This window comes from Pseudophryne corroboree, chromosome 1 (genome assembly GCF_028390025.1).
Source record: "Pseudophryne corroboree isolate aPseCor3 chromosome 1, aPseCor3.hap2, whole genome shotgun sequence".
In the NCBI taxonomy this organism is placed as follows: Eukaryota; Metazoa; Chordata; class Amphibia; order Anura; family Myobatrachidae; genus Pseudophryne; species Pseudophryne corroboree.
In genome coordinates this window covers 616,796,500-616,868,588 of record NC_086444.1, presented here as the reverse complement: position 1 = coordinate 616,868,588, position 72,089 = coordinate 616,796,500, and the positions used below count along the sequence as shown (strand labels likewise).

General features: G+C 46.1%; 1 pseudogene; it reads right to left on the bottom strand.

Annotated features, from left to right (window-relative positions):
- Positions 1-45,994: 45,994 nt before the first annotated feature.
- Positions 45,995-46,113, bottom strand: LOC134948084 (5S ribosomal RNA; annotated as a pseudogene).
- Positions 46,114-72,089: the final 25,976 nt, after the last annotated feature.

Here is a 72,089-nt window from a genome sequence, read left to right as displayed (position 1 = left end):
GTTCAGAATAGACTGAAAATGAGTGTAAATTATGGTTATTGAGGTTAATAATACTATGGGATCAAAATGACCCCCAAATTCTATGATTTAAGCTGTTTTTGAGGGTTTTTTGTAAAAAAACACCCGAATCCAAAACACACCCGAATCCGACAAAAAAATTTCAGGGAGGTTTTGGCAAAACGCGTCCGAATCCAAAACACGGCAGCGGAACCGAATCCAAAACCAAAACACAAAACCCGAAAAATTTCCGGTTCACTTCTCTAGTTACACTCAAGGATGCATCAGAGGAATCCCAGGCAGGAGAGGACTCGTCAGACTTGACAGTGACATGGCCTGCAGGACTATTGGCTTTCCTGTGTAAGGAGGAAATTGACACTGGGGGAGTTGGTGGTGTGGTTTGCAGGAGCTTGGTTACAAGAGGAAGGGATTTAGTAGTCAGTGGACTGCTTCCGCTGTCATCCAAAGTTTTTTAACTTGTCACTGACTTATGATGAATGCGCTGCAGGTGACGTATAAGGGAGGATGTTCCGAGGTGGTTAACGTCCTTACCCCAGCTTGACAAAGGCAACACACGGCTTGACACCTGTTGTACGCATTTGTGTTAAAATAATTCCACACTGAAGAGGTGATTTTTTTTGTAATTTGACCAGGCATGTCAATGGCCATATTCGTCCCACGGACAACAGGTGTCTCCCCGGGTGCCTGACTTAAACAAACCACCTCACCATCAGAATCCTCCTTGTCAATTTCCTCCTCAGCGCCAGCAACACCCATATCCTCATCCTGGTGTACTTCAACAGTGACATCTTCAATTTGACTATCAGGAACTTGCAGGGGGCGTGCAAATGGTGGAAGGTGCCACCTCTTCCCGTCCAGTGTTGGGAAGGTCAGGCATTGCAGCCGACACAATTGGACTCTCCTTGGGGATTTGTGATTTAGAAGAACGCACAGTTCTTTGCTGTGCTTTTGCCAGCTTAAGTCTTTTCATTTTTCTAGCGAGAGGATGAGTGCTTCCATCCTCATGTGAAGCTGAACCACTAGCCATGAACATAGGCCAGGGCCTCAGCTGTTCCTTGCCACTCCGTGTCGTAAATGGCATATTGGCAAGTTTACGCTTCTCCTCAGATGCTTTTAATTTTGATTTTTGGGTCATTTTACTGAACTTTTGTGTTTTGGATTTTACATGCGCTCTACATGACATTGGGCATCGGCCTTGGCAGACGACGTTGATGGCATTTCATCGTCTCGGCCATGACTAGTGGCAGCAGCTTCAGCACGAGGTGGGAGTGTCTCTTGATCTTTCCCTTTTTTACCTTCCACATTTTTGTTCTCCATTTTTTAATGTGTGGAATTATATGCCAGTATCAATAGCAATGGCCTACTACTATATATACTGCGCACAACTGAAATGCACCACAGGTATGGATGGATAGTATACTTGACGACACAAAGGTAGGTAGAGCAGTGGCCTACTGTACCGTACTGCTACATATTATAAACTGGTGGTCAGCAAACTCTGCAAAACTGAAATGCACCACAGGTATGGATGGATAGTATACTTGACGACACAGAGGTAGGTAGAGCAGTGGCCTACTGTACCGTACTGCTATAAATGATATACTGGTGGTCAGCAAACTGTGCAAAACTGAAATGCACCACAGGTATGGATGGAAAGTATACTTGACGACACAAAGGTATGTAGAGCAGTGGCCTACTGTACCGTACTGCTATATATTATATACTGTTGGTCAGCAAACTGTGCAAAACTGAAATGCACCACAGGTATGGATGGATAGTATACTTGACGACACAGAGGTAGGTAGAGCAGTGGCCTACTGTACCGTACTGCTATATATTATATACTGGTGGTCAGCAAACTGTGCAAAACTGAAATGCACCACAGGTATGGATGGATAGTATACTTGACGACACAGAGGTAGGTAGAGCAGTGGCCTACTGTATCATACTGCTATATATTATATACTGGTGGTCAGCAAAATGTGCAAAACTGAAATGCACCACAGGTATGGATGGATAGTATACTTGACGACACAGAGGTAGGTAGAGCAGTGGCCTACTGTACCGTACTGCTATATAATGCACCACAGGTATGGATGGATAGTATACTTGACGACACAAAGGTAGGTAGAGCAGTGGCCTACTGTACCGTACTGCTATATATTATATACTGGTGGTCAGCAAACTGTGCAAAACTGAAATGCACCACAGGTATGGATGGATAGTATACTTGACGACACAGAGGTAGGTAGAGCAGTGTCCTACTGTACCGAATACAAACAAAAACCAAGTTGCGCTCAACAATCAGAACAGAAACATTTATTATAAAATTTATAAAATAACAGCAATTCTCCCGGGAGTGCAATTAATATAAATGAATTATCATAAAATATATACGGTACAGAATCACTGTGTCCTAATGAATTATAATACTGCAAGTATTATTAAGTAATTGTAACAATTTGGCCACAAACGATATGATGTATTGAGCAGTAGTGATAGTAATTACACTCTTTTAAACACCATATAGGTCTGTGTGCCAGTAACAACTCACTTGCTATGTAGAAGTCCCCAAACAGTCCTTATTCCATGCAAACATATATTGGTTTCCAAATTTTTATGGATAGAAGTTATCCTTGTGGAAGGTAATAAGCACTCAAATACATGTAGGGATGGACAGATGAATTATGTCCACCAAAACCAAACCGCTCTAATGGTGTTTAGCAGGGAGAGCCCGGAGTGATTTTTCTACAGCCAGCCGTTTTACCCCCGCACGGGGGAGGGGAGAGCGGTGTCTGAGATAGCCGTCGGGTTTGGAATGGAATAAAGCCGTGCACAGGCTATATGACCCGGATAGCTGGATGTTAACTCTGTGACACAGTGTGCATGCGCTCTCACCCAAAAACGGCTATGCTTACCTCCGACGGGCAGCTCCGACTGAGCCTCCCTCCAATTCACCTGATGTAGACAAGGGACTGTTGGAGCCACAGATGTGTTCCGCTGGCTGTATGTGAAAGGCAGCCACACTCTGAATGGTGATGTTGGAGTTGCGTCTCCTAGCCCGGCTCCAATACGGACGCGCTTAGACGGACCACCGGCTGGGTCAGGAAGGCACCGGAGCCCCGGCACCTGGGCGTCAGCGAGGTGATGTAAAGCTGTGCAGTGCAGCGGCCGTCAGGAACTGATCTCCTGTGTGGGCTCAGAATGAGCTAGACTTCAATAAGTGGAAGGGTACACCTGTATCCTTAACGCATTTCAACGCCAGCAGGGCGTCTTCTTCCAAAAAGGCACAGCTTCATTACCTTTGTCCTACTGTACCGTACTGCTATATATTTTATACTGGTGGTCAGCAAACTGTGCAAAACTGAAATGCACCACAGGTATGGATGGATAGTATACTTGACGACACAGAGGTAGGTAGAGCAGTGGCCTACTGTACCGTACTGCTATATATTATATACTGGTGGTCAGCAAACAGTGCAAAACTGAAATGCACCACAGGTATGGATGGATAGTATACTTGACGACACAGAGGTAGGTAGAGTAGTGGCCTACTGTACCGTACTGCTATATATTATATACTGGTGGTCAGCAAACTGTGCAAAACTGAAATGCACCACAGGTATGGATGGATAGTATACTTGACGACACAGAGGTAGGTAGAGCAGTGGCCTTCTGTACCGTACTCCTATATATTATATACTGGTGGTCAGCAAAATTATGCACTGTACTCCTACTATATACTACAATGCAGCACAGATATGGAGCGTTTTTCAGGCAGAGAACGTATAATACTGGTGGTCACTGGTCAGCAAAACTCTGCACTGTACTCCTCCTATATAATACTGCTGGTCCTCAGTCCCCACAATAAAGCAGTGTGAGCACAGATATATGCAGCACACTGAGCACAGATATGGAGCGTTTTTCAGGCAGACAACGTATACTGGTGGTCACTGGTCAGCAAAACTCTGCACTGTACTCCTCCTATATAATACTGCTGGTCCCCAGTCCCCACAATAAAGCAGTATGAGCACAGATATATGCAGCACACTGAGCACAGATATGGAGCGTTTTTCAGGCAGACAACGTATACTGGTGGTCACTGGTCAGCAAAACTCTGCACTGTACTCCTCCTATATAATACTGCTGGTCCCCAGTCCCCACAATAAAGCAGTGTGAGCACAGATATATGCAGCACACTGAGCACAGATATGGAGCGTTTTTCAGGCAGACAACGTATAATACTGGTGGTCACTGGTCAGCAAAACTCTGCACTGTACTCCTCCTATAATACTGCTGGTCCCCAGAATAAAGATATTTGCACTACAGCCCCCTGAAATAAAGTGAGAGGACGCCAGGCCACGTCCTCTCACTATCATTTCCAATGCACGAGTGAAAAATGGCGGCGACGCGCGGCTCCTTATATAGAATCCGAATCTCGCGAGAATCCGACAGCGGGATGATGACGTTCGGGCGCGCTCGTGTTTAACCGAGCCATACGGGAGAATCCGAGTATGCCTCGGACCCGTGTAAAATGGGTGAAGTTCGGGGGGGTTCGGATTCCGAGGAACCGAACCCACTCATTACTACTTTTTACACATTACGGCAGACAGCGTCCCCCTTTTTACACATTATGGCAGACAGCGTCCCTTTTTTACACTTTACGGCAGACAGTCCCCCTTTTTACACATTATGGCAGACAGTCCCCTTTTCTCATACTTCCTAGAGGATGCTGGGGACTCCATAAGGACCATGGGGTATAGACGGGATCCACAGGAGACATGGGCACTTTAAGACTTTAAATGGGTGTGAACTGGCTCCTCCCTCTATGCCCCTCCTCCAGACCTCAGTTAGATTCTGTGCCCAGATAGACTGGTCACACACAGGGGAGCTCTACTGAGTTTCTCTGAAAAAGACTTTCTGTTAGGTTTATTATTTTCAGGGAGCACTGCAGGCAACAGGCTCCCTGCTTCGTGGGACTGAGGGGAGAGAAGCAGACCTACTTCTGTGAGTTTAAAGGCTCTACTTCTTAGGCTACTGGACACCATTAGCTCCAGAGGGTCTGATCACTTGGTACGCCTAGCTGCTCGTTCCCGGAGCCGCGCCGTCGTCCCCCTCGCAAAGCCAGAAGAAAGAAGCCAGGTGAGTAAACGAAGAACAGAAGACTTCAGTTAAGAGGGCAGAAGACTTCACTGTCTCTGAGGTACCGCACAGCAGTCGCGCTGCGCGCCATTGCTCCCACACACAAGCGGCACTACAAGGATGCAGGGCGCAGGGGTGGCGCCCTGGGCAGCAATAAACTTCTATTTAAGCCTGGCAATAAAGGTTACAGTGCATAGGCACTGTATACAGACCCCCGCCAGTATAAAAAATAGCGGGACTGAAATGCGCCACTTAGGGGGCGTGACTTAGACCTCACAGCTCTAATCAGCGCCATTTTCTCTTCACAGAAGCTGCAGAGACGCTGCTCCTGGCCTCCTCACTACTGTCCAAGTAACAGGGTGCAAAACGGGGGGGGCACAGCTAATTTGGTGTTGATTTAATATATATTAAAAGCGCTGACAGGTCTGAGCCATTGTATATCAGTTTCAGACCGGGATAGGCGCTGGGTGTGAGCAGGGACGGTTCTAGACTTTTCTTTAGGGGGGGCGGCTTACTGTTTAATCTTGACTTCTCCCTCTACAGGCCCAACTCCTCCCATCTGTAATCCTAACTCCTCCTCCTCTCAATTCTGACTGAACTTTTTGAGTGAGACTGAGATAGAGCTTTGTAATTGTTCTATGTACATGTGACTGTGCTATGGGGTAATTGTATTTATTAGCACTAGAACCTACACACCAGCAAGTGAGGGGCAAATGCTCTGTAACCCTTGCTCTCCTGGCTCCTCTGTGCTGCTGTGGTATAAGCTGCAGCACATCGTTCTGCCTCAGGATCTCCCAGGAGAGCCCTCTTCTGCTCAAAAGTGGGCGTGGCTATGACTGTGTTAGGGGGGGCGGTCTCCCCCTTCGCCCCCCCTCCTAGATCCGGCCCTGGGTGTGAGCTGGCAAACTCCCTCTGTGTTTCTCTAACAGGCCTTACTGTGGGTCTGTCCCCTATAGCCCAGTGTGATCGTGAGTGTCGGTACGTGTGTGTCGACATGTCTGAGGCTGAATGTTCTTCCCAGGAGGAGGCTGGAGTGGGGACAGAACAGAATGTGGGAGTGAATCTGTCGGCACCGCCGACTGCTGATTGGGTAATTATGTGGAGTGTCTTGAATGCAAATGTGGCTTTATTAAATAAGAAATTGGATAAATCTGAGGCTCAGAACCAAGCATGGAGACAATCCATGGAGGATGCTTTGTCCCAAACTCAGACCCCCTCAGGGTCACAGAAACGGTTGTTTACCCAGATAGCAGACACAGATACCGACACGGATTCGGATTCCAGTGTCGACTATAGTGATGCCAGATTGAATCCTAAACTGGCTAAGAGCATTCAGTACATGATTGTGGCAATAAAAGACGTGTTACATATCACGGAAGACCCTGCTGTTCCTGAGACAAGGGTCTGTATGTATAAAGGAAAGAAACCTGAGGTAACGTTTCCTCCCTCTCATGAACTGAACACTCTTTTTGAAAAGGCTTGGGAAATTCCTGACAAAAAGTTACTGATTCCCAAGAGAATTCCTATGGCATATATGTTCCCCTCTGAGGACAGGGAAAAGTGGGAGTCAACCCCCACTGTGGACAAAGCTCTAGCACGGCTGTCCAAAATGGTGGCGCTTCCGTCCCCTGACACGGCAGCCCTAAAGGATCCTGCGGATCGTAAGCAGGAAACTACCTTGAAATCTATTTATGTCACTACGGGTACGCTGCTCAGACCTGCCGTGGCATCGGCATGGGTGAGTAGTGCTATTGAAAAGTGGGCAGATAACTTGTCATCTGAATTAGACACCCTGGATAGGGATAGCGTTCTTTTGACACTGGGTTATATCAGTGATGCTGCAGCCTATCTAAAGGAGGCTGTGAGAGATATTGGTCTCTTGGGATCAAGGGCCAATGCCATGGCAATCTCGGCTAGGAGAGCATTATGGACTCATCAATGGAATGGTAATGCTGGCTCTAAGAAGGCTATGGAGTCTCTGCCGTATAAAGGTGATGTCTTGTTTGGTGAGGGCCTCGCGGACCTGGTATCTACAGCTACCGCGGGTAAGTCATCTTTTCTACCTTATGTCCCTGCACAACAAAAGAAAACACCCCATTATCAGATGCAGTCCTTTTGGTCTAATAAATTCAAAAAAGGACGAGGGTCCTCCTTCCTTGCTACTAGAGGTAGGGGAAGGGGAAAAAGGTCGCCGGCTGTGGCAAGCTCCCAAGAGCAGAAATCCTCCCCGGCTTCTACCAAATCCACCGCATGACGCTGGGGCTCCACTGCTGGAGTTCGCACTGGTGGAGGCACGTCTTCAACTCTTCAATCAGGTCTGGGCTCGCTCGGCCCTAGATCCTTGGGTACTAAAAATAGTGGCCCAAGGGTACAAACTGGAGTTTCAAGACGTGCCCCCTCACCGATTTTTCAAATCGGCCTTGCCAGCTTCTCTTTCGGAAAGGGAAGTAGTATGCGCTGCAATACAAAAGCTGTGTCAATATTAAGTCATTGTCACGGTACCCCCGCCACAACGGGGAGAAGGCTTTTATTCAAGCCTGTTCGTGGTCCCGAAGCCAGATGGCTCGGTCAGACCGATTCTGAACTTAAAATCCCTCAATTTATATCTGAAAAGTTTCAAATTCAAGATGGAAACTCCCTGAGCAGTGATCTCCAGTCTGGGGGGGATTTTATGATGTCAGTCGACATAAAAGATGCCTATTTACATGTCCCCATATATCCTCCTCATCAGGCTTACCTGAGGTTTGCTGTTCAGGATTGTCATTACCAATTTCAGACTAGTGATGAGCGGGTTCGGTTCCTCGGGATCCGAACCCCCCCGAACTACACCCATTTTACACGGTTCCGAGGCAGACTCAAATCTTCCCGCCTTGCTCTGTTAACCCGAGCGCGTCCGAATGTCATCATCCTGCTGTCGGATTCTCACGAGATTCGTATTCTATATAAGGAGCAGCTCGTCGCCGCCATTTTTACTCGTGCTTTGGAGATGATAGCGAGAGGACGTGGCTGTGTTCTCTCAGTTTCTGTGCTCAGTGTGCTTGCAAATATCTGTGCTCAGTGTGCTTGCAAATATCTGTGCTCAGCGTGCTGAAAATATCTACGTTCTCTGCCTGAAAAACGCTCCATATCTGTGCTGCATTGTAGTATATAGTAGGAGGACAGTGCAGAATGTTGCTGTGACCACCAGTATATATATAGCAGTACGGTACAGTAGTCCACTGCTCTACCTCTGTGTCGTGAAGTATACTATGCATCCATACCTGTGCTGCATTTTAGTTCTGCGCAGTATATAGTAGGAGGGGACAGTGCAGAATGTTGCTGTGACCACCACTATATATATAGCAGTACGGTACTGTAGTCCACTGCTCTACCTCTGTGTCATCAAGTATACTATGCATCCATACCTGTGCTGCATTTTAGTTGTGCGCAGTATATAGTAGGAGGGGACAGTGCAGAATGTTGCTGTGACCACCAGTATATATGTAGCAGTACGGTACAGTAGTCCACTGCTCTACCTCTGTGTCGTCAAGTATACTATGCATCCATACCTGTGCTGCATTTTAGTTGTGCGCAGTATATAGTAGGAGGGGACAGTGCAGAATGTTGCTGTGACCACCAGTATATATATAGCAATACGGTACAGTAGTCTACTGCTCTACCTCTGTGTCGTCAAGTATACTATGCATCCATACCTGTGCTGCATTTTAGTTCTGCGCAGCATATAGTAGGAGGGGACAGTGCAGAATGTTGCTGTGACCACCAGTATATATATAGCAGTACGGTACAGTAGTCCACTGCTCTACCTCTGTGTCGTCAAGTATACTATGCATCCATACCTGTGCTGCATTTTAGTTCTGCGCAATATATAGTAGGAGGGGACAGTGCAGAATGTTGCTGTGACCACCAGTATATATATAGCAGTACGGTACAGTAGTCCATTGCTCTACCTCTGTGTCGTCAAGTATACTATGCATCCATACCTGTGCTGCATTTTAGTTGTGCGCAGTATATAGTAGGAGGGGACAGTGCAGAATGTTGCTGTGACCACCACTATATATATAGCAGTACGGTACTGTAGTCCACTGCTCTACCTCTGTGTCATCAAGTATACTATGCATCCATACCTGTGCTGCATTTTAGTTGTGCGCAGTATATAGTAGGAGGGGACAGTGCAGAATGTTGCTGTGACCACCAGTATATATGTAGCAGTACGGTACAGTAGTCCACTGCTCTACCTCTGTGTCGTCAAGTATACTATGCATCCATACCTGTGCTGCATTTTAGTTGTGCGCAGTATATAGTAGGAGGGGACAGTGCAGAATGTTGCTGTGACCACCAGTATATATATAGCAATACGGTACAGTAGTCTACTGCTCTACCTCTGTGTCGTCAAGTATACTATGCATCCATACCTGTGCTGCATTTTAGTTCTGCGCAGTATATAGTAGGAGGGGACAGTGCAGAATGTTGCTGTGACCACCAGTATATATATAGCAGTACGGTACAGTAGTCCACTGCTCTACCTCTGTGTCGTCAAGTATACTATGCATCCATACCTGTGCTGCATTTTAGTTCTGCGCAGTATATAGTAGGAGGGGACAGTGCAGAATGTTGCTGTGACCACCAGTATATATATAGCAGTACGGTACAGTAGTCCATTGCTCTACCTCTGTGTCGTCAAGTATACTATGCATCCATACCTGTGCTGCATTTTAGATGTGCGCATTATATAGTAGGAGGGGACAGTGCAGAATGTTGCTGTGACCACCAGTATATATATCGCAGTACGGTACAGTAGTCCACTGCTCTACCTCTGTGTCGTCAAGTATACTATGCATCCATACCTGTGCTGCATTTTAGTTGTGCGCAGTATATAGTAGGAGGGGACAGTGCAGAATGTTGCTGTGACCACCAGTATATATATAGCAGTACGGTACAGTAGTCCACTGCTCTACCTCTGTGTCGTCAAGTATACTATGCATCCATACCTGTGCTGCATTTTAGTTGAGCGCAGTATATAGTAGGAGGGGACAGTGCAGAATGTTGCTGTGACCACCAGTATATATATAGCAGTACGGTACAGTAGTCCATTGCTCTACCTCTGTGTCGTCAAGAATACTACAAAAGTTCAGTAAAATGACCCAAAAATCAAAATTAAAAGCGTCTGATGAGAAGCATAAACTTGCCAATATGCCATTTACGACACGGAGTGGCAAGGAACGGCTGAGGCCCTGGATAAGGTTCATGGCTAGTGGTTCAGATTCACATGAGGATGGAAGCACTCATCCTCTCGCTAGAAAACTGCAGTGCCACTCCTAGATGGGCCAGGTGTTTGTGTCGGCCACTTGGGTCGCTTAGCTTAGTCACACAGCTACCTCATTGCACCTCTTTTTTTCTTTGCATCATGTGCTGTTTAAGGACTATTTTTTAAATCTGCCATCCTGTCTGACACTGCAGTGCCACTCCTAGATGGGCCAGGTGTTTGTGTCGGCCACTTGGGTCGCTTAGCTTAGCCACACAGCTACCTCATTGCACCTCTTTTTTTCTTTGCATCATGTGCTGTTTGGGTACTATTTTTTAAATCTGCCATCCTGTCTGACACTGCAGTGCCACTCCTAGATGGGCCAGGTATTTGTGTCGGCCACTTGGGTCGCTTAGCTTAGTCACACAGCTACCTCATTGCACCTCTTTTTTTCTTTGCATCATGTGCTGTTTGGGGACTATTTTTTAAATCTGCCCCATCCTGTCTGACACTGCAGTGCCACTCCTAGATGGGCCAGGTGTTTGTGTCGGCCACTTGGGTCGCTTAGCTTAGCCATCCAGCGACCTCGGTGCAAATTTTAGGACTAAAAATAATATTGTGAGGTGTGAGGTGTTCAGAATAGACTGGAAATGAGTGTAAATTATGGTTATTGAGGTTAATAATACTATGGGCTCAAAATGACCCCCAAATTCTATGATTTAAGCTGATTTGGAGGGGTTTTTGTAAAAAAACACCCGAATCCAAAACATACCCGAATCCGACAAAAAATTTTCAGGGAGGTTTTGCCAAAACGCGTCCGAATCCAAAACACGGCCGTGGAACCGAATCCAAAACCAAAACCCGAAAAATTTCCGCTGCACATCACTATTTCAGACGTTGCCGTTTGGTCTTTCCATGGCTCCGAGGATTTTCACCAAAGTAATGGCGGAAATGATGGTGCTCCTGCGCAAGCAGGGTGTCACAATTATCCCGTACTTGGACAATCTCCTGATAAAGGCGAGATCAAAGGAGCAGTTACTAAGAAACGTTACAGTCTCCCTGACAATTCTGCAACAACATGGTTGGCTCCTAAATTTGCCAAAGTCACACTTGGTTCCGACAACACGGCTGTCATTCTTGGGCATCATTCTGGACACAGAACTACAGAGAGTTTTTCTCCCAGTGGAAAAAGCTCTGGAAATCCAGAACATGGTCAAAGAAATTCTGAAACCGGCAAGAGTGTCGATTCATCAATGCACTCGGGTACTGGGGAAGATGGTGGCGGCCTACGAGGCCATTCCGTTTGGCAGGTTTCATGCCAGGGTGTTTCAGTGGGACCTGTTGGACAAGTGGTCCGGGTCTCATCTGCACATGCACCGGAAAATAAGCCTATCTTCCAGGACCAGAATTTCTCTCCTGTGGTGGCTCCACAGTTCTCCCCTCCTAGAGGGACGCAGGTTCGGGTTCCAGGATTGGATCCTGGTGACCACGGATGCAAGTCTCCGGAGCTGGGGAGCAGTCACACAGGGGGAAAATTTCCAGGGAAAATGGTCAAGCCAGGAAGCTTGTCTGCACATAAACATTCTGGAATTAAGGGCCATTTACAATGGCCTTCTACAAGCGGAACATCTTCTTCGCGGCCTGCCCGTCCTGATTCAGTCGGACAACATAACAGCAGTGGCGTACATAAACCGCCATGGCGGAACAAAGAGCAGAGCGGCAATGGCGGAGGCCCCAAAAGTTCTCCGCTGGGCGGAAAAACATGCAAGCGCTCTGTTGGCGGTCTTCATTTCAGGCGTGGACAACTGGGAAGCAGACTTCCTCAGCAGACAAGATCTCCATCCAGGAGAGTGGCGTCTTCATCAAGAGGTCTTTGCAGAAGTGACAAGACATTGGGGAATTCCTCAAATAGACATGATGGCATCACGCCTCAACAAGAAACTTCAGAAATATTATTCCAGGTCGAGGGACGCCGGCGGTTTCGGTGGACGCCCTGGTGACACCGTGGGTGTTTCAGTCGGTCTATGTGTTCCCTCCAGTTCCACTCATTCCAAAGGTGATAAGGATCATAAGAAGAACAAGGGTTCAGGCGAGACGTGTTGTTCCAGATTGGCCATGGAGGGCCTGGTATCCGGATCTTCAGGAATTACTCATAGGAGATCCCTGGCCTCTTCCTCTAAGAGAGGATCTGTTACAGCAAGGGCTGTGCGTGTTTCAAGACTTACCGCGGTTGTGTTTGACGGCATGGCGGTTGAACGCCAAATCCTAGCCCGAAAGGGTGAAGTCATCCCCACTCTACTTAAAGCTAGAAAGGAAGTAACGGCGATGCATTATCACCGTATTTGGAGAAAGTATGTGTCTTGGTGTGAATCCAAGAAGGCTCCTACGGAAGAATTTCAGCTGGGTCATTTTCTCCATTTTTTGCAAGCAGGTGTGGATGCAGGCCTAAAGTTAGGCTCCATTAAAGTGCAGATTTCGGCCTTATCAATTTTCTTTCAAAAAGAATTGGCCTCCCTTCCAGAAGTTCAGACTTTCGTGAAAGGCTTGCTACACATCCAACCTCCATTTGTGCCCCCAGTGGCACCATGGGACCTTAACGTGGTGTAGCAGTTCCTTATGTCACATTGGTTTGAACCTTTACAGAAGGTTGAGTTGAAATTTCTCACTTGGAAAGTGGTCATGCTATTGGCCTTGGCGTCCACAAGGCGGGTGTTGGAATCAGCGGCTTTGTCTCAAAAGAGCCCCTATTTGATCTTCCATGTGGATAGAGCGGAATTGAGAACTCGTCAACAATTTCTACCAAAGGTGGTTTCTTCGTTTCACATGAACCAACCTATTGTGGTGCCTGTGGCTACTGAAGCCTTGGCTGAAACAAAGTCTCTCGATGTACTCAGAGCTTTGAAAATTTATGTCGCCAGAACGGCTCGAATTAGGAAAACAGAGGCTCTGTTTGTCCTGTATGCTCCCAACAAGGTTGGGGCTCCTGCTTCCAAGCAGACTATTGCACGCTGGATCTGTAATACGATTCAGCATGCTCATTCTACGGCTGGATTGCCGTTACCGAAGTCGGTGAAGGCCCATTCTACCAGGAAGGTGGGCTCATCTTGGGCGGCTGCCCGAGGAGTCTCGGCGGTACAACTTTGCCGAGCGGCTACTTGGTCGGGTTCAAACACTTTTGCAAAATTCTACAAGTTTGATACCCTGGCTGATGAGGACCTCATGTTTGCTCAATCGGTGCTGCAGAGTCATCCGCACTCTCCCGCCCGTTCTGAAGCTTTGGTATAAACCCCATGGTCCTTATGGAGTCCCCAGCATCTCGTAGGACGTATGAGAAAATAGGATTTTAATACCTACCGGTAAATCCTTTTCTCTTAGTACGTAGAGGATGCTGGGCGCCCGTCCCAGTGCAGACTCTATCTGCAGTACTTGTTAATATTTATTGGTTATGTTACACAAAGGTTGTGTTTCGGTTAAAATCAGCCTGTTGCTGATTTTGGTTCATGCCGTTAACTGGTATTTAGTTAAAAGCCATGTTGTACAGTGTGTTGTGGTGTAAGCTGGTATGTATCTCATCCTTAGTTTAACAAAAATCCTTTTCCTCGAAATGTCCGTCTCCCTGGGTACAGTTCCTATAACTGAGGTCTGGAGGAGGGGCATAGAGGGAGGAGCCAGTTCCCACCCATTTAAAGTCTTAAAGTGCCCATGTCTCCTGCGGATCCCGTCTATACCTCATGGTCCTTATGGAGTCCCCAGCATCCTCTACGGACTGAGAGAAAAGGATTTACCAGTAGGTATTAAAATCCTATTTTTACACATTACGGCAGACAGTCCCCTTTTTACACATTACGGTAGACAGCATCGCTCTTTTTACACATTACGGCAGAGAGCATCCTCTTATTACACATTACGGCAGACAGCGCCCCCCTTTTTACACATTACGGCAGACAGTGTCCTCTTATTACACATTACGGCAGACAGCGTCCCCCTTTTTACACATTACGGCAGACAGCGTCCCCTTTTACACATTACGGCAGACAGTGTCCCCCTTTTTACACATTACGGCAGACAGCATCCCCCCTTTTACACATTACAGCAGCCAGTCCACCTTTTTACACATTACGGCAGACAGTGTTCCCCTTTTTACACATTACGGAAAACAGCATCCGCTTTTTACACATTCCGGCAGACAGCGTCCCCCTTTTTACACATTACGGCAGACAGCGTCCCCCTTTTTACACATTACAGCAGACAGCGGCCTCTTATTACACATTACGGCAGACAGCGTCCCCCTTTTTACACATTGTGGCAGGAGAGAGAAAGAGAGAGAGAGAGAGAGAAAGAGAGAAAGAGAAAAAGAGAAAGAAAGAAAGAAAGAAAGAAAGAATGAAAGAAAGAAAGAAAGAAAGAAAGAAAGAAAGAAAGAAAGAAAGAAAGAGAGATATACTTACCATCTCTCCCTGCTGGCAGTCAGGTTTCTCGTGCTGGTAGATCCCGGGCAGCCGCAGGGGAGAAGGAGGAGGAGGGAGGGAGACTGGAGCCACAGCAGCGCTATGTCATTGGTAGTAGCACCGCTGCAGCAGCCCCCTCTCCTTCTGCATTGGCTGTACGCCTCTGTGAATGCTGGGATGAGGGAACCTCCTTCCCTGCTTCCGGCGCTGCTGCTCTCCTCCAGCGCGGCGTGCGGCAAAAAACTGGCGGCTTGTAATAAATCAATTTGACTCATTACAAGCCGCTGGCCGTGTGCCCTCAGGGAAACTGCACTGCCTACCTGGCACACAGGTAGTTACGGCGCTGGGAATTACCTTGGTCAGACCTCAAGAACCATGTAAAAAAAACAGAAGAAGAAATAATTGCTGACTCTTGCCTTGTTGTTTATAAAATAATAATAAAACCAGTATGTTTTTTTTATGTATCCCTTGTTTTGGATACCTGGATTTTGGGGTCCTATGACCCCTCCTAAAGGGGGGGGGGGTACTGTTATGAGCCGCGGCAGTGGCTCATTCCTGTTTTACATTTTGGTTATGTTATACTTCTGTTTCTGTTCCTCTTGGCTTTTGTGGGGTGTCCGGAGTCCACCCTTAAGGAGGAGGTACTGTTATGAACCACAAGCAGTGGTTCATTCCTGTTTTGCTTTCTGTTCATGAATGTTATGTTATATTTCTGTTTGCATGCCAGGATTTCTCTTGTACTTGTTTAGAAGACTCTTGTTGGCCACCGGTGGTGAGTCTGTGTAACTGCAGCCTGTTTTCTATGTGTTAACCCTTACCTGTCAGATATTTGGTCATTATGTGGTGATTCTGTGTACTGCAGTCTGGCTCTTGTCTGTGTAGCTTCACCTGCAAGTATTTTGCCCATTACCTTGTGCCTGGCTTCCAGCCATCCTGATTGGGGTGTGCTTTCCTTATTATCCAGCTAGCCCTGCAGTCCAGCTCCGGTGATAGAAGTTTGTTATGATACCTGTATGTTCCAGTTCTTGGTTAGCTTCCTGCAAGCTTGTTCCTGGTCCATGTCAGTAGCTTCCAGTGGAGCCTGTCTCCTGCCTCTGGTGTGTTCCTGCATCCAGCTTGTACACTCCAGTGTTCTGTGTCCAGTTTCCAGAGTACGGCCTGAGGGATCGTTTCCTGCTGTCCTCCGAGCTTGTCTTCCAGTGGAGTGGTCTGGTGTCCGAAGCCTCGGGGGGGGGGGGGGGGGGGGGGTTGATTCCTTCGTGCACCTTCCATGGTGTCGTTAGTAGAGGTTCCGCCACTGTTGTCCATGTCGAGCTATGACGGATTCGTATTTGGCATTTGGCCAGCATTACTTTGGTTACAGTTTTTCTTGGTGGCCGCGCCGCACATAAATTAGTTTATTATTTTCTATGGTTTCCCCTGTCGCTTTTGTGTCTGTCTTAGTTTTCCCCTTGTTCTCTCTCTGTCTCGGTTAATGCCTTTTCACCTACTAAGACCGGGGGGCATCAAAGTTCGGACAGACCTAATCCGCCCGTTCAAACGCGGCTGCCGTGGGCCCAAGAAACCATAGTCTCGCAGGCGTTAACCAACCACTAGGGAAGGACAACGGAGTCAGGGGTTTCCGTTAGGTATTGCTGCATACCCCAGTTCTGTCGCAGCTTCGCGCATCTGTACTTGGAACTCTTCTGCTGCCACCCTATCTCCTGGGTTCCAAGTACAGAGAACATAACAATATAAAAGCAGGCACACAGATAAACAGGGAAAGTATGCATGGTCAATATTGCTAACCATTCCAACACCTGAAAGTACAAATTTCGACAACTACAGATGTCAAAATCTGTTCACCACAGCAGGAACAATGCTGTCTCTGCCTGTGGCAAGTGCAGCATCCAGGCTGCATGTGAGGACTCCCAAGAATTACAAGACCTTGCACATGTCCAGTGACCTGACAGAAGGGGAGCGACACCAGCGCTAGGCTAAGAGGCAAAGTGGAAGGCGAGATACAGGCATGATATGTGCCTATAGCATACATTTAACCATAATACTGTATAATCATACTGTCAGGCAATGCAGGGGAGTAAAAACTCCCCCCTACAGTGATCTTTGCTACAGCACACTATACAACAGGTTATTGCTAATAAGCATGTCTCTCCACCCAGCCTATTTCACTCAGCATGGGAAAGTTCTCGCAGGGATTTGCTAGATATCCCAGGAATATCTTAAGGCAAGCATCCACCGGAGCCAGGGACACAGCTTATCCTTGCTCTGGTGTTTGGGCAAGGGCAGCTACAGCTGCGTTTATCAAGGGCTGCAGAATGATCTATGCCACTGGCCGTTCACACACTGCCTTACAAAACGGTGCTGCTGTCTTCCAGAAAGGGACGCACAGCACCTCTGACACTGTGCACCGATCAATGCTGAAAACAAATCTGGAAAAGCGATTCAGTTCTACTAACCATGGCGACAGAACATCACCCCAAAGCGCAACTTATAAAATTTATCAGTGAAAATGATTCATGGTTTACAGGACAAATTGAAAATAAAAAACAATGTATACCTGTGCTAATCTGATACTAAACACACAATTTAAAACCCCAAATAAATCTCAACCACCTAAAAACCCTGATTAAAAAACACACTGTCAACATTATGATATCTACTCATCCAGATTGGAAGATTAGCAAAGATCTCACATTAAAGGGTAGAAGGATGGTTTTTAAGGCATGTGGCCAGAAATTCAAAGTGTACATAGGATATGCACAGGTCACACTTAGTCTAAACTGTTTGGAAAGAATAATCAAGAAGTATATTGACCAAATACTCACTATTCATAGATCTTTTGGGAGGTCCAAATCTTTGACAAAAGTGAACTCCATTTCCTGGCTCTGGCTCTATACGAAAGTTATATATGGGTAAAAAAAAAAAGAAAACATTTGCAGCTTAAATAAAAACGTAAACATTAAGGACATCAGACCAAAGATTAAATAACAAGGGTTAAAACCAACCTTTCAAAGTTGTAGGGTTGCCTGTATCCAACCCTCCTTCAAAGCCACAATTTCCAGACAGAATTATTATAGTTTGTAACCGTTGCTCCTATGGAAGATAATCAATTTCTAGGGATAGACCACCTCCTGTTCCAGTTGCAGGTTTCTTCTCTAGAGCCATATTTTCTTGACATTGCATTTGGAGCCATGGTATCTTTTTTTGCATACATGTGCTGCTCTGACACAAAGACCTTCCACACTGACACTAGTAGCTATTTTTTTCCAAACTGACTACTTTTTCTCCAAAGAAACACTTAGACCGTCTTTGTGTCCAAATAACTTTTGGTAGTTCTTAAGGACCCCATCTACTAACACTTTATTTTCCTTAAGTGTAAATTTCGGGGCTCTTACATGCTCGTCTGAGTTTGTAATCCTTCTCCTTTTTTACGACAGTTAGGCTGTATTTCAGTGGGCTGGTCAACGGGTGAATTATGTGTGGAAATTCTCTGTGGCGTATCAGGCTTCGAATCCATGCTGGATAAATGAGAATAAACATAGACTAATTTAAAGATAACAATAAAAAAAAAGCCTTTAAAACAGTAAAAAAAACAAAGATTGGACTTCTGCGGACAATCCATTGTGGGATGTCTGGCTGGACATAGGTCTGCAGAGGGCACCCTAATAATGGGAAATTAAGTTGTGTTTCCCGCTTTGCCTCATAACAGAGAGGAAGCAGGAACAGTGGGGCAGATGTATGAAAAAATGCTCTTACCTAACGCTATTTGTGTGGTCCCGCTACACTGCATTATCGTGGGCTGTCCCTCTGCCAGAATATATGATGTAGGCAACCGCCGATAAGGGAGGGCATTATTTCACCTCTCTGGTGACATGCATCCTCCCTCATCACCATACCTTTACTGGCAGCAGCTATAGTAGTGTGCATACACCGTCATCCCAGCTTCCTGCGAGGCCTGCGGCATGACTCGGTGCATGCACGGTTAGCCTCTGAGGATGCCGTGCAGTGCTGAGCATTGAGGAGACATGGGTGTGATCAGTCAAAGGCTGCTGTGGAGACGTGGGTGGCGGCACACAATACAGTTTTATTAAGGATGAAAAAAAAACCCTGCATCATGCTAAGTAAAGAAATTCCCGGGGGTGGCATTACAGTACTGCCATCTTGGAGCTGAAGAGTGCCTGCACAGGCAATCACACATTACCTCATTCATCGGCTATCATTGATGGAACAGGCAGATGGTAAGAGGCAGGGGCCTGCTGCGAGCACAAAATATGGCGGTAAAATGCTGTTCATACATTAAAGTGAAATACTAATTGCTGTCTTACCGTGCACTGTGGGCAAGAAAACCCACAGTGCACTTTCATACATCTGCCCCGGGGATTTCTGCCACGAACAGTGCTAGTTTCCTACATATTGTGTTTAAATAACAAACAAAAAAACACACTAGTGGAGCTATTAAGCAGGCTCATTAAAATATACTGTATATACATATACTTATAAGTAAATATACACGCATATAGGTTTACACATAACTATCTAAATGGGTTTGACTATTGGTAATATATGACTAATTATGTATAAGGGTGATTCTCCAGAAAGTGAACATAAAGTCCTGTGCATCACACACATTTAATTTTTTTCTCCTTTTAAACTGGTCTGTTAAGAAATTGTTGTTACATAAAAACTTAGTAGCAATGTCTTACCCTATAACTTAAGACCCACTAAAATCTTGGTATTTTGGAGAAGTATGTCATTTGAATGTGTGTAGCTGTCCAGTGCATCACGGAGAATCGCCCATAATTTTATATATATATATATATATATATATATATATACATATATCAAATGGGGATCTGAGGGCGCTAAACGGATACCGGTAATATGTACAGTAATACCGCCATAAGTGTTATAAAGGCATTTTAACATAAAACAACACTTTTTAATTTGTTAAAATGTCCATTAAAACATTCCAAGCTGAGTGCTGATATATCAAAAAACATTCATATACAGATGTGTCCACATACATCTTTGTTATATCCTCCTATATATGGCACTCTTTTGCATGCCATAGACTCAAAGATTTAGCCATGCCTTGTGATGTTTCTTAATTTGCTTCTTTAATGTTACTTTAAACATATTCTATTATGGCACACAAAAAAATTAAAATCCATCAACTCGCTACTCGTGAAAAACAGCTTAGCCATGTTTTGCATGTTGTGCCAAATTGAGCAAAATAACAAAGATGTAAGTGCACACATTGCGATAGCGATGCGTAAGAGACATCCAATGATCACTGTCTAATCAAATATTCATGGAGAAATCAGGAATTTGCACTTTGTTATTGGCTCATGTAGATACAGATGGAATTCATAGAAAACCCAACGTGTTTCGTCAAAATGACTTCCTCAGGGGTAAATCTAGGTGGTAAAACATGACACCCACTAACACATATTGATGCATATGACAGTAAAACAACGTATTATAACAAGATTATCAATGGCATAGATATTACACACCAGTGTATTGAAGGAAAAACTGAGAGTGATACAAACACCATTAAATACTAAAGAACAGGTGAGTAACACCAATAAAAGGACAAACAGCTTTAATGGACAAGGCAGAGGTATGAGTGATTTGAGGTAAATACCTCTTCCTGTAAGGATGAACCTATCTCTGAGGTTTGTTCTAGAAGAATTTGGCTAAAAGATGTCCCAATTAGGGACCGGATAGAATCTATCCTAAAAAGAGATTAAGGGAAATATGCTTAATGGGAACGCGAAAAATTATTAATCCTCCAGTTTATGGGGACACAATGGTGCAGACCATGCATACCAGTATTCCATACAATTAGGAATAAATATATAAACTGAGTTGAGTGTTTCGCCTTGGAGGTACAGTCTCGATGCACACAATGATGAAACTAGAACCTGTAGGGTTCAAACAAAGAAGTGACTATGTGACCACACAGTAGGTAGACCAAGTTGATCAGGAGCCTAATGGTTAAAACTATATATACGAAGTTATGTGGCTAAACATTGTTATTTACAAATTTAACACCGAAGGACCCTGGTTCGATATTAATTTGGATATGTATATTAAACACCCACCTAAACCATAATGAATATAAACGATGGAAGATACTTATAGGGCCCTCAACTCAATATATAAATATATATCTCCCAGCCCATCATTAAACAACCCTAGTGGGTGTAGTATCAGCCTATAATACATAAAATATATACAAGGAGTGCACCTTTGGAGATAATATTAAAGTGATTATTCAAGTACGTTGCTACAGACATTAAAGTGATTTAAAAAAAATTAAAAATCATACCGTGCTTCGAATATGGTGTTAATTACACATTAAAGTGATTATCCAAGTACAGTGCTACAGGCATTAAAGTGATAAAAAAAAAAAAAATTACAATAAAAAATAAATAAATAAATAAATAATAAAAAAACCAATAAAAATTAAAAAATAAAATTCATACAGTGCTTCCAATATGGTGTTAATTACACATTACTATAATAAAGTGTAAGTGTCTATTTAAGGCACTGAAGTGTTTTAACCGGATTCAATGGCATTTTAAGGATTCCTAGGGCGGTATTCAATTCTTTTCACCCCCTTCCACACCCGTTCTGTTTCTGCCCTAGGAGGCATGGTACCATCACTTTAGCTCGTTACTCCTGGGGCACCGAGGCACGCAACCCTTAGCACAGCTAAACCTGATTACTATGGGCGCAATATGATCATTTTAGTAAAGAGATTGGGCGTGATATATAATTTGAATACCGCTCCTAATGTCTAAATTAAACGTTCCTAATGTGTACATATGGCTGCATTAGAAACAGGGAATGAGGGAGATGACATCGTTAAAGGTGTAATTAGACCCTTATGTGATTTTCACAGAGATAATGACAAACGTAACAGACATACAATAAAGGGCGGTACTCACGGAGCGATCGCTGCTTAAAATCTAAGCAATCTGACTAGATTGATTAGATTTTAAGCAGGATCGCTCTGTGTGTAGCCCCCACAGCGATAGCGATGAGCAGCCCCGCGCATCGCTATAGCTGGTGCTAGATTGGCCTGCCGTGCAGGCCAATCTAGCAGGTCGCTCATTTCACCCGCTGGGTGAAATGAGCAGCCCCCCCGTCTCCCCCCGCACGCTCAGCACATATCGCGCTGTGCTGAGCGGCGGGAGAGATGTGTGCTGAGCGGTTCTGCGAGGTACACTGGGCTCCACAAGGATGGACAATGGGGTGTAGAGTAGGATCTTGATCCGAGGCACCAACAGGCTCAAAGCTTTGACTGTTCCCAAGATGCACAGCGCCGCCTCCTCTATAACCCCGCCTCCCTGCACAGGAGCTCAGTTTTTAGTTACCCAGCCCAATGCAGAAGCAGGAAAGAGATGACAACAGTTAGTAGCCACATACACCACACTATCACGACAGGAGAAGTGTCAACGGCTAATGCCATACCAACCCAAAGAAGCTAACTGCGTCAGGGTGGGTGCCTTGTGGAGCCCAGTGTACCTTGCAGAAAGAGTTTTAACAGCGGTAAGTTCTTACCATAAAACTCGTTTTCTGCTGCGGGGTACACTGGGCTCCACAAGGATGGACAATGGGGATGTCCTAAACCAGTTCCTTATGGTAGTGGACGCACTGTAGCGGGCACAAGAACCCGGCGTTCAAAGGAAGCATCCTGGAGAGCGGCAGTATCGAAGGCATAAAACCTTATGAACGTGTTCACGGAGGACCACGTAGCCGCCTTGCACAATTGGTCAAGGGTCGCACCACGTTGGGCCGCCCAAGAAGGTCCAACAGACCGAGTAAAATGGGCCGTAATGTGAGCAGGAGCTGACAGACCAGCCTTCACATAAGCATGTGCAATCACTATTCTAATCCACCTGGCCAGGGTCTGCTTGTGAGCAGGCCAGCCACGTTTGTGAAATCCAAACAAAACAAAGAGAGAATCAGATTTCCTAATAGAAGCAGTTCTCTTCACATAGATACGGAGAGCCCGTACCACATCCAAAGACCGCTCTTTGGGAGACAAGTCAGGAGAGACAAATGCCGGAACCACAATCTCCTCATTAAGGTGGAACGAGGAAACCACCTTCGGTAAATAACCGGGACGAGTCCGAAGTACCGCCCGGTCATGGTGAAATATCAGGTATGGGGAACTACAGGAAAGGGCACCCAAATCCGACACTCTTCTAGCAGAGGCAATAGCCAGCAAGAACACCACCTTAAGGGAAAGCCACTTAAGATCAGCTGAACCAAGGGGTTCAAACGGAGGCTCCTGCAACGCCTCCAAAACCACCGACAAGTCCCAAGGAGCCACAGGCGGGACATAGGGAGGTTGGATACGCAACACACCCTGAGTGAAAGTATGAACATCAGGTAAAGTCGCAATTTTTCTGAAACCACACCGACAAGGCAGAAACATGAACCTTGAGGGAAATCCAGGCCCAGCTGCAGAAAAGCCAAAAGTCTGGCTGTACTAAACTTGGAAGTGTCATAATTGTTAGATGCACACCAAACAAAGTAGGAATGCCAGACCCTATGGTAAATCCGGGCAGAAGCTGGTTTCCGGGCCTGCAACATAGTTTTAATGACCGCCTCAGAAAACCCCTTAGCCCTCAAGACGGAAGCTTCAAGAGCCACACCGTCAAAGACAGCCGGGCTAGGTCCTGATAGACACACGGGCCCTGAACGAGGAGGTCTGGGCACTGTGGAAGTAGAATTGGACGCTCTGACGATAGGCCCTGCAGGTCTGAGAAACAGTGCCGTCTGGGCCACGCTGGAGCTATGAGAAGCAGGATTCCTCTTTCTTGCTTGAACTTCCGAATTACCCTGGGCAGGAGTGACACCGGAGGGAACACGTACGGCAGCCGAAACCTCCACGGCACCGCCAGCGCATCCACGAATGCTGCTTGAGGATCCCTTGTTCTTGCCCCGAAGATCGGAACCTTGTGATTGTGTCGATACGCCATCAGATCCACGTCTGGAAGGCCTCTCTAGTTGAAACACTTCTGGATGGAGGCCCCACTTTCCGGCGTGTACATCCTGACGACTGAGAAAGTCTGCTTCCCAATTCAGGACTCCCGGGATAAATATCGCCGATATGGCCGGTAGATGGCGTTCCGCCCATTGCAGAATCCGTGACACTTCCTTCATTGTCAAGCGGCTTTGAGTGCCGTCTTGATGATTTATGTAAGCCACTGTGGTGGCGTTGTCCAACTGTACTTGAACACGACGGTGCTGTATTAAATGCTGGGCCAGGTTCAATGAGTTGAAGACCGCCCGCAATTCCAGAATGTTGATGGGGAGGAGAGACTCTTCCCTGGACCACCGACCCTGAAGGGAGTGTTGCTCCAGTACCGCTCCCCAACCTCTTAGACTGGCATCTGTCGTCAACAGGACCCAGTCGGATATCGAGAAGGGACGGCCCCTGCACAATCGTTGGTCCTGGAGCCACCAGTGCAGCGACAGACGGACCTCTGGAGTCAATGAGATCATGTGAGACCTGATTCGGTGAGGCAGGCCGTCCCACTTGGCCAGAATCAGCCTCTGGAGGGGGCGAGAATGGAATTGAGCATACTCCACCATGTCGAATGCGGAACACCATGAGGCCCAGCACCTGCATTGCCGAATGTATCGACACCTGCTGACGAGAGAGGAAGCAACGAATCCTGTCCTGAAGCTTCAGGACTTTCTCCTGAGACAAGAACAACCGCTGGTTGTGAGTGTCCAATAGCGCTCCCAGATGCACCATGCTCTGAGCAGGGACCGGGGAGGATTTCTTCCAGTTGATAAGCCACCCGTGGGCTTGCAGAAACCGGACAGTCATATCCAGATGATGCAGGAGAAGTTCTGGGGAATTTGCCAGGATCAGCAGGTCGTCTAGATACGGTAGGATCCTGACCCCTTGACGGCAGAGTACCACCGTCATCACCGCCATAACTTTGGTGAAGACTCGCGGAGCCATAGATAAACCAGAAGGTAACACCCAAAACTGGTAATGTAGGTTGCATATAGTGAACCTCAGGTATTGCTGATGCGACACTGCTATAGGAATATGCAGGTAAGCATCCTGTATATCCAGGTAGACCATATAATCCCCCGGTTCCAAGGCCAGAACTATAGAGCGAAGGGTTTCCATACGAAACTTGGAGACTTTCACAAACTTGTTCAATGCCTTGAGATTGAGAATGGGACGGGAAGACCCATTCGGTTTCGGGACTAGAAACAGCGGAGAATAGTACCCCCGTCCTCTCTGAGTAAGAGGCACCTGTACTACCACTCCTGTTTCCAGGAGGGTCTGTACCACCGAATGTAGAGTGTTTACCTTTGTCTGGTCCAACGGGACGTCTGTCCGGCAAAATCGATGAGGGGGTCGGTTTTTGAAGGCTATGGCGTAACCTTGAGTGACGACTTCCCGTACCCAGGCATCTGAAGTGGTCTTCAACCATTCCTGGGTATACCCTAGAAGCCGGTCCCCCAGGGGGAGGCCCGCCCCGTCATGCGGCAGGCTTATCGGTCTTGGAAGCTGGCTGACGGGCAGTCCAGGCTCTTTTGGGCTTCGGCTTACCAAGTTTGGAAATGCGGGCCTGCTTGTTGTACGCCTGACCTTTTGCTTTACCTGAAGGACGAAAGGGGCGAAAGGAAGTACCTTTAGCCTTCGACACAGAAGGAGCGATACTTGGCAGACAGGCAGTTTTGGCAGTGGCCAAGTCAGCCACTATCTTATTTAAGTCCTCCCTAAACAGAATATCTCCCTTGAAAGGGAGTACCTCCAGGGTTTTTCTAGAATCCAGATCCACAGACCAGGATCTCAGCCACAATATCCGGCGAGCCAATATTGACGTAGTAGAGGCCTTGGCTGCTAGAATACCGGCATCAGAAGCCGCCTCCTTAATATAGTGAGAAGCTGTGACAATATATGACAAGCATTGTCTAGAATGGTCAGAAGAGATTTCAGCTTCCAACTCTAGGGCCCATGCTTCAATAGCCTCTGCAGCCCATGTTGCTGCAATAGTGGGCCTTTGTGCAGCACCGGTGAGGGTGTAAATCGCTTTCAGACAACCCTCCACACGTTTATCCATAGGCTCTTTTAGAGACGTGACAGTAGTGACAGATAGAGCTGAGGAAACCACCATCCTAGCCACATGCGAGTCCACTGGAGGAGGCGTTTCCCAATTTTTAGACAGCTCTGGCGCGAGGGGATAGCGAGCCAGCATCTTCTTTTGAGGCACAAACTTCTTCCCTGGGTTTCCCCAGGATTCCTGACGTATTTCCACTAGGTGGTCAGAGTGAGGTAAAACGTGTTTAGCCACCTTCTGACGCTTGAACCTATCTGGTTTCTTAGGAGGGACGGATGGCTCGGGTTCATCCGTAATCTGTAGAATCAACTTAATAGCCTCCAAAAGATCAGGAACATCCACATTTGAACCACCCTCCCCATCAGCAGTATCTGTGTCAGAATCTGTGGGGTCCGTGTAAGCGCCATCTTCATCAGACGAGGTGTCAGGGATAGCCGTGGATTGTGACGAGGTAAGAGCTCGCTTAGAGGGCCCCATGGTCTTAGGCAAGCGAGAGTCAGACTTTTTAGTAGTCAAGGACTGGTTCAGTTTCTTCAATTGAGCAGACAAGTTATCTGCCCGCGGCGGGTTAGCCGTGGGGACCATAAACGGGTGAACCGGCATAGGAGGTCCCATAGGGGGCGTTAGTTTAGTAACTAGCATATTCAGAAGCGTGGAGAAAGTGGCCCACGGCGGGTTATTATGGACCCCCGTTGCTACAGTTCCACTGGGGGGCAAGAAGCCCCCTGAACCAGAGCCCGTGACTGCTATATTCACCTCATAGGTATCTGTGGCTTCAGCAACACCGGTAGTGTGTTCAGCCCCAGAACCATTACCATCAGAAGCAGACATGATATAACTTGCAATATCAGGTAACACAGTACAATTGTCAGCAGCACAATACCTCTTGCCCAAACCCCTGCGCAATGTAGTCAGCAGCAGCAGGGATACAGGAGAGATACGGTGACTAAAATCACAGAGAAAAATACAAATTAGAGTATATCTTGTGAATAACCTATATCATATCAATATAAACCTGACGCACCAAGCCCCCTCAGGTTATAGAATATAGGGATAGCAAGTGGAGTGAGAGACACGAAATGGAAACCACCCAGCAAGCTAATGCACACACATAGTCACAGTAATGCAATGCAGAGGTTATTACCAACAATAATACTGCACTGGACTAGCTTATATATAGCTATGTGATCAAGAGATATAACACTGCACAGTAAAAAAACTGGATGTATATCACAGGGTACTTGTACCAGAGAACCCTGACTAAATGCGCTCTTTCTTAACTATCACTGTCTAAATGACATGTAGAATACTTAAGTGTCATGTAAAGTCACAGCGCTGACTACCAGGCGGCTTTACATAGGAGGATTTGCCCAAGCAGTCCCAGGAACAGTGTAGCTGAGAGAAATGGCGCCCAAACACTGACAGGGAATGAGGGAGAGACAGATATGCAGCTCCAGGGTGGGAACATTTACTTGGAAATGGCACCTTGGGGCTGGGGGAGGGGCTCCAGGTATAAGCCTTATCCCCTCTGCTGGCAAAACCACCTGGTACTGCGGGCTACTTGTAAAAGGTTTATAAGAGAAAACCTGACCTGCACCCATGCCCTGGTGATCTAGTGGGATCGCCTGTACTGCCACAGTGTCCACCGCCAGCGCACGCGGCCCGCCTCCCACCGGCTGCGCCGGATCGCAATAAAGCACGGGTCCCACAAGCGGGACCCACTCACCACCTCCCGAAGCGCGGCCACGTGATCCCGGAGAGCCCCAGTCGTGTGTGCCTGACCAGAAGAAAACCGGAGCCTCCCGCTGTAGTTACCCGGCAACCAGGGCGCGGGAGTGTACAGCGCCGCTGGGGAGAGATGGAGCTGCAGCAGTGAATGTCTCCTGACATCTGAACACTGCTGCAGCCCTTGAAGTCTTCACTTTCTTCCTAAAAAAGCTCTTCTTAGGGCTGCCTGGAGCAGCCCCTCTGTTATGTGCCTACTATCTGCGGCACCAACTACAAAACTGAGCTCCTGTGCAGGGAGGCGGGGTTATAGAGGAGGCGGCGCTGTGCATCTTGGGTACAGTCAAAGCTTTGAGCCTGTTGGTGCCTCGGATCAAGATCCTACTCTACACCCCATTGTCCATCCTTGTGGAGCCCAGTGTACCCCGCTGCAGAAATTTATTATATATACATAAAAACAAGTTCAAAGTCCATGGTTCATTTGTACAAGGAGTAATAAGTCGCTCCACACTTAGTGTATTTCCGTTTAAGATGTCGAGGACAATAGTAGGTGAATCTCTACAGTCTCCTCTTTTTCTTCAATATATATTCAGAAGTGACATCATAAAGGAAGAACAAGAATACCCAATGCGTTTCGTCTTATTATAAGACTTCATCAGGGGTACATCTACAAGCATAGGAAACCCATCTTATTAAAATATACATACAACTGTTTATAATAAATAAAAAAAACATAAAGAGGAACATATTGCATACAGAGCAATGACATGCACGACAAAGCATAACTGAACAAGACAGAAGGAAAAAAAACGAAAAAGTATATTCGGAGTCATCATAATTACATGGAACATACCTTAACTGTATGGTAAGTATTATCAAAAATAAGCGGATATGGATACCCGACACAGCGATATAAAAACCTTTAGTATCAGAGGGGCTTTCTATTTGAGTCGTCCGCCAATCCTAAGAATATATATTATATAATGTATCAGTACAGATTCTAGTTTAACAGGAAACGGACTTAATAACCAATAATTTGAAGCACATACCTCATAGGTCGACTACTTGAAAGTGAGATCTAGATACTCAGGTGTAGCAGGAATTCACTTAGGTGAGAACCTGGTAATTTATATTATAGGATAAATAAATAATAAGAATTTACTCACCGGTAATTCTATTTCTCGTAGTCCATAGTGGATGCTGGGAACTCCGTAAGGACCATGGGGAATAGACGGGCTCCGCAGGAGACTGGGCACTCTAAAGAAAAGATTAGGTACTATCTGGTGTGCACTGGCTCCTCCCTCTATGCCCCTCCTCCAGACCTCAGTTAGGGAAACTGTACCCGGAAGAGCTGACATTACAAGGAAAGGATATTTGGAATCCAGGGTAAGACTCATACCAGCCACACCAATCACACCGTACAACTTGTGATAACCTTACCCAGTTAACAGTATGAACAACAACTGAGCCTCACTCAACGGATGGCTCATAACAATAACCCTTATTTAAGCAATAACTATATACACGTATTGCAGAAAGTCCGCACTTGGGACGGGCGCCCAGCATCCACTACGGACTACGAGAAATAGAATTACCGGTGAGTAAATTCTTATTTTCTCTGACGTCCTAGTGGATGCTGGGAACTCCGTAAGGACCATGGGGATAATACCAAAGCTCCCAAACGGGCGGGAGAGTGCGGATGACTCTGCAGCACCGCATGAGCAAACTCAAGGTCCTCCTCAGCCAGGGTATCAAACTTGTAGAACTTTGCAAAGGTGTTTGAACCCGACCAAGTAGCCGCTCGGCAAAGCTGTAAAGCCGAGACCCCTCGGGCAGCCGCCCAAGAAGAGTCCACCTTCCTTGTGGAATGTGCTTTTACTGATTTTGGATGCGGCAATCCAGCCGCAGAATGAGCCTGCTGAATCGTGCTACAGATCCAGCGAGCAATAGTTTGCTTTGAAGCCGGAGCACCCACCTTGTTGGGTGCATGCAGGATAAACAGCGAGTCAGTCTTCCTGACTCCAGCCGTTCTGGAAACATATATTTTCAAAGCCCTGACTACGTCCAGCAACTTGGAGTCCTCCAAGTCCCGAGTAGCCGCAGGCGCCACAATAGGTTGGTTCAAATTAAACGATGATACCACCTTTGGGAGAAATTGGGGACGAGTCCTCAATTCTGCCCTGTCCATATGGAAGATCAGATATGGGCTTTTACATGACAAAGCCGCCAATTCCGACACACGCCTAGCCGATGCTAAGGCCAACAGCATGACCACTTTCTACGTGAGATACTTTAGTTCCACGGTCTTAAGTGGCTCAAACCAGTGGGATTTCAGGAAATCCAACACAACGTTAAGATCGCAGGGTGCCACTGGTGGCACAAAAGGGGGCTGAATATGCAGCACTCCCTTAACAAACGTCTGAACCTCAGGCAGTGAAGCCAGTTCTTTTTGAAAGAAAATGGATAGGGCCGAAATCTGGACCTTTATGGACCCCAATTTTAGGCCCATAGTCACCCCTGACTGTAGGAAGTGCAGGAATCGACCCAGCTGGAATTCCTATGTAGGGGCCGTCCTGTCCTCACACCAAGCAACATATTTTCGCCATATACGGTGATAATGCTTTGCTGTCACGTCCTTCCTAGCCTTTATCAGCGTAGGAATAACTTCATCCGGAATGCCTTTTTCCGCTAGGATCCGGCGTTCAACCGCCATGCCGTCAATTGCAGCCGCGGTAAGTCTTGGAACAGACAGGGCCCTTGTTGCAGCAGGTCCTGTCTGAGAGGCAGAGGCCATGGGTCCTCTGTGCGCATTTCTTGCAGTTCTGGGTACCAAGTCCTTCTTGGCCAATCCGGAACAATGAGTATTGTTCTTATTCCTCTCTTTCTAACTATTCTCAGTACCTTGGGTATGAGAGGAAGAGGAGGAAACACATATACCGACTGGTACACCCACGGTGTCACTAGGGCGTCCACAGCTATCGCCTGAGGGTCCCTTGACCTGGCGCAATATCTTTTTAGCTTTTTGTTGAGGCGGGATGCCATCATGTCCACCTGTGGCAGTTCCCATCGCTTTGCAATCTGTGTGAAGACTTCTTGATGAAGTCCCCACTCTCCCGGGTGGAGGTCGTGTCTGCTGAGGAAGTCTGCTTCCCAGTTGTCCACTCCCGGAATGAACACTGCTGCTTGCACGTGATTCTCCGCCCACCGAAGAATCTTTGTGGCTTCCGCCATTGCCATCCTGCTTCTTGTGCCGCCCTAGCGGTTTACATGGGCGACTGCCGTGATGTTGTCTGACTGAATCAGCACTGGCCGGTTTCGAAGCAGGGGCTCTGCTTGACTCAGGGCGTTGTAAATGGCCCTTAGTTCCAGTATATTTATGTGTAGAGAAGTCTCCAGACTTGACCACAGCCCTTGGAAGTTTCTTCCCTGAGTGACTGCCCCCCATCCTCGGAGGCTTGCATCCGTGGTCACCAGGACCCAGTCCTGTATGCTGAACCTGCGGCCCTCGAGAATGTGAGCACTCTGCAGCCACCACAGAAGAGACACCCTGGCCCTTGGGGACAGGGTGATCAGCCGATGCATCTGAAGATGCGATCCGGACCACTTGTCCAACAGATCCCACTGAAAGATCCTTGCATGGAACCTGCCGAAGGGAATGGCTTCGTATGAAGCCACCATCTTTCCCAGGACTCGCGTGCATTGATGCACCGATACCTGTTTTGGTTTCAGGAGGTCCCTGACCAGAGATGCTAATTCCTGGGCCTTCTCCACCGGGAGAAACACCTTCATCTGTTCTGTGTCCAGAATCATGCCCAGGAAAAGCAGACGCATCGTAGGAATCAGCTGCGACTTTGGAACATTCAGAATCCAGCCGTGCTGTTGCAACACTTCCTGAAAGAGTGCTACGCTGATCAACAACTGCTCTCTGGACCTCGCCTTTATGAGGAGATCGTCCAAGTACGGGATAACTATAACTCCCTTCTTCCGAAGGAGTATCATCATTTCGGCCATTACCTTGGTAAATATCCTCGGTGCCGTGGATAGGCCAAACGGCAACGTCTGGAACTGGTAATGACAGTCCTGTACCACAAACCTGAGGTACTCCTGGTGAAGTGGGTAAATGGGGACATGCAAGTAAGCATCCTTGATGTCCAGCGACATCATAAAATCCCCCTCTTCCAGGCTTGCAATAACCGCTCTGAGCGATTCCATTTTGAACTTGAATTTCTTTATATAAGTGTTAAAGGACTTTAAATTCAGAATGGTTCTCACCGAACCGTCCGGTTTCGGTACCACAAACATTGTGGAATAGTAACCCCTTCCCTGTTGAAGGAGGGGGACCCTGATAATCACTTGCTGGAGGTACAGCTTGTGAATTGCCGCCAGTACTACCTCCCTTTCCATGGGGGAAGCCGGCAAGGCTGATTTGAGGTAACGGCGGGGGGGAGTCGCTTCAAATTCCAGATTGTATGCCTGAGATACAATTTGTACAGCCCAGAGATCCACCTGTGAGCGAACCCACTGGTTGCTGAAGTTTCGGAGACGCGCCCCCACCGCACCTGGCTCCGCCTGTGGAGCCCCAACGTCATGCGGTGGACTTAGTGGAAGCAGGGGAGGACTTTTGTTCCTGGGAACTGGCTGCATGGTGCAGTTTCTTACCTCTACCCCTGCCTCTGGCAAGAAAGGATGCACCCCTGACCCTCTTGCCTTTCTGAGAACGAAAGGACTGCATTTGATAATACGGTGCTTTCTTAGGCTGTGAGGAAACCTGAGGCAAGAAAGTCGACTTTCCAGCTGTCGCTGTGGACACGAGGTCCGATAGACCGTCCCCAAACAATTCCTCACCCTTATAAGGCAAAACCTCCATGTGTTTTTTAGAATCAGCATCTCCTGTCCATTGCCGAGTCCATAAGACCCTCCTGGCAGAAATGGACATAGCATTAATTCTAGAGCCCAGCAGGCAAATGTCCCTCTGAGCATCCCGCATATATAAGACGACGTCTTTTATATGGCCCAGAGTTAGCAAAACAGTATCCCTGTCGAGGGAATCTATGTCGTCTGACAGAGTATCTGTCCATGCTGCTACAGCACTACACATCCAGGCTGAAGCAATAGCAGGTCTCAGTAGAGCACCAGAGTGTGTATACACTGACTTCAGGATAGCTTCCTGCTTTCTATCCGCAGGCTCCTTTAGGGCGGCCGTATCCTGAGACTGCAGGGCCACCTTTTTAGATAAGCGTGTCAGCGCCTTGTCCACCCTAGGGGATGTCTCCCAACGTAACCTGTCCGTTGGCGGGAAAGGGTACGCCATCAGTAACCTCTTAGAAATCACTAGTTTCTTATCAGGGGAACTCCACGCTTCTTCACATAATTTATTTAATTCATCAGATGGGGGAAAAGTCACTGGCTGCTTTTTCTCCCCAAACATATAAACCCTCTTGGTATTAACAGGGTTAATCTCAGAAATGTGCAATACATCTTTCATTGCAATAATCATGTATCGGATGGCCTTGGTCATTTTAGACTGTAAATGTGCCTCATCATCGTCGACACTGGAGTCGGACTCCGTGTCGACATCTGTGTCAACCATCTGAGATAGAGGTCGTTTATGAGCCCCATACGGTTTCTGAGTCGCCTGGGCAGGCGCGGGTTGAGACCCCGGCTGTCCCAAGGCTGCAGCGTCATCAAACCTTTTATGTAAGGAGCTTACATTGTCGTTTAAGACCTTCCACATATCCATCCAATCAGGTGTCGGCCCCGACGGGGGCGACACCACACTTATCTGCCCTTGCTCCGCCTCCACGTAACCCTCCTCATCAAACATGTCGACACAGCCGTACCGACACACCGCACACACACAGGGAATGCTCAGACTGAGGACAGGACCCCACAAAGTCCTTTGGGGAGACAGAGAGAGAGAGTATGCCAGCACACACCACAGCGCTATATAACACAGGGATTTTCACTTATAATAAGTGATTACCCAATAGCTGCCTTATATGTATTATTTGCGCCTAAATTTATGTGCCCCCCCCTCTCTTTTTTACCATTCTTATACCTAGATACTGCAGGGGAGAGCCTGGGGAGCTGCTTCCAGCGGAGCTGTGAAGAGAAAATGGCGCTGGTGTGCTGAGGAAGAAGGCCCCGCCCCCTCAGTAGCGGGCTTCTGTCCCGCTTTCTGTGTAAAAAAATGGCGTTTTTTTTTACATATATACAGTGCCAGACTGTATATATGTAATTTTATTGCCAAAAGGTACTTCAATTGCTGCCCAGGGCGCCCCCCCCCCCTCCAGCGCCCTGCACCCTACAGTGACCGGAGTGTGTAAGTGTGCTGGGAGCAATGGCGCACAGATGCGGTGCTGTGCGCTACCTTAAATGAAGACAGGAGTCTTCTGCCGCCGATTTCGTCGTCTTCAAGCTTCTGTTCTTCTGGCTCTGCGAGGGGGACGGCGGCGCGGCTCCGGGAACGGACGATCGAGGACAGGTGCCTGTGTTCGAACCCTCTGGAGCTAATGGTGTCCAGTAGCCTAAGAAGCACAAGCTAGCTGCAAGCAGGTAGGTTTGCTTCTCTCCCCTTAGTCCCACGTAGCAGTGAGTCTGTTGCCAGCAGAAGCTCACTGAAAATAAAAAACTAATAAATACTTTATTTACTAGTAAGCTCAGGAGAGCCCACTAGGAGCACCCAGCTCAGATTCTAACTGAGGTCTGGAGGAGGGGCATAGAGGGAGGAGCCAGTGCACACCAGATAGTACCTAATCTTTTCTTTAGAGTGCCCAGTCTCCTGCGGAGCCCGTCTATTCCCCATGGTCCTTACGGAGTTCCCAGCATCCACTAGGACGTCAGAGAAAAATAAATAAATAAATAAATAAATAAATATACCAATAGAGTATTCCAAAAGAGTTTAACATGGAATAAACCAGTATAAAATATGTATTATATTTCATTTTTATTATATTTAGAAGGGATTATCCCTAGGCACCACAGATGGATACTTAGACCTCTATAAATTACTATCATATTATGTATTACAAATCTGAGATTTTACAGTTTATAAAAAAAAAACCAATAGCAACAATTAGTAAAAATGACTTATACCCTATAGCAGTGGTGGCCAAACAGTCGATTGCGATCGGCTGGTCGATCGCGGACATGCGACCAGTCGATCGCGATCATCTGCCCGTCCACACACAGCCGCCTGTCCAGACAAACCCATAGCAAGGGGAGCCGGGGAGCCAAGGCAGCAGCGGCGACGAGTTGCAGCAGAGAGCCAGGGAGCCGAGGCAGCAGCGACGGGTGCGGGAGAGCCGGGGACCGAGGCAGCGGCGATGTTCAGGAGAGCCGGAGGGCAGAGGCAGCAGCGAGGTGTGCAGGAGAGCCGGGGAGCAGAGGCAGCGGCGGTGAGCAGGTAAGCCGGGGAGCAGATGCAGCGGCAGTGTGCGGGGGAGCCGGGTAACTGTCACCCCCATGTACATGTATGCCGCGGCTGCAACGAAAGGGTGGTTAACCCTTGTGCTGCCGCGGGTGTGCGCAGTGTGGTGCTGCGGCTGACAGCGATGAGTAGTGTGTCATTAATTATTATTATTATATACGTCGATGTATATAATAATAATAATAACACACTCCCATCTGTAGCCGTGATGTGTGGCAGACACTCCCCCTCTGCCTCCGACACTCCCCCTCCACCTCCGGAAACGGCTAAATTGGCAGGCCTGGGCCATGATTGGAAGTCAGGGCGGGTGGTTTCTATTGGCCACTGTCCCGGTCATGTGGTACAGCGCCAGCCTATTGGATTTTGATCTCACATGTCTCCGTAGTGTCCATGCGTCAGCTTTTCTTACTGCCCGCCATTTGCTGTTAACACTGACAGTGAGCAGACGTGTAAAGAGAGCTCACTGTGTTGTTTGATATAAAAAAATATTGGAGGGGTTTTTGTTACATAATGAACAGAAATCCTGTGCTGTAATTTAAACACAGGGATCTGTGTACTGCTGGCTGTAATTTATCTTAAAAATAGGGATCTGTACTGCTGGCTGTAATTTATCTTAAAAACACAGGGATCTGTGTACTGCTGGGTGTAATTTATCTTAAAAATAGGGATCTGTACTGCTGGCTGTAATTTATCTTAAAAACACAGGGATCTGTGTACTGCTGGCTGTAATTTATCTTAAAAACACAGGGATCTCTATACTGCTGGGTGTAATTTATCTTAAAAACACAGGGATCTGTGTAATGCTGGGTGTAATTTATCTTAAAAACACAGGGATCTGTGTACTGCTGGCTGTAATTTATCTTAAAAACACAGGGATCTGTGTACTCCTGGCTGTAATTTATCTTAAACAGGGATCTGTATTGCTGGATGTAATTTATCGTAAAAACCCAGGGATCTGTACTGCTGGCTGTAATTTATCTTAAAAACCCAGGGATCTGTACTCCTGGCTGTAATTTATCTTAAAAACACAGGGATCTGTACTCCTGGCTGTAATTTATCTTAAAAACACAGGGATCTGTACTCCTGGCTGTAATTTATCTTAAACCCAGGGATCTGTACTCCTGGCTGTAATTTTTCTTAAACCCATGGATCTGTACTCCTGGCTGTAATTATTCTTAAACACAGGGAGCTTTACTCCTGGCTATAATTTTTCTTAAACACAGGGATCTGTACCCTGGCTGTAATTTTTCTTAAACACAGGGATCTGTACTCCTGGCTATAATTTTTCTTAAACACAGGGATCTGTGAACTGCTGTAATTTATCTTAAAAACAGGGATCTGTGTCCTTCCTGCTGGTTGTAATTTATCTGAAAACACAGGGATCTGTGTACCTTCTTACCCTGTTATAGTGTTCATTACAAAAGAGATTTTTTATATATAATTAAATTTAAATTGAGTTTTAACACACTTACTGAACATGAGTGGTTCCAAAAGGCCAAAAAACTACCATTTTCACGAAGAATGGGAACATGATTTTTTTTTTACAATGTTTAAAGACAAATGCATATGTTTAATATGCCGTGCTAAAGTTGGTCTGGCGAAGAAGGGGAATTTACAGAGACATTACTCAAGTCTGCATCAGAAATATGATCAAGACTTTCCACCTAATAGTGAATTAAGGAAGACTAAACTGAAATCCATGAAAACTAATTTAGGAGCGCAACAGCTTACATTCACAAAACCTATTTTGCAGTCCCAGGCAGCGGCTGAAGCATCTTTCCGTATTACAAATATTTTAGTGAAACATAAGAAACCTTTCCAGGATAGTGAAATGTTGAAGGAAGCTTTCCTTAATGCCGGAAATGTTTTATTTGAAACATTTAAAAATAAAGATGACATCTTGAAAGCAATTAAAGATATTCCACTATCTCGTCAAAATACAGTGAGACGAGTAGAGGCAATTGACAATGACTTTCAGAACCAGCTGAGAAAACACATCAGTACCTGTTGTTACTTCTCCTTGCAGTTTGATGAATCCACTGATATAGTGGATACTTCTCAATTAATTGTTTTTATAAAAATGGTATTTCCTGATATGAGTTATAAGGAGGAGTTTTTAACTCTCATCCCTATGAAGGGTAAAACTAGAGGTGTAGACATTTTGCCAAGTAAACTAGTCTTCCTCTTAGCAAACTAGTGTGCATTGCTACTGATGGGGCCCCGGCCATGGTTGGCAAGAATAATGGGTTTATTGCACTGTGTCAAAAAAATGAAGATTTTCCTGATTTTACAAGAATCCATTGTGTTATACATCAGAATGCACTGTGTGCTAAAGTTTTAAACATGGCTGATGTTATGGACATTGCAATGAAAATCGTAAACTCAGTTCGTGCAAGGATTTTACGAAGACGACTTTTCCGTACCTTACTGGAGGAAAGTGAGTCTGAATATGAAGATTTGCTGTTGTATAATGATATTAGGTGGCTTAGTCGGGGGCAGTTCTTAGAACAATTCCAGTCTTTGCTGCCTGACATTACTGAATTCTTGGAATCACTTGGAGAAAGTCCATCTCAGCTGCATGATTCATCATGGTTGCTACAGTTGGCTTTTATAACAGATTTAACCAGTCACTGCAATGCATTCAATCTTGAACTTCAGGGCAAGGATAAAAATATTATCCAATTAATTAGTTCAATAAATGCTTTTAAATCAAAATTGCAGTTTTTAAAGTCACAGCTTGCAAAGGGAATTTTGAGGAACCTCCCTAGTTTTGAGAAAGTGATAGAAGAGAATCCTGAAGGCAGCAGCACATATAATACATTCTGTGCTGAGATCCAAAATCTTTGGGAAGAACTAGAGAGGTGATTTCAGGACATTAAGCAGCTTGAGCCTATCCTAGCCTTCATGTCATTTCCATTCGCTGATGTTGACATTGATGAAATTTCTGGTAATATCTCCTCTATGTTCAATATGAATAAATATTAAAGCTGCAATCTGATATCCCTTTGAAAGCAAGAGCTTCTGATATTAATTTCTGGAAACTACTAAGTGAAGAACTGTACCCAAGCTTGAGATCATTAGCTCTTCACTTGACAGCATTTTTTGGGTCAACTCATCTTTGTGAATCTGCTTTTTCACAAATGAAGATAATTAAATCAAGATACAGCAGCCGTATGACTGATGAACATTTAAAATACTGCCTTCATATGTGCCTAACTAACTTGGAACCATCTTTTAGCAAGTTAACACAAGACATGCAGCCTCATGCGTCGTCAACTTCACACTGTCAATTACTTTAGTTTATGTGAAAAACACCCGTTAATTAGGCTAACATTGATGTTTAGTTCATTTCAAGTGTTCATTGCTTCACAGTTCCCTAAAAACTAATGCATTATGATGATTTTGTACTATGGTAGATCACCAAAGATTTTTGAAATTTGGAGTAGATCTCCAAGTCCGAAAGTCTGGCCACCCCTGCCCTATAGTATGTTGCAATATTCATTTCCAGCTATATTCCCAACATTATTTTAACAATATTTTTACCAACATTGTTAATTTATCATCCTTGCTGACATTATACAAATTATTATCCTCTTCATAAAGAGTCTCATATAAACAAATCAAATGTTAAATGTGTCCTCATTACAAATGGTGCTCAATACTTAAATCTCAATACCATAATAGTAACCAATGTACCTCACCTTTAGTGGATCAGCAGTGATAGCCTGGTCTCTGAGTAATGAAACACTGTTCCAGGATTACACCTTAATATAGGGAAAATTAGTGACATCATTTAATCTGACTACCTTGATTGGTGCCCTGGAAACCACAAATAAGTTCTTATCATTAACTAATTTAATAATAGTGGTGCTCTAAAAAATTAGTACTAACCTTGTAAAAACCTTCCTATTACGTTTTACTCCTAAAATATTAAGACTAGAGACAAAAAAACACGTAATTAGAGTGAGTACCCATAATGCATTACGGTGAATACTGAACTAGTGGGTTATATTGTGTGATTGACAGCTTGTCCCTCCAATGGATAAGTGGGAGACAGGTTGCCATTTCAACATTAGTGAAAATGTGCCTAAAGATATTAAATGCAGTATATATGTGTACCTTACTAATACCTATGTATATTATTAAAGAAGTGAAAACATAAGCATTATAAAATAAATAAATAAATAAATAAAAATTAATGAAAAATAAGAATTTACTCACCGGTAATTCTATTTCTCATAGTCCGTAGTGGATGCTGGGGACTCCGTAAGGACAATGGGGATTAGCGGCTCCGCAGGAGACTGGGCACAACTATAAAGAAAGCTTTTAGACTACTGGTGTGCACTGGCTCCTTCCACTAAGACCCTCCTCCAGACCTCAGTTAGGATACTGTGCCCGGAAGAGCTGACACAATTAGGAAGGATTTTGAATCCCGGGTAAGACTCATACCAGCCACACCAATCACACCGTATAACTCGTGATACAATACCCAGTTAACAGCATGATAACAACTGAGCCTCTCAACAGATAGCTCAACAATAACCCTTTAGTTAAGCAATAACTATATACAAGTATTGCAGACAATCCGCACTTGGGATGGGCGCCCAGCATCCACTACGGACTATGAGAAATAGAATTACCGGTGAGTAAATTCTTATTTTCTCTAACGTCCTAAGTGGATGCTGGGGACTCCGTAAGGACCATGGGGATTATACCAAAGCTCCCAAACGGGCGGGAGAGTGCGGATGACTCTGCAGCACCGAATGAGAGAACTCAAGGTCCTCCTCAGCCAGGGTATCAAATTTGTAGAATTTTGCAAACGTGTTTGCCCCTGACCAAGTAGCAGCTCGGCAAAGTTGAAGAGCCGAGACCCCTCGGGCAGCCGCCCAAGAAGAGCCCACTTTCCTCGTGGAATGGGCTTTCACTGATTTAGGATGCGGCAGTCCAGCCGCAGAATGTGCAAGCTGAATCGTACTACAGATCCAGCGAGCAATAGTCTGCTTAGAAGCAGGTGCACCCAACTTGTTGGGAGCATACAGGATAAAGAGCGAGTCAGTCTTCCTGACTCCAGCTGTCCTGGAAACATAATTTTTTAGGGCCCTGACTACATCCAACAACTTGGAAGCCTCCAAGTCATTTGTAGCCGCAGGCACCACGATAGGTTGGTTCAGATGAAAAGCTGATACTACTTTGGGGAGAAACTGGGGACGAGTCCTCAATTCTGCCCTATCCATATGGAAAATCAGATAAGGGCTTTTACATGACAAAGCCGCCAATTCTGAAACACGCCTGGCCGAAGCCAAGGCCAACAACATGACCACTTTCCACGTGAGATATTTCAAATCCACGGTTTTCAGTGGCTCAAACCAATGTGACTTTAGGAAATCCAACACCACGTTGAGATCCCAAGGTGCCACTGGAGGCACAAAAGGGGGCTGAATATGCAGCACTCCCTTAACAAAAGTCTGAACTTCAGGCAGTGAAGCCAGTTCTTTTTGGAAGAAAATGTACAGAGCCGAAATCTGGACCTTAATGGAACCCAATTTAAGGCCCATAGTCACCCCTGACTGTAGGAAGTGCAGGAACCGGCCCAGCTGAAATTCTTCCGTTGGGGCCTTCCTGGCCTCACACCACGCAATATATTTTCGCCATATGCGGTGATAATGGTTTGTGGTTACTTCTTTCCTAGCTTTTATCAGCGTAGGAATGACTTCCTCCGGAATGCCCTTTTCCTTCAGGATCCGGTGTTCAACCGCCATGCCGTCAAACGCAGCCGCGGTAAGTCTTGGAACAGACAGGGCCCCTGCTGCAGCAGGTCCTGTCTGAGCGGTAGAGGCCATGGGTCCTCTGACATCATTTCTTGAAGTTCTGGATACCACGCTCTTCTTGGCCAATCCGGAACAATGAGTATAGTTTTTACTCCTCTTCTCCTTATTATCCTCAGTACCTTTGGTATGAGAGGAAGAGGAGGGAACACATAAACCGATCGGTACACCCACGGTGTTACCAGAGCGTCCACAGCTATCGCCTGCGGGTCTCTTGACCTGGCGCAATATTTTTCTAGCTTTTTGTTTAGGCGGGACGCCATCATGTCCACCTGTGGTTTTTCCCACTGGTTTACAATAATTTGAAAGACTTCTGGATGAAGTCCCCACTCTCCCGGGTGGAGGTCGTGCCTGCTGAGGAAGTCTGCTTCCCAGTTGTCCACTCCCGGAATGAACACTGCTGACAGTGCTAACACGTGATTTTCCGCCCATCGGAGAATCCTTGTGGCTTCTGCCATCGCCGTCCTGCTTCTCGTGCCGCCCTGTCGATTTACATGGGCGACCGCCGTGATGTTGTCTGACTGGATCAGTACCGGCTGGTTTTGAAGCATGGGTTTTGCCTGACTTAGGGCATTGTAAATGGCCCTTAGTTCCAGAATATTTATGTGCAGGGAAGTCTCCTGACTTGACCATAGTCCTTGGAAGTTTCTTCCCTGTGTGACTGCTCCCCAGCCTCGAAGGCTGGCATCCGTGGTCACCAGGACCCAGTCCTGTATGCCGAATCTGCGGCCCTCTTGAAGATGAGCACTCTGCAGCCACCACAGCAGAGACACCCTTGTCCTTGGAGACAGGGTTATCAGACGATGCATCTGAAGATGCGATCCGGACCACTTGTCCAACAGGTCCCACTGAAAGGTTCTTGCATGAAACCTGCCGAATGGAATCGCTTCGTAGGAAGCTACCATTTTTCCCAGGATCCGCGTGCAGTGATGCACCGACACCTGTTTTGGTTTTAGGAGGCCTCTGACTAGAGATGACAGCTCCTTGGCCTTCTCCTCCGGGAGAAACACTTTTCTCTGTTCTGTGTCCAGAACCATCCCTAGGAACAGCAGGCGTGTCGTAGGGACCAGCTGTGACTTTGGAATGTTTAGAATCCAGCCGTGCTGTTGTAGCACTTTCCGAGATAGTGCTACCCCTACCAACAACTGTTCTCTCGACCTCGCCTTTATCAGGAGATCGTCCAAGTACGGGATAATTAAAACTCCCTTCCTTCGAAGGAGTATCATCATTTCCGCCATTACCTTGGTAAAGACCCTCTGAGCCGTGGAGAGACCGAACGGCAACGTCTGGAATTGGTAATGACAATCTTGTACCACAAACCTGAGGTACTCCTGGTGAGGATGGTAAATGGGGACATGTAGGTAAGCATACTTGATGTCCAGCGATACCATGTAATCTCCCTCGTCCAGGCTTGCAATAACCGCCCTGAGCGATTCCATCTTGAACTTGAATTTTTTTTATATATGTGTTCAAGGATTTCAAATTTAAAATGGGTCTCACCGAACCGTCCGGTTTCGGTACCACAAACATTGTGGAATAGTAACCCCTTCCTTGTTGAAGTAGGGGCACCTTTACTATCACTTGTTGTGAATACAGCTTTTGAATTGCCTGTAACACTGCCTCCCTGCCTGAGGGAGTGGTTGGCAAGGCAGATTTGAGGAAACGGCGGGGGGGGAGACGTCTCGAATTCCAGTTTGTACCCCTGAGATACTATTTGAAGGATCCAGGGATCCACCCGTGAGCGAGCCCACTGATTGCTGAAATTTTTGAGACGGGCCCCCACCGTACCTGGCTCCGCCTGTGGAGCCCCAGCGTCATGCTGTGGACTTAGAGGAAGCGGGGGAGGACTTTTGCTCCTGGGAACTGGCTGTATGCTGCAGCTTTTTCCCTCTACCTCTGCCTCTGGGCAGAAAGGACGCGCCTTTAACCCGCATGCCCCTATTGGGCCGAAAGAACTGTACCTGATAATACGGTGCTTTCTTTGGCTGTGAGGGAACATGGGGTAAAAATGTAGACTTCCCAGCTGTTGCTGTGGAAACGAGGTCCGAGAGACCGTCCCCGAACAATTCCTCACCCTTATAAGGCAGAACTTCTATGTGTCGTTTGGAATCTGCATCACCTGTCCACTGCCAAGTCCATAACCCTCTCCTGGCAGAAATGGACATTGCACTAATTTTGGATGCCAGCCGGCAAATATCCCTCTGTGCATCCCTCATGTATAAAAGTGCGTCTTTTATATGCTCTACGTTTAGCAAAATAGTGTCCCTGTCTAGGGTATCTATGGCCCTCATTCCGAGTTGATCGGTCGCAAGGCGAATTTAGCAGAGTTACACACGCTAAGCCGCCGCCTACTGGGAGTGTATCTTAGCATCTTAAAATTGCGACCGATGTATTCGCAATATTGCGATCACAAACTACTTAGCAGTTTTAGAGTAGCTCCACACTTACTCTGCCTGTGCGATCAGTTCAGTGCTTGTCGTTCCTGGTTTGACGTCACAAACACACCCAGCGTTCGCCCAACCACTCCCCCGTTTCTCCGGCCACTCCTGCGTTTTTTCCGGAAACGGTAGCGTTTTCAGCCACACGCCCATAAAACGCCGTGTTTCCGCCCAGTAACACCCATTTCCTGCCAATCACATTACGATCGCCGGAGCGATGAAAAAGCCGTGAGTAAAAATACTATCTTCATAGCAAAGATACTTGGCGCAGTCGCAGTGCGAATATTGCGCATGCGCACTAAGCGGAATTTCACTGCGATGCGATGAAAAATACCGAGCGAACGACTCGGAATGAGGGCCTATATTTTCTGACAGGGAATCTGACCACGCAGCAGCAGCACTGCACATCCAGGCTGAAGCTATAGCCGGTCTCAATATAACACCTGTGTGTGTATATATAGATTTCAGGATAGCCTCCTGCTTTCTATCAGCAGATTCCTTCAGGGCGGCCGTATCCGGAGACGGTAGTGCCACCTTCTTTGACAAGCGTGTGAGCGCTTTATCCACCCTAGGGGATGTTTCCCAGCGTGACCTATCCTCTGGCGGGAAAGGGTACGCCATTAGTAACCTCTTAGAAATTACCATCTTTTTATCAGGGGAAGCCCACGCTTCTTCACACACTTCATTTAACTCTTCAGATGGAGGAAAAGCTACTGGTAGTTTTTTCTCTCCAAACATTATACCCTTTTTTGTGGTACCGGGGGTAACATCAGAAATGTGCAACACATTTTTCATTGCCTCAATCATGTAACGTGTGGCCCTACTGGAAGTTACATTAGTCTCTTCATCGTCGACACTGGAGTCAGTATCCGTGTCGACATCTGTGTCAACCATCTGAGGTAGCGGGCGTTTTAGAGCCCCTGATGGTTTTTGAGACGCCTGGGCAGGCACAGGCTGAGAAGCCGGCTGTCCCATATTAGGTATGTCGTCAAACCTTTTATGTAAGGAGTCGACACTATCACGTAATTCCTTCCACAGCACCATCCACTCAGGTGTCGACCCCGCAGGGGGTGACATCACATTTACAGGCATCTGCTCCGCCTCCACATAAGCCTCCTCATCAAACATGTCGACACAGCCGTACTGACACACCGCAAACACACAGGGAATGCTCTGACAGAGGACAGGACCCCACAAAGCCCTTTGGGGAGACAGAGAGAGAGTATGCCAGCACACACCAGAGCGCTATATAACACTGGGATCCCACTATCAATGAGTGTTTTCCCTATAGCTGCTTTTTATATATATTACATATATATATATCTATACTGCGCCTAAATTTAGTGCCCCCCCTCTCTTTTTTACCCTTCTGTAGTATTCTCAGACTGCAGGGGAGAGCCAGGGAGCTTCCTTCCAGCGGAACTGTGAGGGAAAAATGGCGCCAGTGTGCTGAGGGAGAAGCCCCGCCCCCTTTTCGGCGGACTTTCTCCCGCTTTTTCTGTGATACTGGCAGGGGTAATTTTACATCTATATAGCCTCTGGGACTATATATGATGTATATTTTGCCAGCCAAGGTGTTATTTATTGCCCTCAGGGCGCCCCCCCCCCCCAGTGCCCTGCACCCATCAGTGACCGAAGTGTGAGGTGTACATGAGGAGCAATGGCGCACAGCACTGCATTGAGTCTGTTGCCAGCAGATCTCACTGAAAATAAAAAACCTAAATATACTTTCTTTCTAGGTGCTCAGGAGAGCCCCTAGTGTGCATCCAGCTCAGCCGGGCACAAGAATCTAACTGAGGTCTGGAGGAGGGTCATAGTGGGAGGAGCCAGTGCACGCCAGTAGTCTAAAAGCTTTCTTTATAGTTGTGCCCAGTCTCCTGCGGAGCCGCTAATCCCCATGGTCCTTACGGAGTCCCCAGCATCCACTTAGGATGTTAGAGAAATTAAAAATATATAAAATATAAGCCCTAGATAGTGGCGCCCCCTGTGATGTTTAGAGGCGCACAGCACCTTGTATTCCCAGGTGGTCTCCCATTCAAGTACGGTGTGGCTGTAGATTGACAAGAGTGATTATACTGGAGAATATCAGATATTAGACACTCTATAGCCGAGGAGATGAATTAGATAAATGATGGATCTCTATCGGAGATGTCCTCATCCATAATAATTTAGTATACGTATTTTATGGGCAGTAAATAACATGCCTAAAAATGCACTGATAACCTAAAATAATGTATATTGTAGGGTAGAGTGGTATTGTACTATGACGTGAATATCAAAGCGTAAAAAGGGGGTAATGGTGCCCCCTATATTATTTAGAGACATTGACAAAATAAAAATATTATTAAAGAATTTTTATCTACAACAATAGAGTGTATCAGATATTAATCACACTAAAGCAGAAAAGATTAATTTAATAAACTAAAATGGGTCTCTATTTGGGGGTACTATTCACATGTCATTTATATATGTTTTTTTTGTGGACAGTAAAAATACATTGATTATATAGAGGAAATACCTATGGTATTGTATAATGTAGGATAATATGATATTATACTGTGAAATGGATGTCTATGCATAAATTTGTACTAAATAGTGGCACCCCCTGTGGTGTTTAGAGGCGCTCAGTACCTTGTAGTCCCAGGTGGTCTCCCATCCAAGTACTAACCAGGCCCAACACTGCTTAGCTTCCAAGATCAGATGAGATTGGGCATATCCAGTGTGATGTGGCTGGAGATTGACAAGTGTGATTATACTGGAGAATATTTACCCACAGCAATAGAATGTGTCAATATTAAGACAGAGGAGGTACATTTTATATACTTAAGGTAGATCTCTATTTGAAAGTATCCTAAACTAGTGTACTTAATACATAAATTTTGTGGACAATGTATAACATGCATACAGATGCATTGTTTATAAGAATGGAGTACCTAAAATTTAATATTTTGTTGGACGAGTTCACTACTATAAAATTAATATCAACACGTAAGTGTATATTCAATAGTGACGCCCCCTAAAAAGCTTATATGCGTTATCATAAATATTATCAGATAATGTATACCCACCCCCTTTGTTTTACTTTTATTGCACCATTTGGAATAGGACTCTACTTTTACAAAAACAGAGGTATGAAGTGACAGTATCTATATTGCTCTAAGAGGAGATATTTTTATATCACTCAAAGTACAGCCCATAGTAATAAACCTTATTTATGCACACATTGTAAGCTATACATGGATCCCTACCGAACAAACTAAGATGGGGTTACCTCCCCTATGTTACTGTCATATGAAGCTGGAAACACTAGTATGCTACCTAACCTAAAGAAACGCTGCTATATCAATACTTTCATTTAACCCTCTAGAAATGAGAGTATTGAGGGTGTAGATCCAAAAGGATTATCTTTTTGCGAGCTGTAAGTCCCTATCACCTCCCCTTTTATCTTCCAAGACATGTTCGATGACTGTAAATGTGAGGCCCTGAACATCAGAGTCGTGTTTTTCTTGGAAGAGTTCATCTTCAAAACCTTTAGTAGGATCTCCTGGTAACTGTTCATAAGTGGTAGTATCGTTGATTTGATTGTATGCTTCTCTGATATAATCGGTTCTATCTTGAATGACCTTTATCAGCTGTTTTGATGACAATGTCATAGTTATTCTTAAGTTGTTTAACTGCCAGCTGTTCTTGGGGAGCAAGGTTACCATTGTATTTATTATCTTGAATTCTGAGTTTTCTAAAATCTTCTTTAACTGAATCAAAAAAGATATCTATGTGACTCCCTCTTCACTCTACAGGATAAAATCTTGAAGGGAGTGCTACAACTGGTTTACTCTTAGGTTCATGACTTAACTTAGGTATGGGATTTTTCAAGAAATGTTGTTTCAATGTGAGACTTCGAATGTACGTATTTAGGTCAACAAATAAGTCAAATTTATCAACATGTTGGTTGGGGGCGAATTTCAAGTCTTTATTTAATACTGATATCTGTGTGGTTGATAGTTCCTTTTCAGTAAGGTTGATGATGCTTGACTTATTGGGTCTTATTGAAAGTTGATTGCTCTTCGCTTTTTGTTGGGTGATTTTTCTCCTTCCGCCCCTTGTACCTCTTCTCCTGGATGTAAATGTCTCTTTACTCCTTGAGAGGAATCCAAACGAGTGTGCAAACTTCCTCGTTCTTGAAGGTACAGTAGACCGGCCTTCTTCTTCTCCCCTAAAAAAACTCTTTCTCCGGGGGAGACCGAACGGAGTTGTTCATAATGATTAGGATGTGTGTACCTTTGGCGTTTCTCTACAGGTGAACGATAGTATTGTTGTGACAGTTTTCTCTCGTATTTTCGCCTGGGGGACTGATAGGAACTTCTTCTCCTGGTACCATAATTTCCTCTGAATTTGGGGTGATGGATGGGGGCAAAATCACGTCTATGATGGAACACTTCGTTGTCTTGATCTTCCACATCCCTTCTCCATCTAGGTTGGAGCTGATGTGCTCTCAGCTCTTGTTTACTGTTCCCATTGGTGTTCCAGTCATGCACTTTTATATATATATATATATATATATATATATATATATACATACAAACAAACAAACAGAAAATTCAGCACTCACCATAGCAAGCTCACTTATCCTGTCCACATCAATAAATAAATTATGGGGGTTTAGTTAGTGAATTGGCCAATGCACAGAAGACTGCAAACCGATCGCCAAGGTACCCCACCTTCTTGCAGGTCCTACACAATCAGAGTCTTAAAACCTGGCAACTGTTTCATACATAATATAACTGCAATTATGCCTACTTGGTTTAATGTGCACCTGCCAAATACCTTATGGCTTCTAAAGGTACACTAGTCACCTGACACTGGCTGATAAATGACTCAGGAACAGCTGACACAGGTTTAGGATAATTGAGTCTACATAGGGGTGCATGAAAAAGCTTGTGGCCACAGTTAATAAGTGTTAACCAAAGATTAAAGCTGCAATATACAAACAGATATAAAACCACAGCACTCGCCACCCCAGAAGCGGGGTACATAACTGCACTTACTACTCATAGGGTGGGGTGCATGTAGCCCATGACCACATACTTAAATACATACAGAAAATTCAGCACTCACCATAGCAAGCTCACTTATCCTCACATCATCTTATTAGCTATGGCCATAAGCGAGTGCTGTGGTTTTATATCTGTGTGTGTGTGTGTGTGTGTGTGTGTGTGTGTGTATATATATATATATATATATATATATATATATATAAGCAGGCATAAGAGCATACTAGTGCATTAAGTAACGCATATGTATAGTTAATAAATATACCAGAATGGTGATTATATACAAAAATAATTCAACAATTATACCAGAGTGATGGGACAAGTGGTTATGATACTCACAATTAATTGGCAACCAGGCACATGTGCTTCCTCCAACAGCAGAGAATGGAGCGCATAGGACTATGTGCCTGCTATTTAGACCCCTATGGCGATGGCTTCACTTCCTCCCTATGTAATTTTACATTTATCCCAGTATCTGAAGTAGTGTGGCCCTTAAGGGGATAACCAGAGGTGTGATATAAGTGGCATGCGGGTATATAATATAAACAATATAATAAAATGCTCCAGACAGTTGCAATCACCTTCATTAAAATGAACTCACTGTGTGTTCCACGGACGGCTAGGATCGCCCTTACTGATATTAACTCCTATAGTGCTGGAGTGAAGCGATTAGTCTACTTTTCTGAATTTATCAATAAGTGAAATGACAGTACTCTTATGAGCACTTAATTTAAAATGGCAGTACTCCTATATAAAAAAAAAAAAAAAGATATAATTAATTCGTAACTGGCATCCTTAATATCAGAGTGCCATCTGACCGGTCTGGTACAGTAAGTGACAGTACTCTTATGAGCACTTAATTTAAAGTAACAGTACTCCTATATAAAAAAACAAGTTTTATGGTAAGAACTTACCTTTGTTAAAACTCTTTCTGCGAGATACACTGGGCTCCACAAGGAAAGACATAGGAGTGTAGAGTAGGATCTTGATCCGAGGCACCAACAGGCTCAAAAGCTTTGACTGTTCCCAGAATGCATAGCGCCGCCTGCTCTATAACCCCGCCTCCCCGCACAGGAGCTCAGTTTTTAGTTAACCAGCCCAATGCTGTAGCAGGAAGAGAGACGACAACAGTTAGTAGCCACATACACCACACTCTCACGACAGGAGAAGTGTCAGCGGCTAATGCCATACCAACCCAAAGAAGCTAAGTGCGTCAGGGTGGGCGCCTTGTGGAGCCCAGTGTACCTCGCAGAAAGAGTTTTAACAAAGGTAAGTTCTTACCATAAAACTCGTTTTCTGCTGCGGGGTACACTGGGCTCCACAAGGAAAGACATAGGGGATGTCCTAAAGCAGTTCCTTATGGGAGGGGACGCACTATAGCGGGCACAAGAACCCGGCGTCCAAAGGAAGCATCCTGGGAAGCGGCAGTATCGAAGGCATAGAACCTTATGAACGTGTTCACTGAGGACCACGTAGCCGCCTTGCACAATTGTTCAAGGGTCGCACCACGGCGGGCCGCCCAAGAAGGTCCAACAGGCCAAGTAGAATATGCCGTAATGTGAGCAGAAGCTGATAGACCAGCCCTCACATGAGCATGTGCAATCACCATTCTAATCCATCTGGCCAAAGTTTGCATGTGAGCAGGCCAGCCTCGTTTGTGAAATCCAAACAGAACAAAGAGAGAATCAGATTTCCTAATAGAAGCAGTTCTCTTCACATAGATACGGAGAGCCCGTACCACATACAAAAACCGCTCTTTGGGAGACAGATCAGGAGAAACAAGTGCCGGAACCACAATGTCCTGGTTAAGGTGGAACGAAGAAACCACCTTAGGCAAATAACCCGGACGAGTCCTAAGAACCGCCCGGTAACGGTGAAATATCAGATATGGGGAACTACAAGACAAGACACCCAAATCCGACACTCTTCTAGCTGAAGCAATAGCCAGCAGAAACACCACCCTAAGGAAAAGCCACTTAAGATCAGCTGAACCAAGAGGTTCAAACGAAGACTCTTGTAATGCCTCCAAAACCACCGACAAGTCCCAAGGAGCCACAGGCGGGATATAGGGAGGTTGGATACGCAACACACCCTGAGTGAAGGTATGCACATCAGGTAAGGTAGCAATGTTTCTCTGAAACCACACCGACAAGGCAGATTTTTGAACCTTGAGGGAGGCCAGACGCAGGCCTAAGTCTAGGCCCAGCTAAAGAAAGGCCAACAACTTGGCTATACTAAACTTGGAAGCGTCATAATCGTTAGATGCGCACCAAACAAAGTACGAATGCCAGACCCTATGGTAAATCCGAGGAGAAGCCGGTTTCCGGGCCCGCAACATAGTTTGAATGACCGCCTCAGAAAACCCTTTAGCCCTCAAGACGGAAGCTTCAAGTGCTACGCCGTCAAAGACAGCCGGGCTAGGTCCTGGTAGACACAGGGGCCCTGAACGAGGAGGTCTGGGCGTTGTGGAAGTAGAAGTGGACGCTCTGACGATAGGCCCTGCAGGTCTGAGAACCAGTGCCGTCTGGGCCACGCTGGAGCTATGAGAAGCAAAATTCCTCTTTCTTGCTTGAACTTCCGAATTACCCTGGGCAGGAGTGACACCGGAGGGAACACGTACGGCAGCCGAAACCAACCATCCACAAATGCTGCTTGAGGATCCCTTGTCCTTGCTCCGAAGACCGGAACCTTGTGATTGTGTCGAGACGCCATCAGATCTACGTCTGGAAGGCCCCACTTTTCCACTAGAAGTTGAAACACTTCTGGATGGAGGCCTCACTCTCCGGCATGTACGTCCTGATGACTGAGAAAGTCCGCTTCCCAATTCAGGACTCCCGGCATAAATATTGCCGATATGGCCGGTAGATGGCGTTCCGCCCAACGTAGAATCCGTGAGACTTCCTTCATTGCCAAACGGCTTCGAGTGCCACCTTGATGATTTATGTAAGCCACTATGGTGGCGTTGTCCGACTGTACTTGAACAGGACGGTTCTGAATTAAATGCTGGGCCAGGTTCAATGCACTGAAGACTGCCCGCAATTCCAGAATGTTGATCGAGAGGAGAGATTCCTCCTTGGTCCACCGACCCTGAAGGGAGTATTGCTCCAGCACCGCTCCCCAACCTCTGAGACTGGCATCTGTCGTCAACAGGACCCAGTCGGATATACAGAAGGGACGGCCCCTGCACAATCGTTGGTCCTGGAGCCACCAGTGCAGCGACAGACGGACCTCCGGAGTCAATGAGATCATGTGAGACCTGATCCGGTGAGGCAGGCCGTCCCACTTGGCTAGAATCAGCCTCTGGAGGGGGCGAGAATGAAATTGAGCATACTCCACCATGTCGAATGCTGATACCATGAGGCCCAGCACCTGCATCGCCGAATGTATCGACACTTGCGGACGAGAAAGGAAGCAACGAATCCTGTCCTGAAGCTTCAGGACTTTCTCCTGAGACAAGAACAACCACTGGTTGTGAGTGTCCAACAGCGCTCCCAGGTGCACCATGCTCTAAGCAGGGACCGGGGAGGATTTCTTCCAGTTGATGAGCCACCCGTGGGCTTGTGGAAACTGGACAGTCATATCCAGATGACGTAGGAGAATTTCTGGGGAATTTGCCAGGATTAACAAGTCGTCCAGATACGGCAGTATCCTGACCCCTTGACGGCGGAGTACCACCGTCATCACCGCCATAACTTTGGTGGGAGCCGTAGTTAAACCAAAAGGTAACGCCCGAAACTGGTAATGGAGGTTGCCAATCGCAAACCTCAGGTATTGCTGATGTGACACTGCTATAGGAATATGCAGGTAAGCATCCTGTATGTCCAGGGAGACCATGTAGTCCCCAGGTTCCAAGGCCAGAACTATAGAGCGAAGGGTTTCCATACAGAACTTGGAAACTTTCACAAACCTGTTCAATGCCTTGAGGTTGAGAATGGGCCGGGAGGACCCATTCGGTTTCGGGACCAGAAACAGCGGAGAATAGTACCCCCGGCCCCTCTGAGCAAGAGGCACCTGTACTACGACTCCTGTATCCAGGAGGGTCTGTACCACCGAATGTAGAGTGTTTACCTTTGTCTGGTCCAACGGGACGTCTGTCCGGCAAAATCGATAAGGGGGTCGGTTTTTGAAGGCTATGGCGTAACCTTGAGTGACGACTTCCCATACCCAGGCATCTGAAGTGGTCTTCAACCATTCCTGGGTATACCCTAGAAGCCGGCCCCCCACCCTGGGATCCACACGTTTATCCGTAGGGTCTTTTAGAGACGTGGCGGTAGTGACAGGTAGAGCTGAGGAAACCACCATCCTAGGCACATGTGAGTCTACTGGAGGAGGCGTTTCCCAATTTTTAGACAGCTCTGGCGTGAGGGGATAGCGAGCCAGCATCTTCTTTTGAGGCACAAACTTCTTTCCCGGGTTTCCCCAGGGTTCCTGACATATATCCACTAGGTGGTCAGAGTGAGGTAAAACTTGTATAACCACCTTCTGACACATTAACCTATCTGGTTTCCTAGGAGGGGCGGATGGCTCGGGATCATCCGTAATCTGTAAAATTAATTTAATAGCCTCCAAAAGATCAGGAACATCCACATGTGAACTACCCTCCCCATCAGCAGTATCTGTGTCAGAATCTGTCGGGTCAGTGTAAGCGCCATCAGACGAGGTGTCAGTGACAGCAGTGGATTGTGAGGAGATAAGAACTCGCTTAGAGGACCCCTTGGTCTTAGGCGAGCGAGGGTCAGATGTTTTAGTAGTGAAGGACTGGTTCAACTTCTTTAATTGAGCAGCTAAATTGTCCGCCCAAGGCAGGTTAGCTGCGGGGACCACATACGGTTGCACCGGCATAGGAGGTCCCATAGGGGGTGTTAGTTTAGTAACTAGCGTATGTAGAAGCGTGGAGAAAGTAGCCCACGGTGGGTCATTATGTACCCCCGTTGCCACAGTCCCACTGGGGGGCAAGGAGCCGCCAGAACCAGAGCCCACAGCTGCTATAGTCTCCTCATAGGGGTCTGTAGTTTCAGCAACACCGGCAGTGTGTTCAGCCCCAGAACCGTTACCTTCAGAAGCAGACATGATATAACTGGCAGTATCAGGTAACACAGTACAATTGGCAGCAGCACAATACCTTTTACCCAAACCCCAGCGCAGTGTAGTCAGCACAAGCAGAGATACAGGAGAGATATGGTGACTAAAATCACAGAGAAAAGTACGTATTAGAGTATATCTTGTGAAAATCCTATATAATTATAAAACCTAACGCACCAAGCCCCCTCAGGTTATAGTATATAGGGATAGCAAGTTGAGTGAGAGACACGAAATGGAAACCACTCAGCAAGCTAATGCACACACATATAAACAATGCAGAAGTTATTACTAACAATAATACTGCACTGGACCAGCTTATATAGCTATGTAGTCAATAGATATAACACTGCACAGTAAGAACTGGATGTATATCACAGGGTACTTGTACCAGAGAACCCTGACGAAATGCACTCTTTCTTAACTAACACTGTCTAATTGACATGTAGAATACTTAAGTGTCATGTAAAGTCACAGCGCTGACAACCAGGCGGCTTTACACAGGAGGATTTGCCCAAGCAGTCCCAGGAACAGTGTAGCTGAGAGAAATGGCGCTGACAGGGAGTGAGGGAGAGACAGATATGCAGCTCCAGGGCGGGAACATTTGCTGGAAATGGCACCCTGGGGCAGGGGCTCCAGGTCTAAGCCTTATCCCCCTGCTGGCAAAACCACCGGGTACTGTGGGCTACTAGTAAAATGATTTTAAGGGTAAACCTGACCTGCACCCATGCGCAGGTGATCTAGTGGGATCGCCTGTACTGCCACAGTGTCCACCGCCAGTGCGCGCGGCCCGCCTCCCACTGACCGCGCCGGATCGCGATAAAGTATGGGTTCCGCAAGCGGGACCCACTCACCACCTCCCGAAGCGCGGCCACGCGATCCCGGAGAGCCCCCGTCGTGTGTGCCTGACTTTAGAAGAACGGAGCCTCCTGCTGTAGTTACCCGGCAACCAGGGCTCGGGAGTGTACAGTGCCGCTGGGGAGAGATGGAGCTGCAGCAGTGAATGTCACTAGACATGTACACACTACTGCAGCCCTTGAAGTCTTCACTTTTCTTCTCAAAAAGCTCTTCTTAGGGCTGCCCAGAGCAGCCCCTCTGTTATGTGCCTGCTATCTGCGGCACCAACTACAAAACTGAGCTCCTGTGCAGGGAGGCGGCGCTATGCATTCTGGGAACAGTCAAAGCTTTTGAGCCTGTTGGTGCCTTTGATCAAGATCCTACTCTACACCCCTATGTCTTTCCTTGTGGAGCCCAGTGTACCCCGCAGCAGAAATAGAATTAATTCATTCATTACTAGCATCCTTAATAGTAGAGGGCCATGTCTCACCGGCCTGATACTAGTAAGTGAACGGGGGCCAACCTCTATAAATTATGCTCCCATGGTGTTAAGGTGAGCATAGAAGAATTTCAATACTTTGATTAGTTCTAACCATCGTTGCCTACCTTGCTACACCATTCTCCGGGAGGCAGCAGCGTGGTAGGCCAATGGGGGCAGTCTGGGGGCATGGCCAATGGGGACAGTGAGCGGTCCAGAGGCATGGCACCATAGTCGCGTCATCGTGGTCCCGCTCTTGCTAGACAGTGCCAAGAAAACAGGCACTGTACAGCAGGGGGCGGAGCTACGATGACGCAAATCAGCGCAAATCGCATCATTGTATCCCTCTCGGACCGTGGGCGGCCGAGGGCGAGTGCAGGGGCTGCCAGCAAAAGCAGGACACTTGCCCACCTTTTCGGGAGCCGCCCAGCCTTTCTGGGAGGGTAGGCAAGTATGGTTCTAACAAAAAGGCCTGCGGAATGCGCCCCAAGACTAAGGGGGTAATTCTGAGTTGATCGCAGCAGGAACTTTGTTAGCAGTTGGCAAAACCATGTGCATTGCAGGGGAGGCAGATATAACATGTGCAGAGAGAGTTAGATTTGGGTGGGGTGTGTTCAATCTGCAATCTAAATTGCAGTGTACAAATAAAGCAGCCAGTATTTACCCTGCACAGAAACAAAATAACCCACCCAAATCTAACTCTCTCTGCACATGTTATATATGCCCCCCCTGCAGTGCACATGGTTTTGCCCAACTGCTAACAAAGTTCCTGCTGCGATCAACTCAGAATTACCCCTTAAGCTCCTAAACAATAAAATAGCGATGTAAAAGCTTAGTGATTTTGCTTATATCAAGGACTAACCCCTCCAAAGGGGAGTTTTCTAATGATGTGTCCCAAAAAACCCACTAAACCCTGATTACTAGTCGGGGGCATATAAGTTAAGATCCAGAATGGTTCGAATGAAAAATAGGAAACTATGCATACAGAAGAAAGACAATACTTAAAAGCATAAACAGATCTGATCTACCTTGGACGACAAACTGGGCATAACTAGTCCCCTCACAATAATGTTTACATATTATTTCTATAGAGAAAAAGTCATTCCAACATGAGGGTTATCCATATACTGGACAGAAAATTATTCTAACAGGACATGTTAGCAATATATTAAATTATGAATTCCACTAGTTCCATCACTCAGGTATTCACAAATGGCAGGTACAAATCACTTAGAAAATTAATCTTTAAGGATATAAATATTCCTCATAGAACAGTGGTTCCCAAACTTTTTGAATCACGGCACCCTAGAGTAACAGAATTATTTTTGCGGCATCCCTAGGCAAAAAGTTTTATTATTGAGGAATATTAAATTAAGTAAATTGCATTTAAATGTCATCCTTAAGTTCAGTTATTTACTGAAATACAGGATTCACTTTTTGTACACATATTTTGATTGGCAGCCACCAGCACTGGTTTTGCCTATTACACTGAATGTAAATAATTTGATTGACCATCAATCCAGGGCACCCTTGCAAGTGCTCCAAGGCACCCCAAGATGCCATGGCACACAGTTTCAGAACCACTGTAATACCATCTAGATGGAAAATCTAATCTGCCACTGGTCCTCTAAAGTTAAGGGAAGGGGGAACAGACTATACCAGTAACCAATTCCCATGGGGTAGAATCAGTATAACTAATATATATCTATATTGGTGGGGCACTGCAGTGTTTACAGGCACTGTAGGGGGTCAATCAGAATGAAGAAATCACCAAAGCCTAACCCGTGGTGCTTTGTTCCTCCCTAGGTGCACTTCACAGAAAAGAGTCAATGTCTATCTCCTCATTAAGGCCATGGGGGAACATGGTATTTAATGTATAGATCCAGAAGCTTTCTCTTCTGACAAGATTCCCAAATATAAATTCTACACATAAATATGTATAGAATAAAAACATTATCTAAAACATCACCATCTCTCTCACTGTATAAACACACAATGATCTCCATCATAATAATGTTATGAACCAAAATATATAAACATATATTTATATATTTCTTGATATATATGTATACTGTATATATATATATATATATATATATATATATCCGCAGAGAATCCTGCACTCGCATCAATATAATGAAATAAAATAGCGGGTGCTACCAGTAACCTTTATGGGGTCACACAAATACAATACATCTACCACATCTGTGGAGGGTGCACTCGCGCCAAAGAATAGTCCATAAGTCTTGATTGTAGTTCAATTTCTTTAATGAAGGTCAGAAGTGATGCCATTTATAGTCGACGTTTCGGTCCTATTCAGGGCCTTTCTCAAGACCGGCACACTCATAGTTTCTACAACATAATAAATTGATGTCATAGAACATTTAACAACAATAAAAAAGGACAATATAGCATATTATATGCAATACAGAATTAAAATAACATGGTCACATGTTACACCACCACCAGTGCCTCCCAGGCCCCTAAGAAAACCAGACTGAGGGTGACTGCTGTGAGAGATCATCATACAAAACGACCACCAAACAATAAATCACCGATGGCAAAATCACAGATAGATTACCAGCGTGTATAAAGTCAATCATTAGTGCAGCTAAAGATTACCTGCACTGGCAACAAGGAGGTAAGGTAGATCATAATCAAATTCATGCAAGACTCCATTATTCACAAATCACTGTAATAAATATGGAGGGATTCAATCAACCTAAGTGTTAGATCACAGGTGAGAACTCAGATCTAACAGGGACAATACAAACAATAGGGATAATCAGGGATATACCTGAGGTTTAAAAAGTAGGTGAAATATGATGCAGCTGTCCCGACAGAATGACATGCCATATAGTGTAGATCCACTGCAAAAATATTAAACAAAGGATAAAAATCCTAAACTGACCAACTGTCAACAGCAAGTAGGTCAATTAAGATGTAAAACAGTACTCACGGAGCCGGTACCACACGGGCGTCAGACAGCTGCATGTCTCACAAGGTGAGCTGCTGACTATTTATTGACCCCCGGACCGGAAGTGCAATTAACACAGAGTCTATGTAAAGAAACAATAACGGCAATTCCACATGGAACCACTCACTGGTAAGCCCGTCAATTATGTAAACTGGCTAGTCCACCAAATGTACATGAAGCAAAAAGCAACGAAGTGTCAAGATTACTATCTCGGCCGCTCGGACACGCTCTTCCGCGTGTCACCTCCCGGAAGCGTATGCGTTCCACGACCCGGAAGTGACACGGGACCCACTGAACAATGCGGCACTGGACAGGACACAACGTCGTGAACGTCGGCTTGCGTTCCAGTGACGTCATGTTTCATGGCTGGCAACACTGCATTAGTCCAATCATACCATTCACCTATATGGATACATATAAGTACTGGGGGGAAAGAAAACCAAACAAAGGGGAAACCGATAATCGTCACCAATGGTAAACTCAATGCAAATCACCAATAGAAGGGCACCCGACCCGCCAGTTCCTACACAAAAGACAATATACATCATGACCTCAAATCATCAATACTATTCTATTGTAAATAGGGGATACTGATATAAATGTTCCAAAACAATAAACAAGATTTACTTAGTACAGGAACGAGTTGGGTAGGGCTTCCCACTTCAATCTGTTAGGGACCTGGGAAGACGCACCAAAGTAGACACAATAAAAAAACAAAAAAACAATAGGAGAACATCAAACATGCACAGGTAGACAGAACATTAATCAAACAATAAGACATACAGGGGAGACCTAGAATCAGGAATATCCACAGAGGAGAAATTCTAATCATTGAACCTTAGATAAAGATATTAAGGGAATTGGCCTCATTGAGGCCTTTGGGAGCCACAGTATTCAATGTGTGGATCCAAAAACTTTCCCTTTGTTTGAGTGCTAGCAACCGATCACCTCCCAAAACGGGAGGGGGGACCCAATCAATAGGCTGACATTTGAGAGTGGCTACCTGGTGCCTAGCTATCAAAAAATGTCGGGCAACTGGTTTGTCGGTTAGGCCAGAGGCAAGGGCCGTATGGATAGTAGACCTATGGTTGGCCATTCAGTCTCTAAACGGACGAGATGTCATGCCAACATAGCACAAACCGCAGGGACACTTAAGCATGTATATAACAAATTCTAATCTACAGTGCAAGTGAAATTTAATATTGAGCTTTTTACCAGTGTGAGGGTGGTAACTAAATATAAGGACCCGTTATCATGGAACGGCATGTAGTGCACCCTCCGCAAGAAAAACAGCCTGGTTTGGCCTGCATTAACTGCAAATGTGACATCTGGGGCTCAGGGTACAAGGTAGGTCTCATCAATAGTTGTTTTAAATTGGCCCCCCGACGGTATGCCATCATGGGAGCTGATACACCCTTAAAGGGTAAGTTGGCATCCGAGGACATACATATACATACAGTGGGGCAAAAAAGTATTTGGACAGCCACCGATTGCGCACGTTGACCCACTTAAAAAGATGAGAGAGGTCTGTAATTTCCATTATAGGTACACTTCAACTGTGAGGGACAGAATCTGTAAATAAAACTAGGAAATCAAATTGTATGATTTTTAAACACTTTATTTGTATATTCTTGCGGAAAATAAATATTTGGACAATCAAAAAGTTTAACTCAATACTTTGTAATATAACCTCGGTTGGCAATTACAGAGGTCAAATGTTTCCTGTAGTTCTTGACCAGGTTTGCACACACTGTAGCAGGTATATTGGCCCACTCTTCCATGCAGATCTTCTCTAGATCTGTCATGTTTTGGGGCTGTCACCGTGCAACACGGACTTTCAACTCCCTCCACAGATTTTCTATTGCGTTGAAGTCTGGAGACTGGCTAGGCCACTCCAGGACCTTGAAATGCTTCTTACGGAGCCACTCCTTAGTTGCCCGGGCGGAGTGTTTGGGGTCATTGTCATGCTGGAAGACCCAGCCATGTTCCATCTTCAATGCTCTTACTGAGGGAAGGAGGCTTTTGCCCAAAATCTCACGATACATGGTCCCATTCATCCTCTCCTTAATATGGATCAGTCGTCCTGTCCACTTTGCAGAAAAGCAGCCCCAAAGCATGATGTTTACACCCCCATGCTTCACAGTGGGTATGGTGTTCTTGGGATGCCATTCATCATTCTTCTCCCTCCAAACACGGCAAGTGGAGTTTATACCAAAAAGTTCGATTTTGCTCTCATCTGACCACATTACATTCTCCCAATGCTCCTCTGGATCATCCAGATGGTCACTGGAAAACTTCAGATGGGCCTGGACATGTGCTGGCTTAAGCAGGGGGACCTTTCGGGTGCTGCAGGATTTCAATCCATGACGACGTAGTGTGTTACTAATGGTAACCTTTGTGACTGTGGTCCCAGCTCTCTTGAGGTCATTGACCAGGTCCTCTTGTGTAGTTCTGGGCTGATTCCTCACCGTTCTCAAGATCACTGATACCCCACGAAGTGAGTCCCAGGTCAAGGGAGATTGTCAGAGATCTTGTATTTCTTCTTTTTTTTAATAGTTGCGTCAACAGTTGATCTCTTCTCACCAAGCTGCTTGCCTATTGTCAAGTAGCTCATCCCAGCCTTGTGCAGTTCTACAATTTTGTCCCTGGTGTCCTTAGACAGCTCTCTGGTCTTGGTCATGGTGGAGAGGTAGCAGTCTGACTGTTTGAGGGTGTGGACGGGTGTCTTTTATACAGATAACCAGTTCAAACAGGTGCCATTAATACAGGTAACGAGTGGAGGATAGAAGAGCTTCTTAAAGAAGAAGTAACAGGTCTGTGAGAGGCATAAATCTTGCTGCTTGGTAGGTGTCCAAGTATTTATTTTCCACAAGAATATACAAGTGAATTGTTTAAAAATCATACGATGTGATTTCCTGTTTTTTTTTTTTTTCAGATTCTGTCTCTCACAGTTGAAGTGTACCTATGATGGAAATTACAGACCTCGCTCAATCGGTGGCTGTCCAAATACTTTTTTGCTCCACTGTATGTATATATATATATATATATATATATAAAAGAAAACAAACAGAAGGGGTGCTCCATAGTGTAGAACTAATCTAATTTGTGTTATGCACACCAGTGCCTGCAGGAAAGTACTGGTGTCAGAACTGTTATGCACTCCAGTGTCTGCAGGAATGTACTGGTGTTTGAACTGTTATGCAAAACAAATGGACTCACAGACAAACTGGGGAATATGACATAACGTACACAGAAGGTGATAGGGTAACAAAATACACACAAAGTGAACAGAGAAGCCCAGAGGCTAAGGAACTGGGTATCTCCCTTGTATTAGAACTGCTCAGATGGAAATAGCAAGATGTTGTGTTTTAATACGTAGAGAACCCGAAATGCTGTTGCTAAGGGCAACAGCAAAACCCTAAAGGGTTACCAACGGGTGTGGCAGTAAACTCCTTGGTCAGAGATGGAATGATAGACACAAGGAGAGACTCCACAATCCTGATTCTCACTTGCAGTGCACAGGTTTTAGCTTACTGCCACTAAACTGACCCCTGACACCTAGCACAGTGAGACAGGATTAGACAGGCAAGTCTTAGAATACAGCCGCAAACTTGCTAAGTTCACAGAGTAGTAACAGAACCCCAGCAAGCTAAACGACTGACTCCAGTCTTACTGCTAGGTCTGGATTGGCAGAGTGTAATACCAAATCCCCAGGCCTATTTGCAGTAAGCAACAAACAAATACAAAGCTACACAGTACTGGCTAACTTTCATGAACTGACTAACCAACAAAGATTCAGCAGCATCTGCTTACCCTGAAAAGAGGCCTTATAAAGCAGGTGCTGTCCACGCCCCACTCAGACCTCACAGACTGTGAGCACAAAAACCAGCACCGGATCCCCTGCCGTGCACAGAGCCTATAACCACTGCACAGCAAAAGACCCGAACCGGAGTATCAGCTGCGCTCAGGTTACTCCACTAGCACTTGTCTCCCGGTTGCCATGACGACGTGGCAGCACAGGGCAGGAGACCCTAACAGTACCCCCCCTCTGACGAGGGGTCAAAGAACCCCTACCACCGGGTTTATCGGGGAACTGCGAGAAGAAAGAGCGTATCAGTCTGGGGGCATGAAGATCACAACTGCGCACCCACGACCGCTCCTCCGGGCCATACCCCTTCCAGTGCACCAAAAATGACAGCCGACCCCGAACCACCTTGGAGTCAAGAATCCTTTCAACAACAAACTCCCTCTGGCCACGTATCAGAAGAGGGGAAGGTCTTCCACTGGAAGAAGGATTACTAATCGCCCGTTTTAAAAGGGAACAATGAAATGTTTTATTGATACCCAAAGAACGGGGCAGATCTAACTGAAATGCCACCGGATTGATAACCCTGGTGATCTTATAAGGGCCGATGAACCGGGGGCCTAACTTATGAGATGGCTGTCTCAACTTCAAATTCTTGGTTGACAACCAGACGAAGTCTCCTAATTTGAAGCTGCAGGGTCTTTTCCGCTTATCAAAAACCCTTTTGGTCACTAATGACACAGACACAAGGGCTTTCTTCACTTTCCGCCAAATACCTCTAAGGACCGAAACCACAGAGGAACCACCAGGCGTGGAGTCCAGGGGGGTCAAAAGAATTGGCCTTAGGATGATGCCCATACACACAAAGGAAGGGAGAGATCCCTGTAGCAGAGTGAGCCGCGTTGTTATAGGCAAACTCCGCCATGGACAGATGAGCAACCCAGTCAGTCTGACACTTGGAGACATAACACCTGAGGAACTGCTCCAAGGACTGGTTCACCCTTTCAGTCTGCCCATTAGACTGCGGATGGTAGCCTGACGACAAGCTGACAGAAATCTGGAGATCGGAACAAAATGCCCTCCAGAATTTGGCCACAAACTGGGATCCGCGGTCAGAGACCACATCAAGTGGCAACCCGTGGAGACGCACAACATGCAGCATAAATAATTCAGACAGGCGTCTGGCTGATGGCAGCCCAACCAGTGGAACGAAGTGCGCCATCTTCGAAAACCTGTCAACGACAACCCAGATGGCTGTCATCCCCGAGGATTTGGGCAAGTCCACCACAAAATCCATTGAAATGTGGGTCCATGGCTTAGATGGGATAGAGAGTGGATGTAATGGGCCAACAGGAACCCCTCTAGGAGTCTTATTTCGGGCACAGATGTCACATGCCCGAACCCACTGATCCACATCCTTAGCCACCGAGGGCCACCACACCGCCCTAGGTAGCAACTCCCGAGTTCTGGCAATACCCGGGTGACCTGCCGACTTCTTGGCATGGAATTCCAGGAACACTCGCTGTCTTAACCTAGGAGGCACAAACAAAAGACCTACCGGAAGGTCTGGAGGAGCCTGCTCCTGTGCTCTAAGGACTAATGATAAGAGGTCCTGGGTAATGCCCACTTTAATACATGATGGGGAAACAATGGGCAACGGCTCCTCGGTGGTCTCCTGGATTGGAGCAAAACTCCGCGAGAGCGCATCAGCCTTGATGTTTTTTGACCCAGGGCGATATGTTATCAAAAAATTAAAGCGAGCAAAAAACAAAGCCCATCGTGCCTGCCTGGCATTGAGACGCTTCGCTGACTCTAAATATGCCAGATTCTTATGGTCAGTGAGAATTGAGACCACAAACTTAGCCCCCTCAAGCCAGTGTCTCCACTCCTCGAGTGCATCCTTAATAGCCAACAATTCCCGGTTACCCACGTCATAATTCATCTCGGCAGGCGAAAATTTACGGGAAAAGTAAGCACAGGGATGAAGGCGATTATCAGACACTCCCATCTGAGAAAGCACTGCCCCAATACCCATCTCAGAGGCATCCACCTCCACCACAAAAGGACGCTCTGGATCTGGGTGTCGCAGCACCTTGGCCGAAACAAATGCCCTTTTGAGACGGGCAAAAGCCGCTTTAGCCTCACAAGACCAGTGAGCAACATCCGCCCCTTTCTTAGTGAGTGCCACCAAGGGCGCCACTATAGATGAAAATCCAGCGATAAATCGTCTATAAAAATTCGCAAAGCCCAGGAAACGCTGAAGCGCCTTCAAACTAGTGGGCTGCACCCAATCCAGGACTGCCTGTACCTTGGAACCCTCCATTTGGAAACCTTCTGGGGAGATAATATATCCTAGAAATGCGATTTGCTGAACTTCAAATTCGCACTTCTCCAGCTTCGCCCCAAGCCGGTGGTCTCTGAGTTTCTGGAGGACTAAGCGTACATGCTTCCGATGTTCCTCCAGGGAATGGGAGAAGATTAGGATGTCATCTAAGTATACAACTAAGAATCTATCCAAATATTCCCTGAGCACATCATTCATGAAATCCTGGAAGACTGCCGGGGCATTACAGAGCCCAAAAGGCATCACCAAATATTCATAATGCCCTGAGTGGGTATTAAAGGCAGTCTTCCATTCATCCCCCTCTCTTATTCGGATTAGATTGTACGCACCGCGTAGGTCAATCTTAGAAAAAATGGTGGCAGTACGAAGCTGGTCAAACAAGACCGAAATGAGAGGCAGTGGGTATGAGTTTTTAATCGTGATACGGTTCAATTCCCTGAAGTCGATGCAGGGTCGCAACGAACCGTCCTTTTTACCCACGAAGAAGAACCCCGACCCAACTGGAGACTGTGAAGGTCTGATAAATCCCTTAGCCAAGTTCTCCTGAATGTACTCTGCCATAGCCTGAGTCTCAGGACGTGACAGGGAGTACAACCTGCTCTTGGGAAGCTTAGCATTTGGCAACAAATCAATGGCACAGTCATAGGGGCGATGGGGAGGTAGTACCTCTGCAACTTTTTTGGAGAACACGTCCGCAAAATCTGCATAACACCCTGGCAATCCTGGCAAACTTAGCTGCGAGAGCCTGACTGGAAGGCTCAAGCAACTCCTGAAACAATCAGTACCCCAACTAAGAATCTCCCCAGAGACCCAGTCAAATTGAGGATTGTGGGCCCTTAACCAGGGTAACCCCAACACCAATGGGGCAAAAGTACAGACAGTCACATAAAAGGACAATTTTTCAGAGTGTGTGGCTCCAATAAACAAAGAAATCTGGCTAGTGCAAGAGGTAATTTTACCTTGGGATAATGGTTCCCCGTTTAACCCACAAATCTCAATTTCCGATGCCAAGGGTACTAAGGGAACAGAGTGTTTCAGGGCGAATTGGCGGTCCATAAAAACCCCGTCGGCCCACTGTCCACAAAGGCCTCAGTCTTGACAGTTTGACCGAGGATCTTCAAGGTCACCGGAATGATAAAAGTCTTCTTGGGAAATTCTGACTTCTGGCCTGACAGGATATTTCCCATCACCCTCAGGCCCTGAAGTTTTCCGGCTTTTCTGGGCATGATACTACCACATGACCTTTATTCCCACAGTACAAACACAAGCCCTGCTGTCTCCTCCGCGTCTTCTCACGCGAGGAGAGGCGGGTAGCCCCAATCTGCATAGGCTCCTCAGAAAATTCCTCAGAGTCTGAGGTTCCCTTGGGAAGGAAGGAAATCTCAGTCTCCCTTTCAAGCCTACGCTCTCTCAGCCGTCTATCCACCCGGATGGATAACTGCATGAGCTGATCCAAGCTATCAGGCAAGGGATATTGTACCAGTTGGTCCTTTATCTGGTTAGAAAGACCTCTTCGGTACTGGTGTCTCAGGGCTGGGTCATTCCACTGGGTATCATGGGCCAACCTCCGAAACTCCGTACAGTAAACCTCAACTGGCCTTCGCCCTTGCTTAAGGATCGAAATCTGAGCCTCGGCTGAGGCCGTCTTGTCAGGGTCATCATACAACATGCCCAGTGCCGTAAAAAAAGCATCAACACTTTTAAGCGACGGACAGTCAGGCTGCAACCCATATGCCCAGACCTGTGGGTCTCCTTGTAGCAAGGAAATCACTATGCCCACCCGCTGAATCTCCGACCCAGAAGACTGAGGCCTAAGCCGGAAGTATAGCTTGCAGCTCTCCTTGAAACAAAAGAACTGCGAGCGATCTCCAGAAAAACGATCCGGGAGATTTACTTTCGGCTCCTTAACCCCTGCAGGTGCTGCTGCTGCGGGAGCTCCGCCAGCAGCCTGGGAGGTGTGCATTTTAATGGACAAATCATTAAATTGTCGAGTCAGGACCTGCACCTGATCGACCACCTGTTGCAACGTATTTTGAGGGGTATGCTCCATATTCCCACAAAATTTCAACAGGAGTATTAGGCTGCTGAATATGTTATGCACACCAGTGCCTGCAGGAAAGTACTGGTGTCAGAACTGTTATGCACTCCAGTGTCTGCAGGAATGTACTGGTGTTTGAACTGTTATGCAAAACAAATGGACTCACAGACAAACTGGGGAATATGACATAACGTACACAGAAGGTGATAGGGTAACAAAATACACACAAAGTGAACAGAGAAGCCCAGAGGCTAAGGAACTGGGTATCTCCCTTGTATTAGAACTGCTCAGATGGAAATAGCAAGATGTTGTGTTTTAATACGTAGAGAACCCGAAATGCTGTTGCTAAGGGCAACAGCAAAACCCTAAAGGGTTACCAACGGGTGTGGCAGTAAACTCCTTGGTCAGAGATGGAATGATAGACACAAGGAGAGACTCCACAATCCTGATTCTCACTTGCAGTGCACAGGTTTTAGCTTACTGCCACTAAACTGACCCCTGACACCTAGCACAGTGAGACAGGATTAGACAGGCAAGTCTTAGAATACAGCCGCAAACTTGCTAAGTTCACAGAGTAGTAACAGAACCCCAGCAAGCTAAACGACTGACTCCAGTCTTACTGCTAGGTCTGGATTGGCAGAGTGTAATACCAAATCCCCAGGCCTATTTGCAGTAAGCAACAAACAAATACAAAGCTACACAGTACTGGCTAACTTTCATGAACTGACTAACCAACAAAGATTCAGCAGCATCTGCTTACCCTGAAAAGAGGCCTTATAAAGCAGGTGCTGTCCACGCCCCACTCAGACCTCACAGACTGTGAGCACAAAAACCAGCACCGGATCCCCTGCCGTGCACAGAGCCTATAACCACTGCACAGCAAAAGACCCGAACCGGAGTATCAGCTGCGCTCAGGTTACTCCACTAGCACTTGTCTCCCGGTTGCCATGACGACGTGGCAGCACAGGGCAGGAGACCCTAACAATTTGTTAAATAGTACAACAATGCTCACAAAATTAAGACTACAATGCTAGTGCTCGTACCACATAGCAGCACGCTGTGGGCTCAATACCACATGGCTTTACAATGAAAATCCCCAGCAAACATCCTCTCCTCCGATGCCTGTCTCGGATAGGACCACAGATCGCGCCGCTCAGCCAGTTCAATAGCCGCCGCACACCAGGACACCTTCACTCACCGGCAACCAGAGGACACAGGAGGGGGATCACACATGCACGTCAGCAGGCCATGCCCCTACGTGTTTCGTCACAGACTTCTTCAGAGGGCCCTCCTCTTCGTCAGAGGAGGTTTGCCGGGGATTTTCATTGTAAAGCCATGTGGTATTGAGCCCACAGCGTGCTGCTATGTGGTACGAGCACTAGCATTGTAGTCTTAATTTTGTGAGCATTATTGTGCTTTTTAACAATTTAAATTGGTTCTGCACTATGGAGCGCCCCTTCTGTTTGTTTTCTTAGATATGTAACTCCCATGGGATTCTGGGACAGTATTGATGGTTGGGAGCTGCGGTCATACAAACAGATAGACCCAAGTGCGCAGATCCTCTCCGGACTGGAGTGTGGTGGATTGAACTTTTTAAATTGTTGATATGGTTTTGTGTTTTCATACCGAGCGCACCTGTTGTAATTTTATATATATATATATATATATATATACACACACACACACTGCTCAAAAAAATAAAGGGAACACTAAAATAACAAATCCTAGATCTGAATGAATGAAATATTCTTATTAAATACTTTGTTCTTTACATAGTTGAATGTGCTGACAACAAAATCACACAAAAATTATCAATGGAAATCAAATTTATTAACCCATGGAGGTCTGGATTTGGAGTCACACTCAAAATTAAAGTGGAAAAACACACTACAGGCTGATCCAACTTTGATGTAATGTCCTTAAAACAAGTCAAAATGAGGCTCAGTAGTGTGTGTGGCCTCCACGTGCCTGTATGACCTCCCTACAACCCACACAAGTGGCTCAGGTAGTGCAGCTCATCCAGGATGGCACGTCAATGCGAGCTGTGGCAGGAAGGTGTTATGAGCCACGGCTCATTCCTGTTTTGCATGTCAGGTATTTTATGTTTATAAGTTGTTTCGCAGGCCAGGATTTCCCGTTGCTCTGTTTAAGAGTACTCTTGGTTGCTGCCGCTGGTGAGTCTGTGTAATTGCAGCTTGTTCCCATGTGTTCAGCCTCACCTGGCTGCTAATTGCATCTTGTTAGTTTGGAGTCATGCAACAGGGCAGCTGCATGAGATTATTAATTAGGCCTCTCTGTTATATGCTGGCTCAGTGCTATTCACAGACGCTGGTGATATTTCTTGGTTTCCAGTCTGCTTGAGTTCTGAGCTTGTTCCTGCCAATTCCTGAGCTCCTGTGTAGCAGTGTCTGTCGAACTGCTTCCTGTGTCGATTCCTGTGTCAGTCCCTGTGTCGATTCCTGTGTCTGATCCCGTGTCCTGCCGTGAAGTGTTCCTGTACTGAGGTCCAGTGCCTTTGCCTGTGCCTGGTCAAGTTTCTGGCTTCTTGGTGTCCACCGCACTGTCGTTTGGGATTCTGCCTGTCCTCCAGTTCTAAGAGTCTGTGTCAGCAGCATTGGGAGTTCCTGTACGTTTGCCAGTATTCGTACCGGTTCCGTGAGTAGCGGCTCTGCCGCGTCCGTCGGCCTAGGCCGCTGTATTCCGTCATTATTTCTGTCACTGGTGTTTTGCAGAGGGTTCTGCTTATGCTGTCACCGCCGGTACACAAAAGTATTGTCGGCGTGTGGTCAGCATTTCCTTTGTTGTTCTTTTCCTTTGGCGGCAAGCCGCACATACATTTGGTTTTAGGCTAGTTAGTAGCCCCTGGCTTTGGTTGTTTCAGTAAGAGGGTCCCTTGTTATCACCCTGTCTCAGTACACTCTTTGTCTCTCATTAAGACCTGAGGGGGGATCGAAGTTGGGCAGACGTAATCCGCCCTTCAAACGCGGCTGCCATGGGCTCAAGCAACCATAGTCTCGCAAGAGTGTACTGACAGCACGGGCGAGACAACGGAGATAGGGCGCCAGGGGCTATTCCCTTTCCATTCCCCCTTTCCCAGCATTACGTCCTGGTGCTCTGGACTCACTTCATAACATCTCCCTTGTTCTGAGCACCAGGAACCTAACAGAAGGTTTGCTGTGTCTGTCAGCGTAGTGTCCAGAGCATGGAGTTGCTACCAGGAGACAGGCCAGTACATCAGGAGACGTGGAGGAGGCCGTAGGAGGGCAACAACCCAGCAGCAGGACCGCTACCTCCGCCTTTGTGCAAGGAGGAACAGGAGGAGCACTGCCAGAGCCCTGCAAAATGACCTCCAGCAAGCCACAAATGTGCATGTGTCTACTCAAACGATCAGAAACAGACTCCATGAGGGTGGTATGAAGGCCCGACGTCCACAGGTGGGGGTTGTGCTTACAGCCCAACACCGTGCAGGACGTTTGGCATTTGCCAGAGAACACCAAGATTGGCAAATTCGCCACTGGCGCCCTGTGCTCTTCACAGATGAAAGCAGGTTCTCACTGAGCACATGTGACAGACATGACAGAGTCTGGAGACGCCAAGGAGAACGTTCTGCTGCCTGCAACATCCTCCAGCATGACCGGTTTGGCAGTGGGTCAGTAATGGTGTGGGGTGGCATTTCTATGGGGGGCCGCATAGCCCTCCATGTGCTCGCCAGAGGTAGCCTGACTGCCATTAGTTACCGAGATGAGATCCTCAGACCCCTTGTGAGACCATATGCTGGTGCGGTTGGCCCTGGGTTCCTCCTAATGCAAAACAATGCAAGACCTCATGTGGCTGGAGTGTGTCAGCAGTTCCTGCAAGACGAAGGCATTGATGCTATGGACTGGTCCGCCCGTTCCCCAGACCTGAATCCAATTGAGCACATCTGGGACATCATGTCTCAATCCATCCACAGACTGTCTAGGAGTTGGCGGATGCTTTAGTCCAGGTCTGGGAGGAGATCCCTCAGGAGACCATCCGCCACCTCATCAGGAGCATGCCCAGGCATTGTAGGGAGGTCATACAGGCACGTGGAGGCCACACACACTACTGAGCCTCATTTTGACTTGTTTTAAGGACATTACATCAAAGTTGGATCAGCCTGTAGTATGTTTTTCACTTTAATTTTGAGTGTGACTCCAAATCCAGACCTCCATGGGTTAATAAATTTGATTTCCATTGATAATTTTTGTGTGATTTTGTTGCCAGCACATTCAACTATGTAAGGAACAAAGTATTTAATAAGAATATTTCATTCATTCAGATCTAGGATGTGTTATTTTAGTGTTCCCTTTATTTTTTTGAGCAGTGTATATATATATATATATATATATATTTCCATATGACCGGCACTCAGCTATACAAAAACATCCGCCCCGGATGTTAGGCCCCCCCAAAAAAAAAAAAAGATATTGCACAAGGCGGGGCAAGCAAAATCAAAGACTCCACCAAGAAAGGACCGAAAGCCAAGAAGACCACAACATAGTTTTTAATTTGTCTCAACGAAGGTTGACTCTAGATGAACTGTCGGTTCTGAATAAGGGACTATCGTTCATCCCAGTGTCTACTTTTGAAGATTTCCAGTGGAAAGTGGACTCGTATAAAGTGAATAGAAGATTGCGTTTACAGGAACACTTTGCACATAATTTAAATCCCACAGTGGGGAGTGATCTACCTACTAGTCTTAAACCTGTGTCTCAGTTTGATCCCCAGAGTAGCAATGCGTCCCTCAAATGCTTCGCCCGTGTATTAGATTCTAAGGTTAGTGAATCTGTGAAAACACAGAAACATCATTTTGATAATCTAACCAAGGGCGAGAGAGAGGCATTGCATACTCTGAGTAAAGATCAACAGATTATAATCCGCCCCGCGGATAAGGGTGGAGGGATCATTATCCAGGATATACAACAATATAGAACAGAAGCATATAGACAATTACTGGATACCACAGTCTATAACCAGCTAGGGAAAGATCCCACTAGTAAATATAACGATGAATTACATCAATTGTTATTACAAGCGGTCAGTAATGGTATTATCACTAAAGCTGTAGCTGAAGCATTATGGCAGGACCACCCAGTGGCACCGGTGTTTTACACCATTCCCAAGGTGCATAAGAATGCCAAGGTGCCACCGGGACGTCCTATCATTTCGGCAAGGGACTCTGTTTATTACAGAGTCTCTAAATATATAGATCATTATTTTCAGCCAGTGGTTCAAGCCCAATCGACGTATCTGAAGGATACAACATCTTTAATTATTAAATTGGAAAATTTACCTAAGTTACCTTCCAATAGTGTATTGTGCACTCTGGACGTGGTGAGCCTCTACACCAACATCCCACATGGGAGGGGTGTAGAGGCTGCCAAGGATCTATTGTCCACAAGTACACTATACACAGGTCCAGATTTAAAATTCTTTCTTGATTTACTTAAACTTACGTTAACCCGAAATTATTTTTTATTTGATGGAAAATGGTTCGAGCAGAGACAAGGATGTGCCATGGGCAGTTGTGCCTCCCCGGCGTTTGCGAACTGCTTTATGTTTGCAATCGAGAAAAGTATATTTTTTTCTGATCCAGATATTGCGAACAAGATATTATTTTTTGTTCGCTTTATAGATGATCTTTTTTTGATTTGGTCAGGAACACAAGATGAATTTGAAACTGCATTGTCCAGATTTAACCAGATGGATGAGAACATTAAGTTCACAGCCTACAGCAGCACACAACAGGTTAATTATTTTGATGTAACAATTTCTTTGAGTGAGGGACAGATCCACACTAATTTGTTTAAAAAATCAACAGACAGAAACACACTGTTACACGCCTCAAGTTTCCATCCACCCTCGACTAAATATAGTTTGCCATATTCCCAGTTTCTGAGAGTTCATAGAATCTCAGATAATGTGGAAAACACGGAGAAGGAAATACATGAGATGGCTCTCAGGTTTAATTCTAGGGGGTATGATTGGTCTGATTTAATGCAGACCAAAATGAAGGTATTAAACATGGATAGGAAACAATTATTGGAAGAAAAGGACACACAAACTTCTACAATGCAGAATAAG